Genomic DNA, 72,089 nt, shown 5'->3' with positions numbered 1-72,089 from the left:
CCATGGACGGAGGCGTCTGCTACAGTCCATGGGGTCACAAAGAGTCGGACATGACTGAGCGACCTCACTCACTCAGTAGTCACATTAAAAAATAAGTTAATTTTTATCATATATGTTTAATATATGCAAAATATCAACATGTAATCAATTTTAAAATTAATGACATGTCACTTTTTTTAAATGAACTTTTCAAAATCTGGTGTGTATTTTGTATTTACAGCTCATCTCAGTTTGGATGCCAAATTTCGAAAGGCTAAGGTGAAATATAGTATTACCAAAACAATAAAGTTGTGTTTATTGCAAAAATGTTTTACACTGCTTTGACTTTTAAATTCATTAAAACTAACTAAAGTTGACAAATTCAATCCCTCAATCACACTAATCTCATTTCATGTGCTCAGTGAGCTATGGGCTACCATATTGGAAAGTGCAGTCTAGAGTGATCTAATCTATTCCAGCACATCTTGATGACTCTAGATCTCTTTTCTAAATTCCAGAGTCTTATTTCCAGCTGTTTTCTGAAAAGCCTCATGTCCTATAAGAAAAGCCAAACTCATAAACAGAGCTCATCTCTTTCCTCTGCCTCTTTGTCCCCTGTACCTCTTACCTTGCTGCTGCTACTGCTGCTAAGTCGCTTCAGTCGTGTCCGACTCTGTGCGACCCCAGAGACGGCAGTCCACTAGGTTCCCCCATCCATGGGATTCTCCAGGCAAGAACACTGGAGTGGGTTGCCATTTCCTTCTCCAATGCATGAAAGTGAAAAGTGAAAGAAGTCACCCAGTCGTGTCCGACTCCTAGCAACCCCATGGACTGCAGCCTACCAGGCTCCTCCACCCATGGGATTTTCCAGGCAAGAGTACTGGAGTGGGGTGCCATTGCCTTCTCCGACCTCTTATCTTAGGAAGTGGTATTAATTCCTATCAGGCTAGTTGCCCAGAATTTAAATTCCACTATTGATTTCTCCTTCCTTCCCACCTTATCTAGTCAACAATTATGCTAAATGAGTACAGTCACATCTCCCTTCAAATAGTTCTTAAATTTGTTCTCTTGTCTAATTCTGCATCTACTAGGCAGTTTGGGCCAGTATTTCTCAAACTCTACTGTACCAGCAAGTCACCTGGGGAGCTTATAACTGTAGATTCTGATTCAGTAGGTCCAGGGTAGGCCTGCACTTCAACAAGTTTTCAGGTGAAACTGCCGTTGGTCCTGCTGCTCCCTTAACCATATTTTGAACAGGAAAGCTTTCTTTGACTCCCCTTCTTATAGCATTTTGTGACACCTAATCACACTACTTTATTATTGGCTATTTACTTGTTATTTTTATCTTTTTGAGCTTAGGAACTGTGACTTCCTCTGGTGGCTCAGGCAGTACAGCGTCTGCCTCCAGTGCGGGAGACCTGGGTTTGATCCCTGGGTCGGGAAGATCCCCTGGAGAAGGAAATGGCAACCCACTCCAGTATTCTTGCCTGGAGAATCCTGTGGATGGAGGAGCCTGGTAGGCTACAGTCCATGGGGTTGGAAAGAGTTGGACATGACTGAGCTACTTCACCTTCACTCTCTTTTTTAATTGTTGGTAAATAGTAGATACTCTCTCTCTCTCTCTCTCTCTATATATATATATATATTTAAGACTGAACAAGGTATGAGGGCAGTATGCTTTGTGGAGAAATAAGTGCTTCCTTTGTTAAAATGGTCTTATATCCCCACTGGCTTCCAATTTGAGGGTTTCAGAAGGACCTACAAAGGAAGAAATTGAGGACTGAGAGGTGTTTCAGTTTTCTTTTTCAGCAGGGAATATTTCCCAAGATTTTAACTTATACCCTATTTCTTAAATATCACATGTAATATGAACATGAATTTCTTCAATATTGCATAATATAATTAATGTTATTTAAAATGCATTTGATAAACTGCTAATCTGCTAGATGCTGTGAAAAAAAAAGTTTCTGAGGTCAAATATTTTAAGAAACAGCATAATCTCCCCCTTCTTAAAATTCATAGTGCTTAATAGATCTAAATATGGAATAAAAATTATCAAAATATGTTCTGATTTAAGCATTTATTGAGACAGTTTCATGGCCTGCTGTTCCTTTTTTTTTTTTTCCATTTAGGACCTATTATGGACTAAATACATATCAGAGATCTGACCCATCACAAAATTCAACTTTTCTGTATTTAATTGATCAAAAACTAATATTTTCTAACCAGGAACTGCAGTTATCTTAGATTTTAATAGCACTAGCAAATAGCTTTTTTTTCCCCCACAAAGGTTTTTCTTTTTGCAAAGGTACATAGATAACAATAAAACTGTATTGTACAAATTTATTATGTAAAGGTCAAGGTAATGGCCTCTAGAGCCAGATGGCTGGGGTTCAAAACTGTAGCCAGATGGATACAGTCCACGGCGTTGCAAAGAGCCAGGCACTGCCTGATATTCTCAGGTTACTTAACCTCTCTTGGCTTCCTTAACTGTAGAGGAAAGCGACGACAGCATGTGCCTTAGTCTCATGGTACAGACGATTCGGTTTACACAGAGCAGACCAGTGCCTGGTGTACCCTGTGTGGTAGCTATGTGTTATGAATTACTAAAACTCTATCAACGAGCAGTCAGATCATTATATATCTTTGGGACTTCCCGTGAATGGTGAAATGAGCAACAACTATTTGAATACTAGGTATGTATTGCGTTTTTAAAGGAAAAATGCATAATAATACGGCTGCATCAACATGTGTTTCTTGTTTGGAATTTTCTTTTCTTAGTGTGGTTTGTGTACTTGTGTACTTTTTAGTGAGATTTGAGAAAAATGGAAAAGATAGTTATAGACAAAAGTCTTTCAAAGCCTGGGGACCACTAGGGAGACATAAAAGGAGGAACATACAATCTGAATAGGTCTATATCTATTAAAGAAATTGAATCAGTAATTAACAACCATCCAAAACTGAAAGCGCCAGGAAGTAGATGAGTCCACTTGGTAAATTCTACCAAATATTTAAGGAAGAAATTATACCAATTATCTATAGTCTCTTCCAGAAGATAGAAGCAGAAGAAATACTTCCTAACTCATTCTAAAACTAGATAAAGACATTACAAGAAAAAAGAACTACAGACCTCTTGTGAACACAGAAGCAAAAATCAATAAAATATTAGCAAATCGAACCCAACAATGTATAAAATGAGCCGTGCGCCATGACCAAGTTTTATGCAAGGCTGTTTCAACATTTGAAAATCAGTTAATAAAATCTATCATGTCAATAGGCTAGAGAAGAAAAATCCAATGATATCAATAGATGTACTAAAAACACTGGACAAAGTCCAATATCCATTCATGATTCAATACTCAATATCCTTAACTTGATAAAGAATATCCACACAAAAAAAGGTACAGCTAATATCATACTTATGGGTAAGAAATTAGAAGCTTTCTTGCTAAGATCAGAAACAGTACAAGGATGTCCCCTCTTACCACTCCTCTTCAGTATCATACTGGAAGTCCTGGTTGATGCAACAAGACAGGAAAAGGAAATGAAAGACAAACTCACTGGGAAGGAAGAAATAAAACTGTCTCTGCAGATGACACATTTGTCTGTGTAGAAGATCTGAAAGAATTGACAAAAAACTCCCAGACATACTAAGTGATGATACTACAGTTTCAGGATACAAAGTTAGTAAACAAAAACTAGTCACTTTCCTATATACAAGCAATGAACTTATGGAATTTGAAATTAAAAATATATTACCACTTACATTAGCACCCCCAAAATGAAATACCTAGATATAAATCTAACAGAATACATATAATACCTATGTAAGAAAAACTGCAAAACTCTGATGGAAGAAATCAGAACTAAGTAAATGGAGTGATATTCTATGTTCATGGGTAGAAAGACTCAATATTCTCAGGATGACAGTTCTTCCTAACTTGAGCTATGTATTTAATGCAACCCCATTAACACCCCAGCAAATTATTTTGTGGATATCAACAAACTGATTCTGAAGTTCACATGGAGAGGCAAAAGACCCAGAAGAGCCAATTTAATACTGAGAGGAAAGAATACAATTGGAGGGGTGACAGGCCAAACTTCAAGACTTACTGTAATGCTATAGTCATCAAGACAGTGTGGTCCTGGCAAAAGAACAGACAAACAGATCAGTGAAACAGAATAGGAGCTGGAAATAGCAGCCACATAAATATGCTCAGCTGATCTTTGACAAGGAGAAACGGCAATGCAAGGGAGTAAAGATAATTTGTTCAACAAATGGTTCTGGAACAAATGGACATCCACATGCAAAAATCAGTTTCAGTCAATCAGTCTAGACACAGACCTTATACTCTTCACAAAACAAACCTAAGATGGAGCATAGACCTAAATACAAAATTTAGAACTATAAAACTTCTAGAAGATAATATAAGAGAAAAATCTTGATGGCCTTAGGTATGGTGATGACGTTTTATATGCACCAAAGGCATGATCTAGGAAAGAGAGACCTGACGAGCTCTCAGCAGCCATGGAGCAGCGTTCTATTTCCCTTTTTCTCATAGGTTCTTTCAGTACACACCAGTCCTCTATAGAATGTTAAACTGCTCTTGACTAGCATGTCAAATGCGTCTTCTGAAATCCCATGGAGTCATAGGCAGGGAGCAGGCATCCAGCTTTTGGTCTGGCTAACTGCTTCCTGCCCTGCATAAGACCAGAGAAGGACCTCATTGCATAAGTCATCAGGTGACAAAGTAACTCAGAGACACTCATCATGTTTCTTGGTCTTTCTGGCAAGCCACTCTTCAGTCCGCAGAATAAAGATATTTTAGCCCCTGTTTGCTTTTGCGTATCATAAATTCTCTTGCATAATGTACTCACTGAATGTGTACATGTGTTTTTTCCCTCCATTCATCTTTGCAGGGAGAGTGGTTCTGTTAAGAGGGGGATTATGGGGGGAGTCCACTGAGTGCTTCACAGCTATGGCTCTTTTTCTCCTAAAATACCTTGCATTAGTGTGCTATCATGAGAATTAATTTTCATTTCAGGACTATCTGATCTAATCTGCATTAGAAGCCTCTAATCTTCCTATTGACATTTGCCCCTTTCTTTTTCTGGTTTTCATTTCAAAGGACCGTCACATTGCCTGCACATGGCTCTGTTTAAGCCCCTCTGTCTAGTTAAAGCTAGGATTTAAGTGTTTCTCTTTAATCCTCAAGTTTATTCTCTGAAAATGGGATGAGAGGATGGATGGCCTGTTTTACTACACTCTCTAGTCTAATATTAACTGTTTTACAAACTTGTAAGCAGACAGGCTTCCCAGGTGACCCAATGGTAAAGAATCTGCCTGCCAGTGTAGGAGACGAGTTCAATCCCTCGGTTAGGAAGAGCCCCTGGAGGAGGGCATGGTAACCCACTCCAGGATTCTTGCCTGAGAAATCCCATGGATAGAGGAGCCTGGTGGGCTACAGTCCATGGGGTCGCTGAAGAGTGGGACACGACTTAGCGACTAAACCACAACAAGCAGACAAGACCACAGATACTAACGAGCTAACTTAAGGGAGTTACTGGAAGGCTACTAGGAAGCTCACAGAGTAATGGGAACTGGGAGGATCACACTGCAAACGGGCAGGAATCATGGGGACTGCAGAGGGGCTAGGAATTAGGAACCCTGGCAATCTTTGTAAAGCAGAAGAGTGGGGAGAGCATGCCACCCCCGCAGTGTGTATGTTACAGACTTTTCTATTGTCTCTCTGTCATTGGCTCAGCTGTCTAAGAAAGAGCATCTGATAACTGAGCTTGGTCATGTTCCTGGTCTGCTGAGTCAAGTAGGGCAAGCATCTGTTTCCGTCCGTTCCGGTAATCAATGTGCTCACCAGGAATTACTGCCGCGTCAAGATTACCCACGGTCTGGATGGATGAATTCCAAAAGGAAATCTGATGCTCTTGAGGCAGCCAAAACAACAACAAATGCCAACCGAAAACTGTGTTTGAAGGAACCAGTGAAATGTAGGAGAAAGGGATGAGGAGTAAGGATGGGAGGAAATGGGGAAGAGGTAAAATCAGCAGGAGACATTCACTCAAGGAAAATTAATTTTTGACAGTAGGTACGTCTGTATACGAGTAATGGTGACTTTTTGTCTAACATGATTTTAAAGCTCTCTGAAAGCTTGGAGTATGGAAATGCACGTCTTGGTGACTTAGAAATATTGTCACCCTCTTTCACCACCAGATGGTGCTTTACATATAAAGAGTGAAATATGGATCCTGGGGAAGTTCCCAAGCTCCTGATGTCAGCAAAGTGCTTTTGTGTAGCAATTATTAAAGAAATCCACCTTGCAATGCAAGAAATTAAAGAACCCGCCTGAAGTTCAGGACACCCCAGTTCGATTCCTGGGTTGGGAAGATTTGCTGGAGAAGGGATAGGCTACCCACTCCAGTATTGGGCTTCCCTGGTGGCTCAGTTGGTAAAGAATCTGCCTGCAATGTGGGAGACCTGGGTTCCATCCCTGGGTTGGGAAGATTCCCCTGGAGAAGGGAAAGGCTACCTATTCCAGTATTCCGGCCTGGAGAATTCCATGGACTGTATAGTCCATGGGGTTGCAAAGAGTCAGACACGACTTTCACTTCACTCACTCATTCAAGAAATATTGAGCTCCTATTGGAAATGAGAAACTTAAGCCCAAATGAGGGATCCTGAACCTACCTAGGCAGATAGGGATGGCAAGTTTCCTGATTAACAGCCGAGACTGGGGCACCAGGACACGATAGGCATTTGGAGGGATATTCTAACGTAAGGGAGAACCATCAAAGAGCCTAAAGGTGTGAATACGTACACATACATTTAGATTCAACTCTGGATGGCTATTTAATTGTTTAGTTTGTTGTCTGGTGGTTTAGTCACTAACTTGTATCTGACTCTTGAGATCCCATGGACTGTAGCCCACCAGGCTCCTCTGTCCATAGAATTCTCCAGGCAAGAGTACTGGAGTGGGTTGCCATTTCCTTCTCCAGGGGGTCTTCCTGACCCAGGAATTGAACCTGGGTCTCCTGCATTTCAGGTCCTTTACCGACTGAGCTGCAAGGGACGCTCAAAATGAAAGTCGCTCAGTCGTGTCCAACTCTTAGCGACCCCATGGACTCTACAGTCCATGGAATTCTCCAGGCCAGAATACTGGAGTGGGTAGCCTTCCCATTCTCCAGGGTATCTTCCCAACCCAGGGGTCGAACCCAGGTCTCCCATGTTGCAGGCGGATTCTTTACCAGCTGAGTCTGACTCATTTCAATTCTGTATCCTGTGATCTGAACTTGGAAAAGTGAGCTGTCTGTTTGAAATAACTATTCTAATTCTATCCCCTGTTTTCCTTAGCCATAACTGTTCTTCAGCTTCCCAATTTTTCTCATCCTCTCATTTTCTGTGCTAGAGCTGCATTGGACCAGACACATTGCAAAACAGGTGTTACGTTAAAATACACCAGATCCCAAATGTTTATGCAACATCTACACTATATATATAGAAGACTAAGAAAAAGCCCATGCTATATTACTGATGCATTCATTCTGTTTGTAACTTATTACATGTTTTATACATCATGCTCAGTCACTCAGTCGTGTCTGACTCTTTGTGAACCCCCAGACTGCAGACCCCCAGGCTCCCTGTCCATGGGATTTCCCAGGCAAGAATACCTGAGTGGGTTGCCATTTCCTCCCCCAGGGGATCTTCCAGACTAGGGATCAAACCTTCTTCTCTTGCATCTCCTGCATTGGCAGGCGGATTCTTTATCACTGTGCCACCTGGGAAGGCCATTCCATGACTTAAGCAATTATAATTTATTGTGTGCTTATGATAATAACTCTCTATGTTATCTCATTAAATCCTTAATACAGCTTAGAATGATTATGATCCCATTTTACTGACAATGGAGCTAAGACTCATAGAAATTGAGTACCATGCCCAGGTTTTCCAGAACAGAAAATTTAAGGCCTCAGGCTTAGTTTTCCATTAAATGTTCTCATAGCTGAGGATATTTACATCTTTCAGGTTTCTGTTTAAATGTAGCAAATAATAAGAAGCTCAACAAATTTTTTATGCTTAAGGATTGATTCTCAGTCCCAAAGTCTTAACTTTTATTGTGTTCCTAGGCAGAACTAAGAAGATTTAATTTTTAAATCTCCTGATACTAAAGAATATGCTGTGCAAAGGTTGTGCATGCCACATGCTAAATAATATGTGCCTTGATGGTCCGTACTCTTTTTAAAATTAGAGTTTAATGTACATATAGTAAAATAAATATTAAGCACGTGTGTGTTTTCACAGGTCTATATACTCGTGTAATCACCACCCAGATCAAGATACAGAACATTTTCAGCCCCTGAGGAAACTTTCTGTGCTGCCTTCGGGTTGATACCCTAGTTCTCAGAGGGAGGTTTTCTTTTTTCTTTTTTAATTATTTATTGTTTATTTGGCTGCACTGGGTCTTTGCTGTGGCACATGGGATCTTTGATCTTTGTTGTGGCGTGAGAGATCTAGCTTCCTGATCAGAGATGGAACCTGGTTCCCCTGCGTTGAAAGCATGGTGTCTTAGCCACTGGATCACCAAGTGAGTCCCAGAGGTAGGTTTTCTGAATTCTATCACATAAATTAGTTTGCTGATTTTTCAGGTTCAGATACACGTAATCTATAGTTGGTACTCTTGCGTTTTTCTTTTTTTTGCTCATCATAATATTTTGAAGATTTATCTGTGTTCTGCATGTCAGTAGTTTCTTGTTTTTATGGTTGTCATAGTCCTTTATATGAACACACCACAGTTTGTTCATTTATTCACCCACTAATGGGTATTTAGGTTGTTGATAGTTTTTGGCTATTAGGAGTAAAGGTGATGAAAATATTCTTATATAAGTTTTTATAGACATATGTACTTGATATGTTGTTTAGGGGAAGATATACTTAGGAGTGAAATCGATGTCATAAGGTATGTCTGTTTCGCTTCCTTTTGTAAGAAGTCCATGTTCAAGTATTTTGTCAATTTTAAAGGCTTTCTTATTGATCTATGAAGTTCTTTATATATTATGGGTATAATTCTTTATCAGATATGTCAGATATATGTATTACAAATATATTCTCCCAGTTTGTAATTTGCCTATCCAGTTTCCTGCTAATGTGTTCTGATGATAGAAGTTCTCAGTTTTAATGAAGTCACATTCAAGAATTTTGTCTTCTGAAGTCAGTGCTTTTTCTGTTTCGTGTAAGAAATCTTTGCCTACTCGAAACCTGTGAAGTTACTCTCCTACCTTTTCTTCTAGAGCTTTATTTTCTAGCTTTCATGTTTAGATCTATGATCCACCTTGAATTGATTTTGGAGCTTGATGTGAGGTAGGGTTTATTGCTTTTCCCATATGAATATGAAGTTGTTAAAGCGGCTTCTAATGAAGAATACTATCAGTTCCCTGCTGAATTGTGATGACACTTTTGTCATAAACCAAGTGACTATAAATACAGGGTATTTCTGATCTCTGTTTTGTTATATTGGTCTATCCCTGCACTAATGCTCCACTGTCTTAACTGTTGTTGCTATTTAGTTGCTAAGTCACGTCCGACTCTTTGTGACCCCGTGGACTATAGCCCACCAGGCTCCTCCGTCCATGGAATTTTCCAGGCACGAATACTGGAGTGGGTTGCCATTTCCTCCTCCAGGGGATCTCACTGGCCCAGAGACTGAACTCATGTCTCCTCCTTGGCAGCTGGATTCTTTACTACTTCTCCCCCTGGGAAGCCTGCTGTCTTAATTAGTGCAGCTTTATAGTAAATCTTGAACTCTGATAGTATAAGTTCTGTGATTTTATTCATCTTTATGATAGTCTTGGCTATTCTAGATTCTTTGTATTTCCAGATAAATTTAAGATTCAACCTGTCAGTAGCCACTAAATATTCATGCAAGTTGGGGAAAACTGACATCAATATTCAGTCTTTTGATTCATAAACATGATTTTGCTCTCCAGTTATTTAGGTCATTTTAAATTTCTTTCTATAGTACAACGGAGAAGGCAATGGCAACCCACTCCAGTACTCTTGCCTGGAAAATCCCATGGACGGAGGAGTCTGGTGGGCTGCAGTCCACGGGGTCGCTAAGAGTCGGACATGACTGAGCGACTTCACTTTCACTTTTCATTTTCATGCATTGGAGAAGGAAATGGCAACCCACTCCAGTGTTCTTGCCTGGAGAATCCCAGGGACGGGGGAGCCTATGGGGTCGCACAGAGTCGGACACGACCGAAGCGACTTTGCAGCAGCAGCAGCAGCTATAGTACAAACTTGCAATATTTTGCAGTTTTCAACATTAGCTTTATGAAACTTCTTAAACTTGTTCCTAGATGTTTGATTTTTTCATTCTAATATAAATGGCATTTTTAAACATTTCATTTTCTGATCATTTCTTGATAGTACATAGAAATACAGTTGTTTTTTTATACGTTGGGCTTCACTTGTGGCTCAGCTGGTAAAGAATCTGCCTGCAATGCGGGAGACCTGGATTCAATCCCTGGGTTGGGATGATCCCCTGGAGAAGGGAATAGCTACCCACTCCAATATTCCAATTTGGAGAATTCCATGGACTGTACAGTCCAGGGGGTCTCAAAGAGTCGGACACGACTGAGTGGCTTTCACTTTCACTTCTATACCTTAAGCTTATATCTAAAGAGCTTGTTGATAAACTTATGATTTTAATAGTTGATATGTTTTCAGATTTTGTACAGTCATGTAAAATGCGAGTGAAAAATCACTCTACTTTTTTCCCAGCAGTGTATCTTTTGTTTATTTCTAGTCTTATAGCACCATGTAGGGCCTCCAGCACAATGATGATAAAAGCTGTGGTGCTCATCTTGTTGGGGAGAAAGCTTTGAATGTGGCACCACTGAAAATGGTGTTAAAAAAAATAAATTTCTTTTCAATTTATCTGGCTGCACTGGGTCTTAGTCACAGCACACAAGAGCTTCATTGCTGCATGTGGCATCTAGTTCTCTGACCAGGGATTGAACCTGGGCCCCCTGCACTATGAACAGAGTCTTATCCACGGGACCACCAGGCAAGTCCTTACCTATAGGCTTTTATTACTAGATAATTTTTCAGAAACCCGATTTCCTCCCATTTCTACCTTGTTGAGGATTCTTCCTTCTGAAATTGTGAATGCATTTTAGTTTTATCAGATGTGCTTTCTCCGTCTAGTGACATGACTGCACTTTCCCCCTATTTTTAAAAATTCTGTTAATGTTGTGAATGACACTCATGGAGTTTTAAAACATTAAACTGTCCTTTTATTCCTGGAATAAACCCCTCTTGGCTGTGATGCATCACATTTTTTTTTTTTTTTAATATCCCTGGAATCCTGTTTACTGATATTTTGTCAGGATTTTTACATTTACATTCAAAAGAGACACTGGCCTGTAATTTTTCTTTTTTGTAATGTCTTTTTTAGGTTTGGAATGAATGTTTTACTGATCTTAAAAAATTGAGATCAGAAGTCTTCTCTCTTTTTCTATTCTTTGAGTATTTGTAAATTCAGTATTATTTTTTCCTTAAATATTTTGAAGAATTCACCATTAAAGCCATATGGGTCTGCTGTTTTTTGTGGGAAAATTTGGAAGTAATTTGTGTCAGCACATCAAATTGAGAGAGTCATTTCCTAGGCAGGTTGATAGGGAGTCTAGGGGTCCCCGAGGAGAGAGGGGTCTGGAATTCTCAAGGAGGAAAAAAGGACAAACTTTTTTTCTTTCTCCACATTCCTTAGGATTATATACCAATAATGTATCCTGCCTAAGGACAGTCTTTGGATTCAACCTTCTGTTATTTTAAAATGTTAATTATGGGAGTATACCTGGTCTTTACAAGGATGTATCTTGCCTGAAGACAGTGTTATCTTAAAATGTAAATTATGGGAGTAGGTCGGAGGAGGTCTTTACAACCTCCAGACATTCTTTGGATTATATAACCTCATTGTTAACACTAGCAAGGGGGTACGCTTTCTACCCTCTTCTGATGCCTATGTCAGAAGCTTTCTCTATCTCCTTTATACTTTAATAAAACTTTATTACACAAAAGCTCTGAGCGATCAAGCCTCGTCTCTGGCCCCGGATTGAATTCTTCTCCTCCGGGGGCCAAGAATCCCAGTGTATTTGCGTGATTCAACAACAACCTTTCAAAATTTTAGTCATTCTCTATAGGTAATGTCCTTGTTCAAGAGAAATATTATTATAGCTTGAGATGAGTTTGAAGTTTATATCAAATAATAAATTATAGGTATGTCTTTCTATTGGGCTTCCCTGGTGGCTCAGATGGTAAAGAATTTGCCTACAACATAGGAGACCCAAGGCTACAGTGCATGGGGTCATAAAGAGTTGGACATGACTGAGAGACTAACAAACATAAAAATCATGTCTTTGTACTAAGAAAATAAAAAAAACTAGTAGTCTTCAAATTATTGGGTTTTGCTTCATATATTTTGAAGCTCTGTTATTAAGAGCATAAATGTGATAGGATAATTAGGATGTAAAAATTAAGATTTTTATGTCTTGTTCATAAATTGACCCCTTTATCATTATGAAATGGTACTCTATCTCTGGTAACATCCTTTGCTCTGAAATCTAACTTGTCTGATGGTAATATAACCACTCTAGTTTTTACTGATTAGTGTTAGTGTGGTATACTTTTTACCACCCATTTAGTTTTTGCCTTTTTGTTTATATTCTGAATATGTTTCTGATAGGCAACCTATAGTGGGGTCTTGCTTTTTGACTAATCTAATGATATCTGCCCTTTAATTAGATATGTTTAGACCACTCAGATTATATTTAATATGATTATTGACATGGTTGGATTTGAATCTGTATGCATGCATGCTCAGTCACTTCAATTGTGTCTGACTCTGTGCGACCCTATGGACTGTAGCCCTCCAAGCTCCTCTGTTCATGGGATTCTCCAGGCAAGACCACTGGAGTGGGTTGCCATAGTCTCCTCCAGGGCATCTTCCCGACCCAGGGACTGAACCCGTGCCTCTTACACCCACCGGCACTGGCAGGTGGGCTCTTTACTGCTGGTGCCACCTGGGAAGCCCTGAATTCGAATCTACCCTCTTGCTATTTGTTTTCTATTTGTCTCGTCTGGCTTTTGTTCTCTTTGTTCTCTTTTTCTGCCTTCTTTTGGACTAACTGATTTTTAAATTCCATGTTGAGGGGGCTTACTTGTTACAATTCTGTTGTATTTATAGTACACTTGTTTAACCTGTCCCAATGTAGCTTCAAGTGATGACACTTTACATATAAGAACAAGTGTATGCTTCCATTTCCTCTCTTCCAGCCTCTGTGCTATTGTTGACATACATTTTACTTTCGTATATTTTATAAACGCTGAAATATATTGTTATTATCTTTGCTGTAGATAGTCAATTTCCTTTCTAAAAAAAGTATGTCTCTTAAATCATGTAGAAAACTAAAAACTGAAATCACAAACCACTGTTATAATAGTAATGCATGAGTGCCTGCATGCGAAGTTGCTCAGTCGTGTCCGACTCTTTGAGACGCTATGGACTGTAGCCCGCCAGGCTCCTCTGTTAATGAGATTCTCCAGGCAGGAATACTGGAGTGGGTTGGCATGCCCTCCTCCAGGGGATCTGCCAGACCCAGGTCTCTTATGTCTCCTGCATTGACAGGCGGGTTCTTTACCACTAGCACCACCTGGAAAGCCCAGCTTTAGTACTGGGTTATGTAACTGCCCATGTACTCACCTTTACTGAGGTCTTTATTTCTTCACATGGCTTTGAGTTAGTTCAAATGTCCTTTCATTTCAGTTTGCAAGATTCACTTTAGCATTTCTTGCAGGGCATGTCTAAAGGTAATAAACATCCTCAGTTTTTATCTGGGAATATCTTGATTTTTCTGTCATTTTTTTTTTTTTGTCACATCATATGGCTTGTGGGAACTTAGTTCCCCAACCAGGGATTGAACTCAGACTCTAGGCAATAAAAATGCCTAACCACTGGTGCTGTGCTCTGTGTGCTAAGTCTCTTCAGTTGTCTCTGACCCCGTGGACTGTAGCCCACCAGGCTCCTCTGTCCATGGGATTCTCTAGGCAAGAATTCTGGAGTGGGTTGCCATGTGCTCCTCTGGGGATCTTAATGCAGGGATCAAACCCACGTCTCTTAAGTCTCTTTCACTGGCAGGTGAGTTGTTTACCACTAGCGCCACAAGGGAATTTCCACTCCCTCATTTTTTAAAAGACCTTTTATTGGAGTATACTTGATTTACAATGTTGTGTTGGTTTCAGGTGTACAGCAGAGTGAATCAGTTATACATATGCTCTTATTTTTGTTTTTAAATTCTTTTCCATTCAGGCCATTGCAGAGTATTGAGTAGAGTTCCCTGTACTATCCACCAGGTTCTTATTAGTTATCCATTCTGTATATAGTAGTGTGTATATGCCAATCCCGATCTCCCAATTTATCCCTCCACCCACTTATCTCCTGGTAGCCATAGTTTATTTTCTACATCCATGACTCTACTTCTGGTTTATAAATAAGTTAATTTGTATTCTTTTTTTTTTTTTAAGATTCTATGTATAAGTGATATTGTATGATGCTTGTCTTTCTATATCTGACTAACCTACAGTACTAGCTCCAAGTTTAGTAGTTTGGAAGCCAAAATTTTTTTTTTCATTTAATTTTTCCCATTGTTTCTTATTTATTCTTTAAATTTTTGGCTCCATTGATCTTAGTTGGCTTCCTGCTGGATTTTCATTGCATTGTGTGGACTTCTCTCTAGTTTCAGCACGCAGCCTTAATAGCCCTGAAGCATGTGGGATCTTAGTTCCTTGACCAAGGATGGAACCCGTGTCCCCTGCATTGGAAAGTGGATTCTTAACCACTGGATGACCAGGGAAGTCCCTCCTATTGTTTCCTTAAGCGTACTGCAACTTCCTCTATTATCATTATTCCTGTCTTATGAGTGAAAAACTGAAGCTCTGAAGTATTAACATTTTTTCAGTCATACAAATTATTTATGCTAACATCAGGTGTGAACTCAGGTCTTCAATTGCCAATATTTTTATTTTTTCTTATTTGAAATGGGGGGAAAACATGCAAAATGTTTATAAGAATGACAGGTCAGATGAGTATGGCATAAATATTAACTTAGCATCCATTAATAAATAATGTTATATACATAGGTATCATTATCATATTTATTATTCATTGAGGTCACATCTATTAAACACGGGAAAGTTCTGTTGTACGACTTTCATCCTGCAGGTGCACCAGGTAGAGTGGTGACGGTGTGCTATCTATTACTTGACATGTTCTTTTTTTTTAATAGTCTGACTTGAGTTTTCCTACATTTCTTCCTTGGGAGATCATTCCATAGCTTAGTCTCAAAGCATCCTCATTTGTCATATTATCTAATTTACCTTTCTTCAGTTGTGTTACATCTTTGCCATTTCATCTGTCAAACATTTACAAACAGCTGTCACTCCCAATGATATTAATCACTCTGGGGTCAATCTTCCCAAGACATGCTCTTATGCTTTTAGTTATTGGGTGGCTTTCCCTCATCTCTCTCAGAAATTTCTCTGATTGCAGTTGACCCTTGAACAATGGGAGGGGGTGAGGTTTGGAGTGCCAAGCCTCCCCACAGTGGAACCAACCCCTCCCCCCAACTTTACGGTCCCTTGGACTGCAAGGAGATCCAGCCAGTCCATTCTGAAGGAGATCAGCCCTGGGATTTCTTTGGAAGGAATGATGCTAAAGCTGAAACTCCAGTACTTTGGCCACCTCATGTGAAGAGTTGACTCATTGGAAAAGACTCTGATGCTGGGAGGGATTGGGGGCAGGAGAAGAAGGGGACAACAGAGGATGAGATGGCTGGATGGCATCACTGACTCAATGGACGTGAGTCTGGGTGAACTCCGGGAGTTGGTGATGGACAGGGAGGCCTGGCGTGCTGCGATTCATGGGGTCGAAAAGAGCCAGACACGACTGAGCGACTGAACTGAACTGAACTGAACTGATACCTCATGCCCCTCTACCCCCACCCTGATATCTGCTGTTCCACATCCATGGATTCAGCTATTTCAGAATCCGTGTTACTATAGCATATATATTTAGTGAAAAAAATCTGCACACAAAGGGACCCGGGCAGTTCAGATTTGTACTGTTTGAGGATCAACTGAATAGTTTCCATCTGACATATAGATTCTTTATGCCACATAATGAAATACCAACTCCATTTTAATACTGAAGAATATAATAGTCTGTGTGAGTGATCACGTCATCTTATCCCAAAGCCTTCAGGAGCCATCTACACCAAGTAAATCCCAAACCTCTTTGCTAAGCATTCAGACCAGTCATCTCAGAAGTAACCTCCCCCTCCTTGTACTGCTTTTACATTCTCTTCATATCTCAAATATGAGAGTTAACATGGAGAAGTCACCCATTGAGAAGCCCCTGATCTCGGCAACTAGAGAAAGCAGCACTTAGCAACCGAGACCCAGCACAGCCGAAAAGAAAAAGTTTGTTCAAGAATGTTTGCAGCAACATTATTCCGAATAGCTCCAAAGGGAAACAATTCATGTCTCCGTCAACAGTGGAATGGATAAATAAAGTGTGCAATCGTCACACAAAGGGATAACACGCAACAGTGAAAATGAACAAATTGCTACTGAAGAAATCACAGAGGAATCTCACAATGTTTAGTGACAGAGCCACAACCGAAGCATACATACCGTAGGCTTCTAAAAGTTCACATACAGGTAAAATTAATTGATGGTATTTGTTGGAATAATGTCAGGAGGGGGAATGAGGTGCATTTCTGTGGTAATGGTGGAGTTCTATTTCTTGACCTGAATGGGGTTTACATGGGTGTGCTTGCTTTGTGATAATTCATTGTCAGCAGAGGAGAGAGTACGAAAACAGTTCTGCAGGAGGAGATTCATTTAGTGTAGAAGGAAGGAGAAGTTGACTGTAATGAAAAAAAAAGTCGACTCCCTCCCCACTCCTCCTGCCCTCCATTTCCTAGGAGGGGAGTCTAGGAAAAACCAAACAGGAGACAAACAAATTCCAGCTCTCTCTCAAACTCTCAAACAGACCCAGAGACTCAGAAAGTCCATCACTCGGGATAAACGCTTATTTCCAGGTTTGTCCAGGGTGATTACCAAAGCCACACGTCTCTTCTCTGTTCAGGGCAAGAAGGAAAGGGAAAAAAATAAAAAACATTGTTACTTCCCAATTTCTCTCTGCCTGGAGCTCTGATTCAACCGGGCCACCTGGGACCAGACACACCTAGGGGGCTGGGCCACGGCCCTATTCTGACTCCCTAGCAACGGAGCGAGCCTTTGTCGCGTCCTAGCAACACGCTTCTCCCTTACTCTTTGCGGGCCCGCCCTCCCGCGGTCCCCTTACCCTGCTCCGTGCTCCGGCTGACCCTCTCAGTGGGCCTCCTAAAGGTCCCCAGAGCTTGGATTTGCGCTTTTTAATTCAAGTGCCGAACAGCTCTCTGAGTTCCTGTGGTGGGCACCTTTCAGGGAGAGCCAGAGTCGGGGGCGGGGTGTGGGGGACGGCAAGAAAAAAACGTTTAAGAAAGAAAAAAAAAAATCGAGATTTGGTAATTTTTAAGGTACATCCCAATTTCCCAGGAGAGGGGGGCTGGAGTGGGACAACCACGTTTGTGTAAACTCCATCTGAAGAAGAAAAGACGCAGCATCCAGCTGACGGGACCAGAGATGCTGGACACCATCCTCCCTTCGCTGCAGGACGTCGGCAGGCACCTGCTGCCCACGCTGCCCTCGCTGAGCCAGGAGGGTAAGCGACAGGGGCCTGGGGCTGGAGACGAACCTTTACCTGCTTGGGGCAAAGCTAAGGACTTCTCCCCATCCCCTGTCTCCGGAGGGCCTTGAAGGGCCCGTGTTGCCTTGTCAAGCAGCTGGTAATCACAGCCGATTCACGGTGCACGTCCAAAGGCTCTTTCCATTTCTTTAGCTCCGCTGGGTCTTAGTTGCCGCTTGCTAACTCACTTGCTCGGTGTGGGAGGGGCTTCCTTGACCCGGGATGGAACCCAGACCACGTGCACTTGGGAGCACTAAGTCTTAAGACACTTTTGTTTACTGAGTTCTTTAATGAGAGAAAGGGGCCAGCTGAGGGGGTTTTTATTAAATAAGATAATGTACACACAGGGACTAGCGTGGAGTCTCAATAAATGCTGGCTACAAACAACCCCCCCAAATGGCTCCTTCTCAGAATTCAGGCAAAGGCAAGGCTACTTTTGTTGCCCTTGGTATCTCAGGGTTGTGTTAAGAAAGTGAGATCAAGGGACTGCCCTGGTGGTCCAGTGGTTAAGACTCTGGGCTTCTACAGCGAGGGGAGTGGGTGAATGGGTTCCATCCCTGGCTGGGGAAGTGAGATACTACATGCTGCCTGTGGCAGCCAAAAACGTTAAAAAAAAAAAACAAAAAAACCCCAAAAAACCAAAAAACTGAGATTAAAAAAAAAGAAATGGCTGTTTGGAAGAAGACTTGACATGTTCTATAGAAAATTTGCTAGGCTTGGTTAGAAAGTTTCTTAGAAGAGTAACTCCAAAGTGACACCGAGATTAAAAAAAAAAAAAATTATTTTTGGCTGCACTGGGTCTTCATTGTTTTGCCCGGGCTTTCTCTAGTTGTGGCGAGCAGGGGTTAGTTACTCATTGTTGCAGGTCTCCGGCTTCTCACCGCACTGTCTCCTGTTGCAGAGCACAGGCTCTAGGTGAACCGACTTCAGCGGTTGCGGCCCGAGGGCTCAGGAGTTGTGACAACCCATGCCAGTGTTTTCACCTGGGAAATCCAAGGACACAGGAGCCTGGCGGGGTACAGTCCATGGGGTCACCAAAGAGCTGGACATGACTGAGCAACTAAACAACAACAGTAGTACTTAGAGGGAACCGTCATCGTTTTACAGATGCGAACCGATTGAAAGTACTGAAGGCTGCACAGCGAGCAATCCGTGGGGGCGGGAAGGCTGTAGGTCTCCAGACACACAGCACAGCGTGCCCTTCCCACTGCACTGTGCTCTGGGAATATGTTTCCTTGTCTAAATCACTCTATACTAATTTGCTCTGTTTGTATATCAGGATTTTAGTTTAATAAAGTTAGGGGACTTATCTTTCCCTTTTGATATTAGTATCTATTTCAAGTATATATTATTCTGTAATATACATAATGGGCACTTCATCTTTTTTCTTTTTAATAATGATTATATATAAGATAAAGTGTTCCTACCTGGAATACATTTGGCATTGTGTTTAAAAATACAGTTTTGAATGCACAAAATGTTTAGAATCTGAACTTAAATGAAGGTTGAATTGAATATGGAAGGTACATCCAGGGATGATTTCTTGTGGTTCTTGGTATTTCAGTGTTTGGTCAAAATAAATAAAAACCTCAGCTTTCCTAAAAATATAACAGTAGCATATTCTTTAATTTGCTTTTTAGACTGGATTAGAAGTATTTTTCTTTTGAAATTTAGTGATTCTTTTCCTGACACTTTGGAGCGTGGAAAAAAAATCAAAGTTAGAAATCACAGTCTGCAAGATTTCCAGGTCTGTTCCATTTGAATTACAGAGGCTTAAAGGCTTCATTTCCTGAAGGAAATGATGTACATGTTTTCCTTTTCCTTCAGTGAAAAATTCAAATTTCAGCTTAGAATAATAAACTCTGCTCTTATAAGACTTTGCCTATTCGATTTTTAAGAAATTATTATTTTATTTATTTATTTCTGACTGTGCCAGGTCATCATCACTCGTGGGCTTTTCTCTAGTTGCAGGGGGAGGGGGCTGCTTTCTACGGGCAGCATGAGAGCTTCTCGCTGGGGTGGCTTCTCTTGTTTCTGAGCACAGGCTCTAGGGTGTGCAGACTCCAGTGAAGTGAAGTGAAGTGAAAGTCACTCAGTTGTGTCCTACTCTTTGTGACCCCATGGACTATACAGTCCATGGAATTCTCCAGGCCAGAATACTGGAGTGGGTAGCCTTTCCCTTCTCCAGGGGATCTTCCCAACCCAGGGATTGAACCCAGGTCTCCCGCATTGCAGGCGGATTCTTTACCAGCTGAGCCACAAGGGAAGCCCGAAGACTCCAGTAGTTGCAATATATGGGCTAAGTAGTTGCAGCTCCCTGTTTCTAGAGCCCTGGCTCAGTAGTTGTAGTCCATGGGCTTAGCTGCCCTGCAGCATGTGGGATTTTCCCAAATCAGGGATGGAAATCATGTCTCTTGCATTGGCAAACAGATTCTTATCCACTGTGCCACTAGGGAGGCCCCCCACTCCCACCCCATTAGATTTTATAGGGTAAAATGACACAGTTGGACTTGAATGTATCTTTCAAATGAAGAAAGAGGATCTTCAAATTTCTAATTAAGCTCAGGTCTTTTCAGTAGGGTCTGGTTGCCAGCTATACAATTTCTCCCGGCCGTAATTAAATCATTTCATTTTGGTACAGATTGTTTTCCTGAAATGTGAGCTGCATATCATCACTCTAGGTGAAAGGCTTAACAGTTTTGACTTTCAAAAGTCTTCATGTAAGTCTGGCTACTGAGATTCTATATCACTAGTGAATTAAATATTTTTAGTCATGATGAAAATTTGAATTCAGGAAACAGTTGAGACTGTTAATTCTTAGCAGCCAGCAGCAGACAGAATTCTTTTGTCTGTAAGGGTGAGGAAGAATGGGATATATAGTAGAATGGGACAGAGTAGAAGGAATACTTGAGTATATTTAATAAACCGTATATCCATGATTTAGAGTGAAGGGCAGAGTTGGCATCCAGCTCGCTGTAGCATGCAGTCCTAGTTTTCTTGGTGAGTGAGTTTCCATCACCCAACTTGTTTCTCGAGGCTCATAAGAGTCACTTCCATCTGTGCATGCATGCTCAGTCATGTCCGACTCTGGACTGTAGTCTGCCGGGCTCCTCTGTCTATAGGATTTTTCAGCAAGAATACTGGAGTGGGTTACCATTTCCTCCTCCAGGGGATCTTCCCAACCCAGGGATTGAAAGGTTGTTGCTGAGTTGTGAAAGATTCCGGGATTCTTGACCTCCAGAGGAGAAGAATTCAATCTGGGACCAGAGACAAGGCTTGATCGCTCAGAGCTTTTGTGTAATAAAGTTTTATTAAAGTATAAAAGAGATAGAGAAAAGCTTCTGACATAGACATCAGAAGGGGGCAGAAAGAGTGCCCCCTGCTAGTCTTAAGCTGGATATTATATAGCTGCTGCTGCTGCTGCTAAGTCACTTCAGTCGTGTCTGACTCTGTGCGACCCCATAGACGGCAGCCCACCAGGCTCCGCTGTGCCTGGGATTCTCCAGGCAAGAACACTGGAGTGGGTTGCCATTTCCTTCTCCAGTGCCTGAAAGTGAAAAGGGAAAGTGAAGTCCCTCAGTCATGTCCGACTCTTAGTGACCCCATGGACTGCAGCCCACCAGGCTCCTCAATCCATGGGATTTTCCAGGCAAGAGTACTGGAGTGGGGTGCCATTGCCTTCTCCTACAAGCTGCTAATTAGAGAAAGGAAATGTCTCAAAACTCAGAGACTGTCACCAGGCCCCTCACCCACAACATACATTTTGAGATAACATTGGTACCAGGTGAGTCATCCCAGGCCATAAAACGATTGACATGAATCTTGCAGAAAGGTAGGTTTCCAAGTAAATATACAGTTTCATTAACATAGATTGGGAGAACAAGGTACGAGTAAAACATACTGGTTTGCTGAGCCCTTATCAGTTCTGTGTCTTAAGTGGAACCGACTTGGAGAAAGTCAGAGTCTAGGGTAAATACATAGTTCATTAACATAGCTTAAGAAAAATATTTCCATAAGAAAATGCATTGGTTAGCTCAAGGTTTGAGAAAAGTTAAGTTCAGGTGGAACCAGGTGTCATCATGGCAACACAAAATTTTAAGAGAAACCTCCTTTTAAATTTGTATAGAGAAGGGAAAAATATCTAACACTTGTAGTTTGTTCCCCTGCCGCTTAAGAAGGAGATAAAAAAACATCTGACACTTGCAGTCTGTTTCCTCTGTTTGGAGACCCCTAGCCTTCCTGCCTGGAGAAGGCAATGGCACCCCACTCCAGTACTCTTGCTTGGAAAATCCCATGGACGGAGGAGCCTGGTAGGCTGCAGTCCATGGGGTCGCTAAGAGTTGGACACGACTGAGCGACTTCCCTTTCACTTTTTGCTTTCATCCATTGGAGAAGGAAATGGCAACCCACTCCAGTGTTCTTGCCTGGAGAATCCCAGGGACGGGAGAGCCTGGTGGGCTGCCGTCTATGGGGTCGCACAGAGTCGGACACGACTGAAGCGACTTAGCAGCAGCAGCAGCAGCAGCAGCCTTCCTGCCTGTTACCCTCTTAGGATCAAACCGGTGTCTCCTGTATCTCCTGTATCTCCTGCATTGCAGATGGATTCTTTACCCACTGAGCCATTAGGGAAACCCATGAGTCACTGCTACTTCTCATTGCCCATCCTGTTCATTCTCTGGCATATTAATAAAAATATTTACAGTGTTGATATACAGGATTAAATGAGTGCAATTTTCCACATTAGGTAATGGTTTAAACCATTAGAAAAGCAGTTACAAGAGTAAATCAAGCAGTTTCTAAACTGGGGAAAGAATGGGTTTTTGTGCCCAACTCCATCTATGCCATGAAGTGGTAAGCTGATATTTGCCACTGTTCTTGATCCTTTCTTTTGAGTAAAACACAGGACTCTTGATTTGCAGAGAGAGTTCACTAGTGGAAAATATCTGTAATAAACTCATGACTAAGTTTGGAATGGAAATGTCAACATAGACATGGTTTTCTATATTTATGAGTATTAGTTATACCCAGAGTATTCTTTCATATCATACATTAACACTTTAGTAATTGACAACTACTTATTTTTCTACCACAGCTTTCCTGGAACATAGCTCAGAACAAGAAAATAAGCATAGAAGGCCTCCCTCTGATCATTCAAAGTAGAAAGTGTGAAGTCTATGTCTCAATTCAAAGTAAAGCCCTTTGGACCCTTACCCAAAAGTCTGTTTTTAAAAATTATTATTTTAGACATAATGTTAGTATATTTGTTGAAATCAAGAGCACAGCTGATCAGAAGCAGTGAATTAAGACTGGGCAGTGAGCCTGCAGAGCACTCGTAGCAGAGAGGAGTGACAGCTGGAGTCCAATGGTGACGACTGAGAGTGAAAAGCAGTCAAGAATGAAGCAAAAATAAAAGTGCAGAGACAGTTAATGTACGGACAATGATCTTTCATGCTTTAGTGGCCCCTGGCCTCCTTCCTGTATTATGGAATGGTGTGAGAATGAAGGCTTATGTTAATCAAATGGCATGGTGTAGACTCTTAGAAGCTTGTTGAATGGGTCATTAAGAAAAGCCTAGATTAGGGACTTCCCTGGTGGTCCAGTGGCTAAGACTCCATGTTCACAATGCAGGGAGCCCTGGTTCGATCCCTGGTCAGGGAACTAGATCCCACATGCTGCAACTAAGAGTTCACAGTTCAGTTCAGTCACTCAGTCGTGTCCGACTCTTTGCGACCCCATGAATCGCAGCACGCTAGGCCTCCCTGTCTATCGCCAACTCCCGGAGTTCACTCAAACTCACGTCCATCGAGTCAGCAATGCCATCCAGCCATCTCATCCTCTGTCCCCTTCTCCTCCTGCCCCCAATCCCTCCCAGCATCAGAGTCTTTTCCAATGAGTCAACTCTTCGCATGAGGTGGCCAAAGTACTGGAGTTTCAGCTTTAGCATCAGTCCTTCCAAAGAACACCCAGGACCAATCTCCTTTAGAATGGACTGGTTGGATCTCCTTGCAGTCCAAGGGACTCTCAAGAGTCTTTTCCAACACCACAGTTCAAAAGCATCAATGCTTTGGCACTCAGCTTTCTTCACAGTCCAACTCTCACATCCATACATGACCACTGGAAAAACCATAGCCTTGACTAGACGGACTTTGTTGGCAAGCCACAACTAAAAAAAGATCCTGTGTGCCACAACTAAAGGTTCCACATGCCTCAATGAAGATTTAAGATCCCTTGTGCTGCAACTGAGACTCAGCATAGCCACATAAATACATATATATATATATATAAAGAAAAGGCTAGATAACACTAGGTTAACTCAGATGGTTAAGAATCTGTCTGCAATGCAGGAGACCCGGGTTTGATCCCTGGGTCAGGAAGATCCCCTGGAGAAGGGAATGGCTACCCACTCCAGTATTCTTGTCTGGAGAATTCCAAAGACAGAGCAGCCTAGCAGACTACAGTCCATGGGATCGCCAAGAGTCTGACACAACTAACAACAACTATGTTTATAGAATAAAGGGCAAGTTGTGACACTTCCCTTTATTCTACAAAGATTTTCTCCACCTCCTCTCTACCTTCTCTTTCTCTTTCGCCTCCTCTTTCACATTTTTGGAATTTAAAGCAAGTTAACTTTGCTTATTAGGAAAATTATCTTTGGGGAGTGACTTTATTTTCTGTTAATTTTAATTAATTAGAAATTATTATCACTTAAATAATGTAAATTATTTATTCTGTATTTCGTATTCACATTTTTGTTTACGAACACTAAGATAACTATCACAGGTGTGCTTTCATAAATTATTCATACATTATATTTTATTTACCTTGAATTTTAGAAGTTTCTACTATTTGGGGAAATGTGTCAGAATTTGTGGAACGGCAGCTATCCTTACACAAGGTAAGATTTATACTTTAATTTTAACATAGGACATCAAAGAATGTTTCCTCCTTAGTCTCCAATTGTTTTGCTGGGAGAAAGATAGCAGATTTTAGAGCCATCCAGTGTAACCTGCAGTCCTGTGATTTTATGATGCTCACACGTAGGACTTGTGGTTGGTAGATTTAACAGACACGGATTTCACCCTTAGGTAACGATGTGAAAGTTGTGCTGTTCCAGTGATAGGAAGTGTATTGCTGATCAGTCCAGGTGTGTACAGAGGAAGTAGATGAATTCTGTTCATCTGTGATCTGGTAGTTTCTGGCGTGGCTATAGAAGGATATGATGCTTCTTGTCTTGCCTCCTTGCAGGGAATGGATTCTAACTGAAATGTATGAAGGCAGTCAGGGACTGAACTCTACTTGCCAAAAATGAGAACCTTTGTCCAGGGCTGGCCTATTTCTGCCCCATCAAGTCTTGAGTTTGGATGCCACAGAACTGAACAGAGATGTTGGGAGTTTGGAGGGTGCTGGGATATTGTGAAACGTTTATATCCTACTCAGAGGTCCCAATATGAGAACCTTTGATCTGAATTCATCCATGAAATCTATTTGTTTGATCTGATAATTTGAATTAGTCATCAGAATTTAAAATTGGGAGTTTGTACAAATTTTTTTTTCCTTGAAAAATCAGCTGATTAACAAAATCAGTTTTTGTTCAGTACATGTGACGCTTGGCTGAAGCTGACAAGGGTCTCTCCCCTTTAGATGGGGCATGCACTCCTGAGCCATCACATTCTCTGGCTCTGTACCTTCACTCCCTTGCATCCTTTCTTGGCTCCTATAGCATTAGACTTTGTAACCTTTGATGTATGATGTTTCCAGGAAGACAGAGCTCTAGAGTGAGAGCCAAAATCTTTTGCTTCTGCACATTAACCAAGATCACCACACTAGGGCACGTATCTTCGATGTTTTGGGTTGTCTGATTTTAAGTGAGGGACAATAAACCTACCATAAAGAATGAGAGGGACTTCCTTGGTGTTCCAGTGGTTAATCCTCCATGCTCCCAATGCCAGGAGCTTGGGTTTGATCCCTATTTAGGGTTCTAGATCCCACATGCCATAACTAAAAGATCCCATACACCACAGCGAAGATCAAGACACTGTGTGCCACAACTGAGATCTGGTGCAGACAAGTAAATAAATAAACGTTTTTTTTTTTTTTTAAAGAGAGAATGAGGAAGCAGAAAATCTCTCCCCTGATGGCAAGGGATTAAAATTTAAAATGCCACACAATTTCAGTCAGTTCAGTTCAGTCGCTCAGTCGTGTCTGACTCTCTGCCCCACCACGGACCACAGCACGCCAGGCTTCCCTGTCCATCACCAACTCTCGGAGCTTGCTCAAACTCATGCCCATTGAGTTGGTGACGTGGCCAAAGTATTAGAGTTTCAGCCTCAGCATCAGTCCTTCCAATGAACAGTCAGGACTGATTTCCTTTAGGATGGACTGGTTGGATCTCCTTGCAGTCCAAGGGACTCTTAAGGGTCTTTTCCAACATCACAGTTCAAAAGCATCAATTCTTTGGCACTCAGCTTTCTTTATAGTCCAACTCTCACATCCATACATGACTACTGAAAAAAACATAGCTTTGACTAGATGAACCTTTGTTGGCAAAGTAATATCTCTGCTTTTTAATATGCTGTCTAGGTTGGTCATAGCTTTTCTTTCAAGGAGCAAGTGTCTTTTAATTTCATGGCTGCAGTCACTATCTGCAGTGATTTTGAAAGCCCCAAATAAAGTCTGTCACTGTTTCCATTGTTTTCCCATCTATTTGCCATGAAGTGGTGGGACCAGATGCCACGATCTTAAGTTTTCTGAATGTTGAGTTTTAAGCCAAGTTTTCCACTCTCTTCTTTCATTTTCATCAAGAGGCTCTTTAGCTCTTCTTCACTTTCTGGTATCATCTGCGTATCTGAGGTTATTGATATTTCTCCCAGTAATCTTGATTCCAGCCTGGGCGTCATCTAGCCTGGCATTTCACATGATGTACTCTGCATATAAGTGAAATAAACAGGGTGACAGTATGCAGCCTTGATGTACTCCTTTCCCAATTTGGAACCAATCTGTTGTTTCATGTCTGGTTCTAACTGTTGCTTCTTGACCTGCATACAGATTTCTCAGGAGGCAGGTAAGGTAGTCTGGTATTTCCATCTCTTTTTAGGACAAGAGTAATCTTCAGTTCAGTTCAGGTCAGTTCAGTCGCTCAGTCGTGTCCGACTCTTTGCGACCCCATGAATTGCAGCACGCCAGGCCTCCCTGTCCATCACCAACTCCCGGAGTTCACTCAAACTCATGTCCATCGAGTCAGTGATGCCATCCAGCTATCTCATCCTCTGTCGTCCCCTTCTCCTCCTGCCCCCAATCCCTCCCAGCATCAGAGTCTTTTCCAATGAGTCAACTCTTCACATGAGGTGGCCAAAGTACTGGAGTTTCAGCTTTAGCATCATTCCTTCCAAAGAACACCCAGGGCTGATCTCCTTTAGAATGGACTGGTTGGATCTCCTTGCAGTCCAAGGGACTCTCAAGAGTCTTCTCCAACACAAAAGCATCAATTCTTCGGCGCTCAGCCTTCTTCACAGTCCAACTCTCACATCCATACATGACCACTGGAAAAACCATAGCCTTGACTAGACGGACCTTTGTTGGCAAAGTAATCTTAGATAAAGATTAAAAGCAGCTATGGCATCCATACATTAAAAAAAAAATTTATTTGTTTGACTATACCAGGTCTTAGTAGTGACATGTGGGATACAGTTCCTCCACCAGGGATCAAACCCAGGCCCCCTGCACTGGGAGCACAGGGTCTTAGCCACTGGACCACCGGGAAGTCCCCATACATGTTTTCTTAGTCCTCACAGCCTTTGAATGATATGGAGATGATGGATCAGAAAAGCACTGTGGATTGAGATATTACGTTTTATACTTCTTTGAAAACTTAGAGTCATGAAATACTAAAGCTGTAATGGGTCATAAAGAGCATTGAATTTTAAGGCACATGCTTAAATTTCTTCATGTGCTTTGGGATAACAGTGCTAAGGATTATTTTTCTTTACATTTCAGTGAATTCTCTCTGTTGATTTTTTTTTTTTTTCCCCTTTATCTTTTCAGGGAGTTCAGATTCCAGGACTTGGAACTTTCACTTTCATGAGACAAAAGCTTGAGGTGGGAAACAAGAAGTTTTTCCTAATTCAGAGGCCCGTGTTTATCATGGCAGAGAAGTTAGTACAGATTCATGGACTCAAACAAAACAGAGTATATACTCCTGGTAAACAGATTTTATTTTAAAGACTTTCCCAGAACGTGACTAGCCAGGGGATGAAAATGAAAGGGCAATGCTTGGCCAATTGTGGCTTTACTGCTTTCTGCTTTGAGAAGCTCTCTTTTCATGTGATACCTTTGTCAGAGGGAGGGGCTGAGGTAGGGAATAATATACAGTCTTTTTGCAAGTCATTTTCAACCTCAGAAGCTCAAGGCCGGATATCACATCAAGGCAAATTTATATAAAAGCCACATCACTGAGTCATGCAGATTTTATATGTATTTCAGATCTAAGAAATTAAAAGTGATTATAAAGAAGAGAAAGTTAATTAGGATTACTGGTTGGAAGAATCACAGTTAATATCAACTAGGAAAAGATCAACTGAGTTTCTATTGTATATCATCGAAATTATTGAAATTTAAAAGTTGTTAGAAGGTTAATGGAGAAGGCAATGGCACCCCACTCCTGTACTCTTGCCTGGAAAATCCCACGGATGGAGGAGCCTGGTAGGCTGCAGTCCATGGGGTTGCGAAGAGTCAGACACGACTGAGTGACTTCACTTTGACTTTTCACTTTCATGCATTGGAGAAGGAAATGGCAACCCACTCCAGTGTTCTTGCCTGGAGAATCCCAGGGACAGCGGAGCCTGGTGGGCTGCTGTCTGTGGGGTTGCACAGAGTTGGACACGACTGAAGCAACTTAGCAGCAGGTTAATAATTCTGTAAAGACTTAATACCTTATACACCTCTCACATCCTAAATCTCCTTCTTTCCTTTGCTTCCTGATTCCCTTCTTCCCTCCTTTTGCCTCCTTCCTTTTTCCCCTCCACAAATATTTACTAAGGGCCAACGACATGGCAGTCTTGTCCCAGGTGCTAGAGACATGGGGGGATACATGACGCCTTCTCCAGGATACTTGCATTCCAGTTTCAGGGTGTGGCTTTATGTGATACCTGCCCTGGTTACTTGGAGTGGGAGGGTTCTCTCCTAATTTCTGGTTGTGTTCCTTTTGACTTTCCTTATCATGCCCTCCCGCATCAAACTTATATCTGGATGAAGAGAGTTCGTCTACCCCCAATGCCGACAAGGTGAAAAGGCTGGAACTTGCCTTTATGTTAACATCTCTGGAAGTTAATTTGCAGAGTAACTTTCTACCGAAAAATGATATATTGGAAAAACAAATACCAACAAGCTATACTTAGAATTTGTTATGCCTGTATTCTGTATGGTAAATTTGATGGATTTTTCAACCATTTAAAAATGTATTTATTTTTGACTACACTGGGTCTTCATTGCTTTGGGTGGGCTTTCTCTTTCAACAAGAGAGAATGAAAAGCTTATCTGTAGCACAGTTTAGAAAGCTAATTGTGCTTGTTCTGAGCAAAAACATTCTACTTTTAGGGAAAATTTAATTGAGCATTAAAGAGTACAACTAAAGGCTTCACAGGTACAGTTCTGTTTTTAAGTATTAAGTGAGAATCAAGTGATTATTTGTGAGTGTGTATGCTATGTCTTTGTTATAATCTCCAATTCTTTCCTCTCCCCCTTTCTCCTCTAGGTGATATCCCAATAGTTCCACTTAATTTTGTCATGATATCCTTGGAGGGTCCATTTAGCAGAGATATAGTGGAAGGATGTGTGAAGGAGACGCTGCTTTTTTTGTCACGATCCATTTCCATCAAACAAAATGTGGAGTTTACATTCAAAGGAATCGGGGTCCTCATGATCAAAGACAGCAAAGTCAAGATGAGATTCTATAAGGACTTCCTTTGTACAATGGATGGAAGCGGGGCTTTGGCAAAAGCCCTAGCAAATGTAAATTACTGTTTTCTTTCTCCTAACCCCTTTCTGAATCTGTAAATGTGTTATCTTTAAGATTGACAAGGGCTTCCCTGGTGGCTCAGTGGTAAAGAATCTGCCTGCCAACGCAGGAGACGCAGGTTCAATCCCTGGGTCGGGAAGATCCCCTGGAGGAGGAAATGGCAACCCACTCCAGTATTCTTACCTGGAAAATCCCCTGGACAGAGGGACCTGGTGGGCTACAGTCCAGAGGGTCGTAAAGAGTCAGACAGGACTTAGCAACTAAAACAACAACAAGGTTGACATATTTTAAATGGCAGTTACCCCAAGTCAAAGAAGTGCTTGTTTATAGATGATTAACTCTTTGACAAAAAAGTTAGAAGGGTTAAAGAACTAAGTTTTGTGTCAGTGCCAACTGAAAAATTATAAACAGTAGTAGAAACTCATAATTATGAACATTTTATAGGATAGTACCTTATAGTTTAAAAACTTTTTTTTCTACATATATTATTTCATTTGACTCTCAAAACATTATAAAACCAGAATTATTATCCTGATTTTACCAGTGAGAAAAATGGGGTTCAGAGAGGTTGTGTGGGAAGTCTAGGAGTTCAGCAGTGGAACTGAAATTTAAGCCAAGACTTCCTAATTACTCTTTTTGTGCCGATTACACTATTTTATTTTAATGAAAGTCTACAGAAAAATCTAATTCAAGTCATAGAAATGTATATTCAGCTTTTAATTTGCATTGTTTAGAAGAAATTTCATAGTTGACCATTCACCGTTAACTGTTATAGCTGGTGTGACCTTCGTGCCAAGTTGGACATTGCAGACTTTAAGGAGGCAGTGAAACAATCATTCAACAGAGCTAACTGAAACTCCTTTTTTCTTTTTTCAATTTATTTTAGTTGGAGGCTAATTACTTTACAATATTGTAGTGGGTTTTGCCATACATTGATATGAATCAGCCATGGGTGTACATGTGTTCCCCATCCTGACCCTCCCTCCCACCTTCCTCCCCATCCCATCCCTCAGGGTCATCCCAGTGCACCAGCCCTGAGTGTCCTGTCTCATGCATCAAACCTGGACTGGAGATCTGTTTCACATATGATAATATACACGTGTCAATGCTATTCTCTCAGATTATCTCACCCTCGCCTTCTCCCACAGAGTCCAAAAGACTGTTCTATACATCTGTGTCTCTTTTGCTGTCTTGCATATAGGGTTATCATTACCATCTTTCTAAATTCCACATATATGTGTTAGTATACAGTATTGGTGTTTTTCTTTCTGGCTTACTTCACTCTGTATAATAGGCTCCAGTTTCATCCATCTCATTATAACTGATTCAAATGTATTCTTTTTAATGGCTGAGTAATATTCCATCGTGTATATGTACCACAGCTTTCTTATCCATTTGTCTGCTGATGGACATCTAGGTTGCTTCCATGTTCTGGCTATTATAAACAGTGCTCCGATAAACATTGGGGTACACGTGTCTCAATTCTGGTTTCCTCGGTGTGTGTGCCCAGCAGTGGGATTTCTGGGTCATATGGCAGTTCTATTTCCAGTTTTTTAAGGAATCTCCACACTGTTCTCCATAGTGGCTGTACTAGTTTGCATTCCCATCAACAGTGTAAGAGGGTTCCCTTTTCCCCACACCCTCTCCAGTATTTATTGTTTGTAGATTTTTGGATAGCAGCCATTCTGACCGTTGTGAGATGGTACCTCATTGTGGTTTTGATTTGCATTTCTCTGATAATGAGTGATGTTGAACATCTTTTCATGTGTTTGTTAGCCATCTGTATGTCTTCTTTGGAGAACTGTCTGTTTAGTTCTTTGGGCCACTTTTTGATTGGGTCATTTATTTTTCTGGAATTGAGCTTTAGGAGTTGCTTGTATATTTTTGAGATTAATTATTTGTCAGTTGCTTCGTTTGCTATTATTTTCTCCCATTCTGAAGGCCGTCTTTCCACCTTGCTTATAGTTTCCTTTGTTGTGCAAAAGCTTTTAAGTTTAATTAGGTCCCATTTGTTTAGTTTTGCTTTTATTTCCAATACGCTGGGAGGTGGGTCATAGAGGATCCTGCTGTGATTTATGTCAGAGAGTGTTTTGCCTATGTTTTCCTCTAGGAGTTTTATAGTTTCTGGTCTTACATTTAGATCTTTAATCCATTTGAATTTATTTTTGTGTATGGTGTTAGAAAGTGTTCTAGTTTCATTCTTTTACAAGTGGTTGACCAATTTCCCCAGCACCACTAGTTAAAGAGATTGTCTTTTCTCCATTGTATATTCTTGCCTCCTTTGTCAAAGATAAGGTGTCCATATGTGCGTGGATTTATCTTTGGGCTTTCTATTTTGTTCCATTGATCTATATTTCTGTCTTTGTGCCAGTACCATACTGTCTTGATGACTGTAGCTTTGTAGTAGTGCCTGAAGTCAGGCAGGTTGATTCCTCCAGTTCCATTCTTCTTTTTCAAGATTGCTTTGGCCTATTTGAGGTTTTTTGTATTTCCATACAAATTGTGAAATTATTTGTTCTAGTTCTGTGAAAAATCCCGTTGGTAGCTCGATAGGCATTGCATTGAATCTATAGATTGCTTTGTGTAGTATACTCATTTTCACTATATTGATTCTTCCAATCCATGAACATGGTATATTTCTCCATCTATTTGTGTCCTCTTTGATTTCTTTCATCAGTGGTTTATAGTTTTATATATATAGGTCTTTTGTTTCTTTAGGTAGATATATTCTTAAGTATTTCATTCTTAAGTGAATGAAATTGTGAAACTTTTAAAAAATCTTTTATTTTGTTTTGGGGTGATAGTTTCAGGTGAACAGTGAAGGGATTTGGCCATACATATACATGTATCCATTCTCCCCCAAACTCCCCTCCCATCCAGGCTGTCACATAGCATTGAGCAGAGTTCTAGGTGCTATATATACAAATAGGTCCTTGTTGAGAACTAATTGAATCTGAATGTACTAATTTGGGATGGATGGATTGGATTATCATGAATGTTATATAATCTTGTGACCCATAGAACAAAAGCCTGACTTTCTTTTTTTTTTTTTTAAAGAAAGAGCTATGAAAGAAAATGTTATACATATGGTTTAATTCTCCCTTCTGATTTATCCTTTTGTGGTGCTCTGGGATGGGGGTTTAGGAGATGGAGTCATGCCTACTTAGGCCCTTGGTGTTTTCTCCACATCCTGGCTTCATACAGGATGGCTCAGAGGGATGCCAACCCTGTGTGTGCAGAGTGGAGACACACACACGTGAGTATCACCCTCTCGTTTTTATTAAAACACGGGCAGGATGTGCAAAATCAGAAACAAGGCCAAAGTGCTGCTCCATCTCTCACCCTCAGGGATTATGCAGAGCTTTGTAAGCTTTGATACATGTTTAAAAGACAGGATAATGCTTCATTTGGCCTGCTGTACTCTAAGATGTACCTTTTAAGGCGAGTTTTCCAAAAGAACTGCTCTTGATGGATATCCTATAAAAAAAGCTCTATAGGCCAAAGCACATAGGTATGTTAAAGTACCTGAGAAGTCTGGCTGGAAAGAAGCAGCTTTAACTGCCTGTAAGTATTTAATCATGGAACTTTAGGTTGAGTCAATATTCATTAATACCTGTAAAACGCATTTCGGGAAACTGCTGTAAAGTTGTGAGAGTGACTGTTTTTTCCCTAAATGTTCCATAACGTAAACCCGAGTGCTGTCTTGTAGAAGAGTTCTCTTAGGAAGTTGTGTGCTAATTTCAGTGATGCTGCGTTAGCTCAAAATATTTTTAAAACTTAGATCTTTAGAATCTCCTTCAAAGCCTTTTGTAAACCACATCATTAATCCAAAAAGAATAATTTTACCTGTTATTCTATACTAGTATAATTTAATAATGTGATTATTATATATAATATACAATTATTAAATATTTTATAAATTATATTATAAATACGATTTGTAGATTATAATAAATATATATTATTTATAATAATTGTAATTGTCACTATTTGTGGAGTGCTTTTATGTGCTAGCCACTTATATATAGTACCTCCTAAAAGTCCTGTGAATTTGATCCCACATATCTAGGGTCTAAAGCTTTATAGCTGTTGTTGTTCAGTCCCTCAGTCATGTCTGACTCTTTGTGACCCCATGGACTGCAGCATGCCAGTCTTCCCTGTCCTTCACTATCTTCCAGAGCTTGCTCAAACTCATGTCCCTTGAGTGGATGATGCCATCCAACCATCTCATCCTCTGTCACTCCTTTCTCCTTTTGCCCTCAGTCTTTCCCAGTGTCAGGGCTTTTCCAATGAGTCAGCTCTTTGCATCAGCTGGCCAAAGTATTGGAGATTCAGCATCAGTCCTTCCAAAGAATATTCAGGGTTGATTTCCTTTAGGATTGACTGGTTTGATCTTCTTGCGTTAGCAGTGTGGGGATTTAAGCATGAGGATAGCTGACTCCAAAGTCCTTCTCTCAGCTACCCAGTTTTAGAGTTATTTGGGTCAAGAGTGGAACTAGCCAGCTTGCTCGTATTCCTGAGAGTTTCAAGAAGTTGGCTGTCCTCTTAAAGATGAGGAACTGTCAACCCTGAGGGCAGTTTCCAAGGAGGAAATGGTTTGAGAAAAGGCAGCATCAATGAAATTGGGATGGGACCAAGCAAGGTGACTTCTTTGATAAATGAGATCATTCTTCATTGGATGTTAAGTTCTAGACTTTAAGCCCTAAACAGAAATAACAGTGGAGGGTATCATGGTAGTCTGAGGCTTTTGACCAGCCTGTGGCTCTGATTGTCTGTGTCCTGGACCACAGCCCAAATGTAACCTGTCTTTTTCCCTGTCCCCAGAGGCCTGACACAGTGGACTCAGTGTTGTCTAGCAGAGAGAACTTGGGGAAGCGACCCAGCAACGTGCTTGCATTTCCAAGGTCAGTGCTTTCCTCTATAGGTTCCTCCGGGCGTGGCCGTCCTTGCAGACCTGTTGATGGAATTGGACAGTGTTTCGCACCTGAATTCTCTAGCTCATGCTCTATCTAGTGCAGCTCTCTCTTGCTCTCTCTCTGTGTTCCAGCAAATGAATTTATTGTATGCACTTTCTGTAGTTAAAAAACAATGGACACTTAGAATACTTAAAAAAAAAAAAAAAAAAAAACCAACTCTTGGTTCCCTGGGAATTCTCTTACTGCCTCCCACCAACCTTAGTCCTTGCAAGTATCAGTAAAATTTTTCTCATCCACTAGGCTTTCTTCTACCTTTCACCCCTTCCTCTGACCTAGTCCCTTCCTCATCATGCACTCTAGACTAACAGTTGTCTAAGATTTGATTTTTACCACGGAAGGGGCTAGACAAGGTATAGCTTCACCCCAACAGCATAGTGAGTGTTTTCAATGGCTGCTGATGCTGCTGAATATAATAATGATAATGATAACAACAATGATAATATTACAATGACAATAATAATAGCAATCATCTATGGAGCACTTACTAGTTGCCAGATATTGTTAAGCCCTTAATAGTCTTGCATTTAATCTTTACTACAACCACTTGAGATATGTATTATAATTTTATAAAGGAGCAAAATTAATTATAACTTTAATTCTATTTTTAATTAAAAATTTTATTGAAGTATAGTTCATTTGCAATGTTGTGTTAGTTTTTGGTGTTCAGCATGTAGTTTTAATTCTTTTTTTTTTTTTTTAACAAGTGAAGTATCACTCCAGTTAGTTTAGTTGCTCAGTTGTGTCCAACTCTTTGCGACCCCATGAACCTCAGCACACCAGGCCTCCCTGTCCATCACCAACTTCCAGAGTTTACTCAAACTCATGTCCACTGAGTCAGTTATGCCATCCAACCATCTCATCCTCTGTTGTCCCCTTCTCCTCCCACCTTGAATCTTTCCCAGCATCAGGGTCTTTTCCAATGAGTCAGTTCTTTGCATCAGGTGGCCAAAATATTGGAGTTTCAGCTTCAGCATCAGTCCTTCCAGTGAATATTCAGGACTTACTTCCTTTAGGATGGGCTGGTTGGATCTCCTTGTTGTCCAAGGGACTCTCAAATGTATTCTCCAACACCATAGTTCAAAAGCATCAATTCTTCAGCACTCAGCTTTCTTTATATTCCAACTCTTACATCAATACATGACTACTGGAAAAACCATAGCTTTGACTACATGGACCTTTGTTGGCAAAGTAATGTCTCTGCTTTTGAATATGCTGTCTAGGTTGGTCATAATTTTTCTTCCAAGGAGCAAGCATCTTTTAATTTCATGGCTGCAGTCACATCTGCAGTTTCAGGATGCAGCATTAAAAGCACTTCAATAGGAGTCAGGAGAGTTGGGTTTTATTTCCAGTTTGGTCATTACTTACCCATTATGAGCTCTTAATCATATTTTTAATCTTAATTGCTGTGCCACTAACTACTATGCATTTTGGGGAAAGGAAGTTTGGGAAATAGTAAACTATTTCCCAAAATAGTTTTCTCATTTTTTTTGTCTCAGAGTATTTTCTCATATTTTTTGGGGGGGGGGGGGGAGGGGAGGAGGGGGAGGGCGTCTGTGACATCCTCTTCCGTTTGTTGGTTTGGAACCAGTCCTTCCTGGAAAAGCTATAGGATACAGACCTCAGCATAATCAGTGTGAGGGGAGAATAAGCATTAAAGATTAATTAGTCCAGCCTCTTCATCCTCCAGATGAAATGATTACGCAGCAGGGGGCCCAGTCGGAAACCGTGGCCCCTGACCGTCTCAGTGCTGTTTCCACTGCAGCATGTTGTCTAACCCATTAAACAGAAATCCACGGATTCAAAATAACTTTATTTTGATTGTATTTTGGGAGGCAGATTTGGCTGTCCCCTTGGACATAGTTTGGCTTAAGCACTCCAGGAGGGAAATAATTGTAGTTAGTTAAGGGACAGATGGACGGGCCTGTCCATTAGAGAGCCTGGCAATGGACAGGAGGGCTCGAATCCTCAAAGCAAATGTAGGCGTTTCCTTTATGTGAAGCTTGCCCTCTGAATGTACTGCAAGCACCATGCCCGCCCCACCCTTCCTTCCCACCTCTAACCCAGCACCCCATTCCTGGGACCAGAGAAAAGCTGCAGTTACTGACATCAGCTAAATAAACCTCTTCCCCCTCGCCTTTGTAAGCCCCTCACTTTTGCCTGGGGAGAGGATGGAGCAGTGAGGAGGAGGAAGAGGGAGGAGAGGAGTGCTCACTTCTGGGCATACCCTGCCTACCAGTCCCTGAATCCATGCCTCCAAGTTATCCAGTGGCCATCATCCACTGTTTCAGGACTGTGGCATCTGCTTACAGAGCTAGAAAAGACAAATGAATCCAAGCTGAAATAAAACCCAAAAACTTTAATCCAGGCCTTCAGAGCAGTTTATCTATATAAGAGCTTCTTTGGGTTGGGAAGGGTCTTGGTTGGCTCCCAGGCTTAACCTCAAAGAGAATGAGTCCATGATTCGTACTCAGCGAATAAAAGCACTTCTCCTCCTTGAGGCACGTAAGCTTATTTCATTCAGAATCCATCAGCTAACTTGGCTTTACACATTCGCCTATGGACACATCTTGGCTCATTCCAGGATTGAGCTCAAGGAGATGGAGAACAAACCACCTATGGAGACCATTGCAGAAGAAGATGGACAGAATGAACAGAAGAAGGACAAATTAAAAGACCAGTCAGACAAAGAAGAGGGTGTCCCAGGTAGGTCATTGATTTCTGGGTATAATCTGTTCCTCTTTACTACTTGTGAGCCACACCATATTGCTTAGCAACTCTGATGGTCAAAATAAAGTTCATTTTGTGAATAATCATTGTATTCTTCTCTCTAACAAACATCTCCTATTCCTGGAATCCTGTATCTCACCCTAACCATTTTATGACACTCAGACTTTTAGACTGTGATCTCTTTGCTGACTCCCCACTACTCAAAACTCAGCTGCCTGGAAGATCTAGGCAGGTAACATAAATGCATGAACTGGGCTGGATGTCACATAGTAGGGAGACATGTATCAATATTTTTTATGAAAAATGAAGAGTGGTAGTTTTACATCTTTGACACCTGGATTTATAGAAGATAGCAGATTCTCATATCTGTGTCATCATATAATCTGTTGTAATATATTGTTTTGGTTGGGGCATGTGAGGAAAATCCTAGGACTTCAAAGACTTTTTGAAAGACTCCTAGGGGTTCCCAGGGGTTGCCAGACTATATACTTGGAGACTTATTCCTCTAGCAGATTATTGATTTGTGGAAATGTAAGCCAGTTCAGTTCAGTCGCTCAGTCATGTCCGACTCTTTGTGACCCCATGAATTGCAGCACACAAGGCCTCCCTGTCTATCACCAACTCTTGGAGTTCACTCAAACTCACATCCATCGAGTGGGTGATGCCATCCAGCCGTCTCATCCTCTGTCGTCCCCTTTTCTTCCTGCCCCCAATCCCTCCCAGCATCGGGGTCTTTTCCAATGAGTCAACTCTTCGCATGAGGTGGCCAAAGTACAGGAGTTTCAGCTTCAGCATCATTCCTTCCAAAGAATACCCAGGACTGATCTCCTTTAGAATGGACTGGTTGGACCTCCTTGCAGTCCAAGGGACTCTCAAGAGTCTTCTCCAGCACCACAGTTCAAAAGCATCAATTCTTTGGTGCTCAGCTTTCTTCACAGTCCAACTCTCACATCCATACATGACTACTGGAAAAGCCATAGCCTTGACTAGACAGACCTTTGTTGGCAAAGTAATGTCTCTGCTTTTGAATATGCCATCTAGGTTGGTCATAACTTTCCTTCCAAGGAGTAAGCGTCTTTTAATTTCATGGTTGCAGTCACCATCTGCAGTGATTTTGGAGCCCCCCAAAATAAAGTCTGCCACTGTTTCCACTGTTTCCCCATCTATTTCCCATGAAGTGATGGGACCAGATGCCATGATCTTCGTTTTCTGAATGTTGAGCTTTAAGCCAACTTTTTCACTCTCCTCTTTCACTTTCATCAAGAGGCTTTTCAGTTCCTCTTCACTTTCTGCCATAAGGGTGGTGTCATCTGCATATCTGAGGTTATTGATATTTCTCCTGGCAATCTTGATTCCAGCTTGTGCTTCTTCCAGCCCAGCTTTTCTCATGATGTACTCTGCATATAAGTTAAATAAGCAGGGTGACAATATACAGCCTTGACGTACTCCTTTTCCTATTTGGAACCAGTCTGTTGTTCCATGTCCAGTTCTAACTGTTGCTTTCTGACCTGCATACAGATTTCTCAAGAGGCAGGTCAGGTGGTCTGGTATTGCCACTTCTTTCAGAATTTTCCACAGTTTATTGTGATCCACACAGTCAAAGGCTTTGACATAGTCAATAAAGCAGAAATAGATGTTTTTCTGGAACTCTCTTGCTTTTTCCACGATCCAGCAGATGTTGACAATTTGATCTCTGGTTCCTCTGCCTTTTCTAAAACCAGCTTGAACATCTGGAAGTTCACAGTTCACGTATTGCTGAAGCCTGGCTTGGAGAATTTTGAGCATTAGTTTACTAGCGTGTGAGATGAGTGCAAATGTCAGCCAAGTGGTAGCAAATTGCCTGATTTTTCAAGAGAAGCAGAGATCCTGACTTGTGAAATCTATTAATTGTTTTTATTTAATTTATTTTAATTGGAGGATAATTATTTTACAATATTGTGATGGTTTTGCCATACATCAGCATGAATCAGCCACAGGTATACATGTGTCCCCTCCCATCCTGAACCCCCCTCCCACCTCCCTCCCCACCCCACCCCTCTGGGTTGTCACAGAAGACCAGCTTTGGGTGCCCTGCTTCATGCATCAAAGTTGCCCTGGTCATCTCTTTTACATGTGGTAAGGTATATGTTTCAATGTTATTCCCTCAAATCATCCCACTCTTGCCTTCTCCCACTGAGTCCAGTGTTCACTACTAATTGACATTCCAAAAAAAATGCTAACTAGGCCAAACAAAACATTTATCAATGGGTAAATGTTGGCTTGTGAATGTTGGTTTTGTGACATGTGGCCTACAGGATTACACATCAGCTTTTAGCCTGATAGATGCTTTCATTCTTTAGCTTCACTTGTCAGTTTCCTATGGACTCTTTCTAGAGTTAAATTGTCTGTTCATCTTCTCCTAACATGCCTTGCTCTGCCTTGACTTCAAGCTTTTGTTCACTCTTCTCCTGCCTGGAATTCCCTTCCTTTTCTTACAGTCTATCCCAATCCTACTCTCCTCTTATCAACCTTTTTTTTTTCTTTTTAAATTAATTTTCATTGGAGTACAGTTGCCTTACAGTGTTGTGTTAGTTTCTACTCAAGAGCACAGTGACTGAGCTGTATCTGTACATATATCCCCTATTGCTTGGGCTTCTTTCCCATTCAGGCCACCACAGTGATTGCATTAAGTAGTACTCCCTCTTCTATTCAGTGTGTCCTCATTCATTATCTATTTTATACTTGGCATCAGTAGTACTGGAGTACATAGTACAGTACCATAGTATAGTACCATAGTATAGTAGTATTAGTACTGGAGTACATTGTATAGTACAAGAGTATAGTAGTATTAGTACTGGAGTACATAGTATAGTACCATAGTATAGTAGTATTAGTACTGGAGTACATAGTATAGTACCATAGTATAGTAGTATTAGTACTGCAGTACATAGTATAGTACCATAGTGTAGTAGCATTAGTACTGGAGTACATAGTATAGTACCATAGTCTAGTAGCATTAGTACCGGATAGACTGTAGCCTACCAGGCTCCTCTGTCCATGGGATTTTCCAGGCAATAATACTGGAGTGGATTACCATTTCCTTCTCCAGGGTATCTTCCCAACCCAGGGCTCGAACCTGGGTCTCCCACATTGTAGACAGACACTTTACTGTCTGAGCCACCAGGGAAGTTCTTGTACATAGTATAGTACCATAGTATAGTAGTATTGGGATATGTCCACCCCAGTCTTCCGGTTCCTTCCGCCCCTCACTCTTTCCCCCTTGGTGTCTGTATGTTTGTTCTCTATGTCTGTGTCTCTATGTCTCTTAGTAGCCCTTTCACATTTCACTTCCTCCATGGAAACTTCTCTCATCAATGGATTCTGAACTGGCTCCCTTCATCTCCTCTGTCAGACTTAAAGATGGCACCATTTATCTGAGATTCAGATATTCTGCATCCTTGTCCTGAGTTGCTATTTATATAATGTGTATAAAACACTTAGTATTTTTAGCAGGTGGAAAGACCTCCACAACTGAGAGCTCTTGTGTTTTCTGTTTGTATCTTATTTTTCCTCTCCAACTATATTTATTGAAAGATCTTCAAGGGCAGAGACTTGCCTCTTGTATTTTTTAAAGTGCCCAGCCAGAGCCTTTACATGTAATAACTATACAGCAAAATAGATATTTTAACCACACTAGGGCCAAGGGACAATAATTTAAAATGAGAAAGTGCATTTTATGTGAAAATTTTCCCAAGTAAAATTATGAGTTTTTAAAATCTGTGTTACGTACAAACCACTGATTTAGAGTTAAAAGGAAACTCGCTTTCATTCATTCTACAGAGATTTTATCACCCAAGACAGCTCGAGATAGACCAGCTGTCTCTTCTGTCAAAGGGACAAATGTCCGTTTGCCAAATAAACTGGAGCAGAATGGGAGTGGTGGGAGGAATATGAACCTTGAAAGGTAATGCACTGGGTATTTTTTTTCTGTTGCATTTTACTAAATGTATTTTCACGCCCTTTCTTGATGTAGGGAATTTTAAATAAGCATTCATTTTTTCATTCATTCCTTCACCCACTATTCCTGATGCCACATTCTAGCATCTAACATACACTTGCATGCCAGGTGATGAAGGTGGTAATGATGACCAGCACTCACAACCTGTGGGAAAACCAGAGTAATAAGTTATGATTCAGTAGGATAAATGCTACCACGGAGGTGGAAACAAAACAGCACAGAGGAAGAAACATCTAACTTCCCTTATGAATTCTGGAAAGCCTCTCTTGTTTTCTGTGTGTGGATATTATAATATGATACAGGTTCATGTTTAGATCAAATTGGAAAGCATTTTTGCCAAACATGGCTTTGTTGTTGTTTAGTTACTAAGTTTGGCGACTCTTTGCAACCCCATGGGCTGCAGCACACCAGGCTTCCCTGTCCTTCACCAACTCCCAGAGCTTGCTCAAACTCAGGTCCGTTGAGTCAGTGATGCCATCCAACCATCTCATCCTCTGTCGTTCCCTTCTTCTCCTACCTTCAATTTTTCCCAGCATCAGAGTCTTTTCTAATGAGTCAGTTCTTTGCATTAGATGGCCAAACTGTTGGAGCTTCAGCTTCAGCATCAGTCCTTCCAATGAATATTCAGGGTTGATTTCCTTTGGGATTCTAATTCCGAATTATTAGTGATTCCTAGTAAAGTTTTCCTATAGAAGTTGACTAATCAACCAATGTTTTTTTCTTGTTTGTTTGTTTTTGTTTGTGTGCTGATTACTAAAGTAATATGCATTTGTCAAAGAAATTTTAGAAGAAATGAGAAAAGCAAGAGATACAAAAACAATCACCCATAGCACACCAAACAGAAGAAGTTTTCTGTAATATTATGGGTGTATATCCTTCATTTCAATGCACATATATTATAACACGGACATATATTTATACTTTAAACATGTACATACATTTTAAAGAAAACTGAGATTATATCATATGAACCTTTGCTATACTTAACAATTTAAGTGGTGATTATTTCCCTATGGCTTTAAATATTCTAAAACATGAACAAATGATTTCTTATCTCATTTATTAAACCTTTTGTTTAACAAATCTCCTGTATACATAGATGATTTTTAGTTTTTTATAAATGTTGAAACAAATATAATCACATAATTCTTTGCACACACCTGCATATTCTACAGGAAAGAAGCTTTAAAGTGAAATTTCAGAGATAAGTGATGAGTCCATTTTTCATGTTTTTGATATGCATTACCAATCATCTTCAGGGCTTCTGAAGTGGTGCTAGTTTTAAAGGACCCACCAGCCAAAGCAGGAGATGTAAGAGATGTGGGCTTGATCCCTGGGTCGGGAAGATCCTCTGGAGGAGGGCATGGCAACCTGCTCCAGTATTCTTGCCTGGAGAATCCCATGGACAGAGGAGCCTGGTGTAGTACAGTTCATGGGGCTGCAAAGAGTCAGACACAACTGAAGTGACTTGGCATGCATGCACCATGCACCAGTTACCCTTAGGTAGACGATACCAAAAATTATCTTCCCAGTAACAGAAATATGAAGAACTGCTGTGTTCTCTGTAGCTTTGCTAATACTGGATATGGCTCCCATTCAATGGCTGCATTCTCAATGGCTCCCTCTTCATTCTTCGATGGCTCCCATTCTCACCCAGGGTGAAAGCTAAAGTCATTACCATGGCCTTCAATATCTTGCCTGATCTCTGATCTCTCTCTTACTTCCTCCAGCCACAGACATGCTCCCACTTCAAGTCCTTAGCACTCATTTGCTCCACTAGATTCTTTTCCATCAGATATCTGATTATTATTATTATTTTACTGCCTTCAAGTTGCTCAAATTTCACCTTTCTGGTGAGAATTTCCCTGGACATTTTATTCATGATTTAATACTCCATTCCTCCAGCATTGCATGGTATTTATCACCATCGAACAGACTATATAATTCATTCATCTTGTTTATTGACTGTCCACTCCCGTCAGCATGTTAATTCCATGAGGACAGAGCTTTTTTTTGTATGTGTGTTTTGTTCTTCAGTGCCTCTCCCATGCTGAGAGCAGTACACTTAGTAACACTCAATAAATTTTTGTAGAATGAGTAAGTTTTATCCCAATTTCACTGAATTGGTAACTGAGACTTTGTATAATTACCCAGTTTGTCTAATGCCAGTCAGCTTCTAATAAAAAAAGCTGGGTTTTGAACCTGAATTTATCTGATATAAAGGTTAGGTTTTTAATCTCTATACATGTAGATACTCTAAAGAAAACTGCTGAGATATTTTTTATTTTCTTATATTTATTTGTGCATGCATGCTTAGTCACTTCAGTCACGTCTGACTCTTTGCAACCCTATGGACTGCAGACCACCAGGCTCCTCTGTCCATGGGATTCTCCAGGCAGGGTCACTGGAATGGGTTGCCATGCCCTCCTCCTGGGGATCGACCCATCCCAGGGATCGAAGCTGCATCTTTTATGTCTCCTGTATTGGTAGGCTAGTTCTTTACTACTTGTGCCATCTCGGAAGCCCTCTTATATTTATACTTGTTTCTAAAATTATCATTCATCATTGATTATAATTGATGTTATACATTAATATTAATTAATGTTGCATTGTTTTTATAGTGCATCATTTCCAGGTGGACTGAAAAATGATCATGCAATGAAGCCTAAAATTTCTCCAGGCACTTCTTGCAAGGACCATCATAGGGCAGGACAGGTACAGTGTCTTCAAAGAAACAGAGCCCAGACAGAATCTCCTTCTGACTTCTGTTTCTCAAAGAGAATTTGAGGAATTGCTCTTTCTTTAATACACGGGTATGGCTTAAGTACACAGGACCTATAATGGGACTGTGATAAATATATCTACTAGTCAAAATCTACTAGTTAACAGAAATAGGTCTGGGAAATCTTTAATTTTCAGTTGCTTTAAACACATCTGTTCAAGTAAGAGTTGAATAAATCCTCTGGAATATTTGTGGGGCCCTCTCTGAAAAATCCCATTTGGATAATATCATGAATACATCCTTTTATGAAGTCTACTTCTTGACACCCCTAGCCTTTGGAGAGCTTGGGAAGGAAATGCAGAGCAAAAAAAGTAAAAGGTAAAAATCAATTTGCCCTAAAACTCGATGTTATAGGAAATGTGTTACATATGCTTGCAACGAGCACAGCGAAATTCCCCGCTGTACTACACCGAGGAGAGGAGGAGGAGAGAGATGGAAGATGAGCAACTCATCCAGGAGTATCTCGTGTTGAAAGACCAAGAGACCATCTTCAAAGAGCAGGTACTTCCGCACCTCAGTTAAGGAGTGTTTAACATGGGGCAGGAGAACATGATTATCAAACGCCATTTAAAAAGCTCCAGCGTGTAGCTTGACGGTGGTGTATTTAATCATTTACCTACTGCTGAATTCAAACTTAGGTTATGTCCAAGTTTTCACTAATAATAAACAGCCCGGGGATGAATATCCATGTAGTTGGTGTTTACACCTGCTACTGATTTTTTTCCCCTCCCTGAGGACTGAGTTTTAAAGGTGGAATTCCTGGATGTATGTGGCTTTATTTTTGATTTACATGAAATATAACCCCAGGCAAGTCTTCTCCCTTCAGGTGGCCTGTCTTGAGTAAAGATGGAATGGCACCTTCATCTTTGCTCTATCCTGATTTCTGAACTTTTCAATAACTGGCTCTGCGGCCTTCTTGCGATATCATAGGGAACCATTCCTGAAACCTTCGTTCCTTCTTACGATCCCTGTAGAAGTGGTGCCTAGAGTCCAAGAATGGGAAACAAAAGCCCACTTTAAAAAAAATATATAAACACATCAGAAAGTACCATTACCTCCCAAAGGCAGGTTTCTACCTTAGTTGGGTTATTTTAATGTAGTAGAATTAAATTTTTAAAGACTCTATTTCAACATGTAATGATTTTTTTTTCAAAGATGAGAAATCTGGCTAGTAGAGAACAGAATCAAAAGAATGCCGCCTATAATCTTGGAGTTGCTGAAGCTATACGGATCCACAAGAATGAGAAACCTGAATTTTATGTAAGAATCTATTCAAAATTTCTGTTGCTGATACCTGCCATAGTTGTGAGCATTGGGGTCTACTCATACTGCATGTTGTGCCATTTTTAAAAAGTGGTAAATCGGTGCAGGGGTGAAGTTTCCTTCTAAGCAGGAGTGGTCCACTGTCTGCCTCCGCATGTCACGCTCACAATACTGTCCCTGTTGTGGGTCACTACAGTGCTTGTCACAGATGGTGATTCTCAGCTGGGACCTGGGAGAGGTGGGGTTAGGAGAACAGTATATTAATTCCTGCCCCAGGATTAGATGGTCTAAATAGAGAACAAGTATCTCCCGGGAGCTTGCTGGAAATACAGAATCTAGGGTGCCACCTCACACCTCACAGAATGAGAATCTACATTTCAATAAGATATTTAGGTGATTTGTAGCTTCCTTAAGTTTGAGAGGGGCTTCCCAGGTGGCTCAGTGATAAAGAATCTGCCTGCCAATGTAAGAGATGCAGGTTCAGTCTGTGGGTTTGGAAGATCCCCTGGAGAAGGGCGTGGCAACCCACTCTAGTATTCTTGCTTGGAGAATCCTACGGACAGAGGAGCCTGGTGGGCTACAGTCCATGGGTTCGCAAAAGATCTGGACACGACTGAAAGACTAAGCAATAAGTTTGAGAAGTCCAGCTTCAGATGGAGGTCAGCCACCTGCCTTGCCATTAATTGTTTTCAATCATGATGTGCCCACCTTTATTTCTGCTTGTTCTTGCTTCTTTTTACCTCACTATCTAGGTAATGTGACACTCTGGATGTACACCTAATAAAATAGATTTTCTTTATTTAACATCAGACATTTCATTGAATTATTTTGTGCTGGCCACTGTACCAGTAGCTAAGAATACAAGGATGAAGAATAAGACAAAGTCCCTCTCTAAAGACATTTCAGGATAATGGGGGAAACAGATTTAAAGAGACAAGAGTGTGATAAACTAAATGCTATGATAAATCTTTGAACAGGGCAGAGAAGGGAGTCACTTAACTGAAACCAGAGATCTGGGAAGACTTCCTGGCATACAGGAGTTAGGTCAAGAAGTGAATGGAGGCAAAACCTTCCGGTCAGGGGCAGCAGGGAGTGAGGAAGAGAGAGCACCATGCTTTTGAGCTGTAGGCCCGATCTCTCTCTCCTCTTAGGTAGATTTAAGGTTCAGATTATATGTTTATCACTGCCCAATTTGAATCTCCTCTTTGTTATAACTGTAGATGCTTAAAGTGAAACAGATCAAAACAGAAGTTTCGATTCCCCTTCTCAACCTGTTCTTCTCCCAGCCTTCCCATTTTAGCAAGTGGCATCACCAGCCAGACAGTTTCATGCACCCTTACCTAAAGTGATCCCAGATCCCTTCTCCTCCGTCCCGCCTTATCCAGCCATCTTCAAGCCCACTTGCCTTCACCTCCAAAATGTATCCAGCATCTCTTCACCTTCAATGGTACCCAACCCTAGCCCAAGCCGCATTTCTAGAAGGTCCAACTTTTGTGATGCTTTCCTAGTTAGGCTCGAGGCCTGCCTTCCTACAATCTAGTCTCTACATAGAAGCCAAAGTGATCTTTTAAAACTGTTCACCAGAACAGATCATTCTCCATATAGAGCTTCTAATGGCCTTCCACTGAATTAAAATAAGCCTAAACACCTGACCTTGACCTCTCACATCCCCCTGGTTTGGCCCACCTCTCTCTTTGAGCCCGCCTGCCGTGTTTTCCCCCTGCTCACTATGCCTCGGCCATGTAGACCTTCTTTCTGCTTGTTTTCGTCTAGGGTCTTTGCACTTGCTTTCCTTCTGTATGGGTCCCTGATGTTTGCAGTGGAGGTGACCCAGTTACCACCTTAATAAAAGCCTTCCCTAATAACCAGTTAACCCCGTTCCCATCCAGTTACTTGCTATGACAAAGACCTCATAGCACCTTGCTGCTGTTCAGTCACTAGGTCATGTCCAACTCTTGTACAACCCCAAGGACTGTAAGCCCACCAGGCTCCTCTGTCCATGGGATTTCCCAGGCAAGAATACTGGAGTGGAATGCCATTTCCTTCTCCAGGGGAATCTTCCTGACCCAGGGATGGAACCCGCATCTTACGCATTGGCAGGTGGATTCTTTTCCATTGAGCCGTGAGGAAGCCCTCATAGCACACATTAATTTCTTAAATTATCTGTGCACTGTTCCTTGTTGACTGGCTGTCTCTGGCACCAGCGTGTGGGATCAGTGAGAGTGAGGCTCTCTGTTGGTCTCTGTTCTTGGTCACGGCTGGGTTCCCTGTGTTGAGAGTGGCCAGGCCCAAGTAGGTGCTATATTCTCCTTCTTCCACCCCCTTGCATTCCTGCTGATGCTTCTGCACTCACTCAATTCCTTCTTTCAGTACGAATGTGTACGTACAAGTGGAGGACCTACTCCGTGAAGTCCTTTTTCATCTCCCTCTCAGTTATGGGGCTGTGGTCAGTACTATTCAGATTCATCCTTAAGTGTGCTCGTATTAATCTGTGGGTCACTAGCTATTTGCCACGTTGAAGACTGGGCAAATATGATAACTTAATGTTTTCTGGTTGACATTTTCTGAATGATTACCTTTGTTCTTTGATGCTTTTTGGAGAAGGAAATGGCAGCCCACTCCAGTGCTCTTGCCTGGAAATTCCCATAGACGGAGGAGCCGGGTAAGCTACAGTCCATGTAACTTCACTTTCACTTTCTTTGATGCTTTCTATGATTCTAGAATAAATGAGTTGCTTCGCTTTCATTCTAGAAATCCTTCCTGTTTGATAAACGGCCACTCAGTCCTGAGATTAATGCTTTTAAGCAAGACGAGTATTCCCAAAGTCTCCTGAAACAAATGGATCACAGACGGGAAAAGGACATAAAGCAAAGGCAAAACAGAGAGCTGATGGACCGCCTGGAACAAGTGCAGCTCACAGAGGAGTGAGTCTCCGAAAGACGGGTTTGGAATGTTCATGGGACACTTCTTCCCCTGTAGGACTGAATCATCGCTGGCAGTCCCGTTAGTACAGCTGTGCGCATTAACCCAGCTAGCAGCCAGTACCATAGCATAACACTTCATTAGAAACGAGAAAAAGCCAGCATTATTATAACTACCATTATAGTAACAATGGCTGCTTAAAATCATTTTGATTACAGAGTATCATTTTGTATTTTTAAGCGAGATATTATTTTTAAACTTTATTAATTTGGCTGCATCGGGTATTCATTGTGGTTTGTGGGCTTCTCTCTAGCTGTGGTGTGCAGGCTCTAGGGCTGCAGCCTTAGCTGCCCCGTGGCATTTGGGACCTTAGTTCCCTGACCAGGGATCCAACCTGCGTCCCCTGCATTGGAAGGCAGATTCTTAACCACTAGACCACCAGGAAAGTCCCCATTTTGAACTGTTTTGTGGTCACTAATCCTTGTACATGGCAGAAAGGACCTGCTTGAGCAGGCTTCATTCCATTATTCCCAGATGACCACAAGGCAAAGCTGAGTTTTATTATAACTAAGAAGGGGGGGTCCCGTGGAACCCAAGGGCAGAAATGTATGGGAGACCCAGGAGGGCTGAAACCAGGGTCTAAAATCCTTGTAAAAAACGCTTTCCATCTGCTAATATCCACAGCTCCTTAGGTGACATTGTCTGTATTCCAGCTGGCACTTGGATGAATTTCAATTCCAAATTTTTAGGAAAGAATCTGATTGGTCCTGCATGGGCTATTGGAGACCTAGGTTAGGGCCAGGGCCACAGAGTTCAAACGTGCTAGAGGGGATACACTTCTGCTACTGGAGAGAAATTAGGGAGGCTGCTGGGGTGAGAGAGAGACCTCCAAAACAAGTAAGCAGCTAGATTCTGTGGCCAAAAAGCTGTTTTCTAGAAAATGCATATGTTTTGTTATATTCATTTTACAGATCATGTGGAGGTGGCATAAAATAGATGCGTGTTACAATAGGAAGATCACTCTTATAAAGGAATCTTGTGATGAATCATTTTATTGTGTTACAGACATTTTCTGCTTTCCTATCTAGATTTTTTAAGCCTGGGGGGAGAAGGGGTGCCTGACTTACTGGCAATGCATTTGGAAAATATGGTTGGTCAGTTGCTTATTCTCTACCTGTCTGTCCTTGTCTGCGGGCTTTCCCAGTGGCTCAGCGATAGGGATCTGCCTGCAATGCAGGAGACCTGGGTCAGAAAGATCCCCCGGAGGAGGAAATGGCAACTCACTCCAGTGTTCTTGCCTGGAGAATCCCATGGTCAGAGAAACCCTGTGGGCTACAGTCTATGGGGTCGCAAAGAGTTGGACACAACTGAAGTAACTTAGCAACAGCATCAGCTGTCCTTGTCTACTAGCTTATGGATTTGGATTTCTTTTTCTTTCTTAAAGTAAAAGTTCCTGGAAGGAAAAAAGTATCACTTTTTGTTGATCAGGTTCTTATTCCTATTAATATTTATTAAACACGTGCTGTTGATGTTAATCTGTGCTACGAAAGACTCTAAGAAACTGTGCCCTCACCTTCTCTTATTTGTAACTGCCAGACTTGCTGCGCAAAGAGCCAAATATATAAAAGATAAGATGGAAGAAACACAGTGTTACAAGAGGGCTCTGGATGCCCAGGTAAGGGGACATATTATTACTTTAAAATTGTGCAGTGTTTCTGGCTGCTTTTGGTCCCCATGGATGGAGTAGTTGAAATCTGTAGGAATGAACCTCCAAGGGCTGGAAACATGACATATTTGGGAACAATTCTTAAACTGATTAACTAGCTGTAATATAGATTGCACTGATGCTGTAAAATCTGGACTGTGTGGGTATATCTGTCCCCAAGTAAGTGTTCTCTCCCCTTTATTGCTGTAAACAGTGATGTCCATGTAGCACATGTTAAACTGTTTTAATGTTTCCCGTATACACTGCAAACTACTGTAATTTACATGTGTTTCCTTGTTGTAAATAAGCTCCTCCTCCTATCCAGATTGTGTGTGTGTGTGTTCTACCAGTTAACTACTTTTGCAGTTTTATTCCTTTGTTATTTTTCCTACTTTGTTTACGGAAAAAATAGAAATGCTGGAATCCCCACCCTCCCCTAAAAAGGTGTGCAGTGTTTCCATAGCATTCTAAACATGTGTGAATCCTGTAATGTTATGAATGCCCTTCTGTGTTATCCATTTGGTGTTTTTTGAGGCCCTTGTTCCTCCCGCCCAGGTGCTGGTTTTTGCCATGCCACGGCCTGTGCCTGACGTCTAGTCCCTGGTATAACCATAATCTGCATTCTGTGTGTCCCTGCCTCAGATAAAGAACAGATGCCCTCAGCTGCCTGTGTTTGAGCCAGACTCTTCTAAGCCCATCTTTGGTAAGAATGAGGGTGAGATGATGGTGGAAAAGCGAAAGAGAGACCAGAACTACATGAAGCATCAGATGGAGGCCGCTGCTAACCACAAGAGGAGAGCCATCCTGCACCAGCTGGTGGATCAAAAGCGGGATTTGCTAATGCTGCAGAGGACACACCAAGAGTGAGACCCCTGGCGCTTTCCTCTCCTCCTCCTCTCCTGCCCTCCAGAGAAGCAGTCATAACAGGGAACACGCTGAAGAGTTACCATGCGCAAAATATTGTTCTATGCTTATTATATGCTTTATCTCGTTTCATCCCTACAACTCAACCTATGGACAAAAGCTTTTAGATTAATAACAGAGCCATTTATTTATTTTTATTTTATTTTTTTAAATTTACAATATTGTTTTGCCATATATCAACATGAATCCGCCACAGGTATACACGCGCTCCCCATCCTGAACCCTCCTCCTTCCTCCCTCCCCGTACCATCCCTCTGGGTTGTCCCAGTGCACCAGCCCCAAGCATCCAGTATCGTGCATCGAAAACAGACCCATTTAAAAGGAATATTAATAAGCATACATATTATATAATGATGTAAGATAACCGATAATGAATTCCAAATGCATTATCTTTTTCATACTCTTTTCCATTATGGTTTATTATAAGATGCTGACTACAGTTCTCTTACTGCTTATCTATTTTATATATAGTAGTTTGTATCTGTTAATCCCAAACTCCTAATTTACCCCTCCCCTACTCCCTTTCCCTTTTGGTAACCATAAGTTTGGAGAAGTATCTGTTCGAGTCTCATACCAATTCTTATCACATTATTTATTTGCTATATTTACTATTTTGTGTTGTTTGCTTTCTTACTGTAGAGTTTTAAAAATACTCTTTAACCTCCTTTTTTTTTTAATTGAAGTACTCAGCATTTCATAGTTCTAAAAGCTTTCTTCTGATTGCATTGGGCAGCTAAGTTCACGGGTGACATCTAGGTTCTGCAGGTTTGGTTCAGAAGGATGTCCCTTTGGAACTATGTATTCCTTGGTTGCGGTTTCCAGGGGGCTCAGTGGTACAGAATCCACCTGCCAATACAGGAGACACAGGTTCGATCCCTGGGTCAGAAAGATCCCCTGGAGAAGGCAATGGGCTACCCACTCCAGTATTTTTGCCTGGGAAATCCCATGGACAGAGGAGCTTGGCGGGCTACAGTTCCATGGAGTCGCAAAGAATCGGGCACAACTTAGAGACTAAACAATAGCGACAAAGTCTCAAACAAACTTTCTTGATCCTACTTCTCCCTCAAGTTAACTGTCCATAGTTTTCTTTCCCTGTTCAGGACAATGTCTGAAAAGAGTTGTCCACCCCAGCATTGTCCATAGGTGAGTCACAAATGTGCCGTCCTGCTCAAGTGACACAAAGACATGAAACTCAGATCCTTTCTCAACCTCCACTAAATCCCTTCTGCAGAGAACTGTGCATATAGTAAGCTGTGCTGATGTTTGCTGGTGCAGGGCTGCTGAAGGTGAGAACATTCTGGAAATCAGAGCTCTGAGCAAACACGACTGTGGTCTTTACTTGGTTATCTCTTTTGTTGGAGCTCTGATCATAAACTTCCTTTTCTGTATGGGCCAGGTCCTTGTCTTCTGTTTCTATATCCTTTACTAATTATTCCAGTCTCTCTCACTTCTCTTTTCTTTTCCAACTGGCCCACCTTCAGCCCATCTCAAGATGTGAATTTAGGTCTTCCTGTGGCAAATAGAAAGTCACTTTCTTTCAGAGAGAAATGATTTAGTCCGTGTGATCCAAAGATGCCTGCTGACGTAATTTTACTTGTTTTACATTTTTTTCTTTAAACTTTCCTGTTTTTGTTTTTAAAAAATATAACAACTCATGCTCACTAAAATTATCAATGGGTGGAGAGATTTTTTTTTAAAAGGCTGATAATCTCTCTTACCAAGTAGTCTATGTTAAGATTCAGTTCAGTTCAGTCACTCAGTCATGTCCGACTCTTTGCGACCCCACGAATCACAGCACACCAGGCCTCCCTGTCCATTACCAACTCCCGGAGTTTACTCAAACTCACGTCCATCGAGTCGGTGATACCATCCAGCCATCTCATCCTCTGTCGTCCCCTTCTCCTCCTGCCCCCAATGCCTCCCAGCATCAGAGACTTTTCCAATGAGTCAACTCTTTGCATGAGGTGGCCAAAGTACTGGAGTTTCAGCTTTAGCATCATTCCTTCCAAAGAACACTCAAGACTGATCTCCTTTAGAGTGGACTGGTTGGATCTCCTTGCAGTCCAAGGGACTCTCAATAGTCTGCTCCAACACCACAGTTCAAAAGCATCAATTCTTTGGTGCTCAGCTTTCTTCATAGTCCAACTCTCACATCCATACATGACCACTGGAAAAACCATAGCCTTGACTAGATGGACCTTTGTTGGCATAGTAATGTCTCTGCTTTTTAATATGCTATCTAGGTTGGTCATAACTTTTCTTCCAAGGAGTAAGCATCTCTTAATTTCATGGCTGCAATCATTAGCTTTCTACATTTTTTCCTATTTCTTTTACAAATGCGTTAAAAAATGTACACATATATATATTTTCCTTCCATTTTGCAAATGAAAATAAGGTGTGTGAGATCTTATATATTACTCTACAACCCAACCTTTCTTTAACCTAATAATGTGCCATTAATTTGTATTTAGGTCAGTACATATATAAAAAAATTCATTTTTCTTTAATAACAGCATATTATCTATAATATATAATATGGTTTATATAGTTTAACTTTTGCACCATTGATGAACATTCACTTTATTCCCAGGTATTTTGCCACTACACCAATTTGGCATTAAACACTTTTCTTATATATCTTATACTGGTTGTTTTGTTTCTATTGGATAAATTCCTAAAATTGGTGTTGCTGTTAGTGGGAATGTAAATTGGTACAACCACTATGGCAAACAGTGGTGGTTTCTCAAAAAAAATTAGAATCACTGTTCAGTTCAGTTCAGTTACTCAGTCGTGTCTGACTCTTTGGCACCCCATGGACTACAGCATGCCAGGCCTCCCTGTCCATCACCAACTCCCAGAGTTCACTCAGACTCACATCCATCGAGTCGGTGATGCCATCCAGCCATCTCATCCTCTGTCATCCATCCCCTTCTCCTGCCTTCAATCTTTCCCAGCATCAGGGTTTTTTCAAATAAGTCATCTCTTCGCATGAGGTGGCCAGAGTACTGGAGTTTCAGCTTTAGCATCATTCCTTCCAAAGAACACCCAGGACTGATCTCCTTTAGAATGGACTGGTTGGATCTCCTTGCAGTCCAAGGACCCCTCAAGAGTCTGCTCCAACACCACAGTTCAAAAGCATCAATTCTTCAGTGCTCAGCTTTCTTCACAGTCCAACTCTCACATCCATACATGACCACTGGAAAAACCATAGCCTTAACTAGATGGACCTATGTTGGCAAAGTAATGTCTCTGCTTTTTAATATGCTGTCTAGGTTGGTCATAACTTTTCTTCCAAGGAGTAAGCGTCTTTTAATTTCATGGCTGCAATCACCATCTGCACTGATTTTGGAGCCCCAAAAAATAAAGTCTGCCACTGTTTCCCCATCTATTTCCCATGAAGTGATGGGACCAGATGCCATGATCTTAGTTTTCTGAATGTTGAGCTTTAAGCCAACTTTTTCACTCTCCTCTTTCACTTTCATCAAGAGGCTCTTTAGTTCTTCCTCACTTTCTGCCATAGGATGGTGTCATCTGCATATCTGAGGTTATTGATATTTCTCCTGGCAATCTTGATTCTAGCTTGTGCTTCATCCAGCCCAGCATTTCTCTTGATGTACTCTGCATATAAGTTAAATAAGCAGGGTGACAATATATAGCCTTGACGTACTCCTTTTCCTATTTGGAACCAGTCTGTTGTTCCATGTTCAGTTCTAACTGTTGCCTCCTGACCTGCATACAGGTTTCTCAAGAGACAGGTCAGGTGGTCTGGTATTCCCATCTCTTTCAGAATATTCCACAATTTATTGTGATCCACACAGTCAAAGGCTTTGGCATAGTCAATAAAGCAGAAATAGATGTTTTTCTGGAACTGTATGATTCCACAATTCCACTTCTGTGTACATAATCAAAATATTTGAAAGCATACTCTTTCAGAGATATTTGTACACTTATGTTCATAGCAGCATTATTTATGATAGTCAAGGAATAGCAACCCAAATATCCAATCACAGATGAATGGATAAATAAAGTGTGGCACACACATACATGGACTATTATGCAGCCTTATAAAGAAAGTTCTGACACATGCAACAATGTGGATGAACCTTGAGGACACTATGTTAAGTGAAATAAACCAGCCACACAAAAAAAGACACTGTATGACTTAATTTACATAAGGTAATTAGAGTAGTAATTAGAGTAGTCTAATTCATGGAAACAAAGTAGAAGGGTAGTTGACAGGTTGGGGAGGGAAAAGTAGGGAGTTGTTTAATGGGTTTAGAATTTCAATTTTGCAAGGTGAAAAAAGATATTTCATATATGTTAGATACATTCCCACTAATTGCACGACAGTGGGAATATACTTAACACCATATATATGTATGTTTAGAAATGGTTAAGAAAGTCAATTTATGTGGGTTTTTTTTTCTACAATTTAAAAAACTGAAAAGATAAAAAATGTTATGAAAAAATGTATATAATAGGTACCATTCAGTCATTGAACTCCCATTGTGTGATAGGAATTGGCACTTTCTGTACGTTATCCTACTTAATCTCCATAATGACCACACAGTAGCTATTGAATCAAGGCTTGTTAGAGGATAATGTGGCCGTGCTATTTTAGAAGTGAACCAGCACGGAGCACGTGACAGGTTTTATCGGCGGGTCCTGACACCTAGTGGCGGTTGGTACCAGTAACACAAGAGTCTTCAGAGCAGCAGGCTAAATCAAGGGTCACATTCAGTGAAGTCCCTTCTAGAATTTAATGAGAACTGACTGTAAGAGTTTTAGCTTGGCAAGAAAGAGACACATTTATATTGAGGCCAGTTTAGGGTGATTCACAACAGCCGTGAGTATGTGTTTGGAGATCAGAGGTAGAAACAACATTGGGAATGCTGGAACACTCTACTTGAAGGGAGATATTATACTGCAGTCATTTCTTTGATGACGTGACCCTCAAACACTTTTGTTTTTTAAACCTTCTTCACAATGTTGGATACATTCTCCATTCACTTTCTTTTGCCTAGTCATTTGTCCCCGCCCTGCCCCGCACCCCCCCCCCCCCCCCCCCCCCCCCCCCCCCCCCCCCGCCCCCCACCTTTCTAACCATTCATTTGTATGCCTGTCTACATTGTCTTGTAAAACTCCTGGAAGAACTGGTGGGCCAGCTACTGAGAATCTGGACTAAAAGGAAAGAAACAAAGTATGGGAAACCATGTGAGATGAATCTTCAGATCAGCTAAATTAGCCTCAAAGGAAATAGATGGCTTTAAAAGCTGAATTTAATTGGAAGGGGGTTTTAATACTACTAATTTAAACCCAGATTGATGATGAAAAGCCTTAGATCCATAAATTATTTGCAGGAGTTTCACCATGTTTTTACAGTGTTCATGTCTCTTAGTCTGTTTCAAAGGGTGGGGAACAAAACCAGGACGTTTCCTGTTTAACTTAGAATAAAAGGAATGGGGCTCATAAGGCTGGTGCCTTTCCCAGTATTATAAATGGAATCAGACTGTTCTGTTTTCTCTAGGCACTTGGCAGACAGAAATGCTGAGCTTGAGCGAGTGAACAGAATCAACCAAAGCTTACAGGATGATTGGGAAAGGAGTGCTGTCATGAAGAAGCATCGAGACTTGGAGGAGAAGGCTTTTGAGCGGTAATACCTGATTGCACCTGAAGTTTTATTTGCAAAGCAAATCCCTTCTGCATCTTGTTTAGTTCCTACTAATCCTGGGATGACAGATAGGTTTTAAGTGTCAACTTGACTGCCTAGAGAGCTTAGAGAGGAGGAAAGAATTCTGGGTTCGGTGGGAAATACTGCTGTGACCTGGGACGGCGACTGCTGTGTTGTATGCTATATGTTTGCCACCTCTGTGCTGATCTTTGCCTCTGTGTAATAGGTTTGTTTTCTTTTTGTGGAGGCTAGGAAGGCCTGGGGAGAGGGGAAGAGTGTGGAAATTATCTTTGGAAATAATTAGCTGGAAATAGGAATTAGAAATAGAGTGTTTCTGCCTGAATGCATGTTAGGCTTATGGAATGATCTCATAAGAACAGAGTCATGGGGCTGTGGTTAAGACTGGCAATCAGAAAAGTGAGATGCCCAACCAAGAACACCTTCCTGAAATGTATTATATTCCCGCTCACTCTCCCCTGCTATCTATTTACAATCTAGAGTCAGGGAATCTAGATGTTTTTAAGAATTAACAATAACTTTGGAGAGGCAGCTAATACTTTTTGCCTTATTTTTTCTTATTTCTAAGGTGGGGAAATTAAACATTGGCCTGGCTTGGCTAACACAGGAATTTGGGGGATCAAATAAAGAGATAAAAAATCATTATACTTTAAAAACTGAAAATGCTTTACACATGTAAGGTACGATTTCATAGAATATTAAAAACTTGAAGAAACAAAGTCTATACAATCAAACATTACAAAAACCTGAAAATACCAAAGTAACATTCAATTGCTAATTATCAACAACGTTTTATCATAAAAAATTGTTACAGTGGATCTTGATCTGTAACTAACCTTTTCCTTTTAGATTTTAAGGCATTCCTCACCTATCTTTCTAATGGGCAGAACCCATATTTTGTAACAATGAAAGTATGAGGGATGATGTGGAAAACAGATTTCAAAGAAGTGGGGTTGTTTGGCCTAAAGAAGAGGAAGAGAAAAGGAAGTTGGATATTTTAAACCATTGTCTTAATTTTGTGAAAAAGCAGGTAAAAGGCAATAAGATTAATTAGTGTCAGGGAGATTTTAGTTGGATTTTGGAAGAAGGCTTGGCTAATGTTGCGATAAAGGGTAGCGACATAACACACGCTTGAGTGGCAGGATGGCCTGACTGCTCCATGGCCACAGCAAAATGGACCTCTCACCTGAAGACGGAGGACAAGCTGTGGGCAGGGACTCAAGTGAACGGCAGACAGGGAGGAGGAATTGGTTGGTGTTAAAAAGAAAACAAAGTAAAAGCAAAATTAAGGTTCATGTGTATGCAGTTGGCTTCCCTGATAGCTCAGTTGGTAAACAATCCACCTGCAATGCAAAAGACCCCGGTTTGATTCCTGAGTCGGGAAGATCCCCTAGAGAAGGGAATGGCTATCCACTGCAGTATTTTGGCCTGGAGAATTCCATGGACTGTATAATCTATGGGGTCGAAAAGAGTTGGACACTACTGAGTGACTTTCACTTTCACTTTGTATGCAGTTAGCTTGTGATACTCCTTCCTATCCCCAAAGGAAGCCAGGTAGGTCTCCCCTGCCCATTGACAAGGCCATCTTTTTTTTCCCTTTGAGGATTATCACTGATGTGTTTTTTTTAATAGAATCCCACCTGTACAGGAATTTTGATAGGGTAGGGGAGAACACCGTGGAGACTGTCCTGCATCATAGAGGAAAATGGCTGAAGTGGAAAAGCAGCCATTGCCATCCCTTCATCTCTGCTTTCAACTGCTTTTGTCCTCTTTCTCTGTCTCCACTTTCTCTCCTGCCCTCCACTCACCAGAGGCTCCTGGCCCTCTGGGTCTTTTCACTGAAATCTAGTCTTCCCTGTCTTCACTGTTTGCTGATGACCAGCAGCTCAATGGCTTGATCTTCTCTCAAAATCTGTCTCCTGGGAAGCCCGACAAGTGAAGGCCCCACACAGGGCCAAGCAGCAAACACCAAAGCTCTGGAGTTTTCCCATTGCCACTGACTGTGTGACTCTGGGCAGGTCTTGTGTTCTCTGAGGGTTTAGGTTGGGTGAGGGGAGAAGACTTGGGGTCAGACAGGAAGGTACCACTCAGAGCCTGTTATTGACCCGGAAGGAGACGCGGGACATGCCTTTCCTGGGGTGACCAGCAGGTGGCGGCGCAGGGGATCACGGATGGACCGGAAGCTCCTGGAGGGCAGGGACCCGGCGCTGCTCCTGCAATGCTATCCTGGCTCCAGCTTCCAGGCGAGGCGTGCAGCAAGGACTCAGGGGGCGCTGGCCGATGACCGCTTTTCCTCTGTCTCTGCAGGGCCTCCGACAAGCTCTTCCTGCTGGACCAATGTGAGAAGTACCGGCGCTGCAAGCAGTGCCAGAGGCGCACCTCCAACAGGGGCGAGAGCAACCTGTGGCCCCTCAACAAGTACATGCACGGCTCCCGGCTGTTCGTATAAAACCCGGAGTCTGGGCCTGCGTCTCCTGGGGAAAGTCTTTTTCTTTTTTTTTTTTTAAAGGGTGATGGTGAAACTTCATGTTTTTACTTTAGAGGGAAAAAAAAAAAATTACTGTGCCATTCTGGTGCTTTTTGGAGTAGATTGGATTCCTATAGACGGCTTCTCCCTGCCCGTCTCCCTCCCAACCCTCCCCAGGCCACTAAGGAGCCTGGACTGGGAAGTGGAACCCTGCTTCACTGTGGTTGAGAGGGGGATTCTGACCCAACCCACCATCCGCTCTATGTCTTTGTTTAGGAAGCTTTATTTTTCTTCACCTATAATGAAGAGTGTCATAATAAATACTTTCTACGACTTTTGACTGTGCAGAAAGTGATGGTGAATCATACCACGCCTCCCCCAGCCCTAGATTTTCCCAAGGCTGGAAATGTGTGAACCTCCCAAAGGTAGGTCAGGCTATTTGCTTCAGGCGGTCATAGCAATGCTTCTGGAGTTTTCTAGTTGATGACACACCTCAGACTTGTTGGGATCTCAGGGATATTTTTCCCTTGGTGAGCTTCTGGCCAACCATTCCACCATTCTGCCCGTTTCTGCACCACTACTGACTGTAGGTTTATTGTTTGGATAAGTGAATACTGTGAGGGGAGCCTGGCTGGCTTGCCAGGGTCCACTTTCTTCTCTCATTGCATCCAATCTTTTTTTATTGGAGTATAATTGCTTTACAATTGTGTTAGTTTCTACTAACACAAAGTGTTATCAGACACACACATATGTATGTATATGTCCCCTCGCTCTTGAGCCTCCCTCCGTCCCACATCCCCATCCCACCCCTCTAGGTCATCACAGAGCCCCGAGCTGAGCTCCCTGTGCTATAGAGCAGCTTCCTGCTAGCTGTCTGTTTTACACATAGTAGTATATATTTGTCAATGCTACTGTCTCAGTTCATCCCACCCTCTCTTACCCTCCCTGTGTCTGTTCTCTATGTCTGCATCTCTGCTCCTGCCCTGCAAATAGGTTCATCAGTACCATTTGTCTAGGTTCCGTGTGTACCTGGCATCCATTCTTAAGCTGTATGTGCTATGGGTGAGGAAGAGCTTCGTGTTGAGGGACTGATTTTCAGTTAAGGTTTATGTGCTCTTTTTTAAAAATATTTTCTTTTTTAAAAAATTAAAATTTGCTTGCTTTTAATTGGAGGGTAATTGCTTCACAATATTGTGTTAGTTTCTGCCAAATATCAACAAGAATCAGCCATAGGTATACATATGTCCCGTCCTTCTTGAACCTCCCTTTCACCTCCTATGGTTTATGTGTTCTTAACCAAATTTTTTTCACTTATCTTTACCCTTTGGCTTTCTTCTCCCTGTCCTGTCCTACCACTTCAGGTGAAACAATGAACAAAGCAGAGCGATGTCTGGATTTCTGATATGTAAAAGCTAGGCAGAAAGTCCCTTAGACACTCTGCTTTCTGCCTGCAACGTTTTTCTTAGAAAGAAACGTGGGGAGACACAGAACATTGTGCTTCCCTGGTGGCTCAGTGGTAAAGAATCCACCTGCCAACATAGGAGACATGGGTTTGATCCCCTGGGTCAGGAAGAGCCCCTGGAGGAGGAAATGGCAACCCAGTCCAGTGTTCTTGCCTGAGAAATCCCATGGACAGAAGAGCCTGGCAAGATACAGTCCATGGGTCACAAAGAGTCAGACATAACTGACTAAACAACAATCTAGAACATAGTTTGCCCTACTCCAAATACAAAATAGGAATGTTTTGAGCCTTGAATAATTGGGAAAGTATTTACTTAAATTGATATTGGGCAAATTTTGTTGCTTATGTTATCTTTTTCTATCTAAACAAGTATGCTCTCTGGTGACTGAAACTGTCTGAAGCTCTCCCCTCCCGCATCCTGTATTAACCACTTCCTTCCATTTCCCCAGAAGACCCCTCCATGGGGGTTCCATCATCCCCAATATTTGAAAAAATAGCCTGGCCCCAGGACTGCTTGACTTGCTTGAAAAACCCATCCCTGCCACACCCTTGGAGTACTTCTCTGTCTCTAATAAATAATAAATTCCTATAATAGCATTGTATGAATATATATCTATATATAGAGAGACTGCCTTGTTAAAGAAAAAAAGACTTTAGGCAATGTTGATATGTTTGGGTGAAAAGATTTAAATTCATAGGTATTTTTACTGTAGGAACTGAACTTGTAATTTATTTTTTTAAGTATTTATTTAGTTTGACTGCATCAGGTCTATGTTGCAGTACACAGGATCTTCTAGTTGTGAACCATGGGATCTAGTTCCCTGACCAGGGACCGAACCCGGACCCCCTGCATTGGGAATGTGTGTCTTAGCCACTGGACCACCAGGGAAATCCCTGAACTTATAATGTGTTACCCTGGGTAGCAGTACTGACTCTCAGTCTGTGTCAAGCACCAAGCTAGTGACCTGGAGATTAAGACCTCTTCAGTCCTTGCCTGCCTTGGGAGCACTCACGGTGTAATGCAGAGATGTGACTTGGAAAATCTCTCTGTAACAAAGCAGATACCTAATAGTGCTGTGCATTGCTTGTTTTGGAAAAGCAAGGTCGAGCCCTTGAGGCTGGTTAGCTTGACAGGGAAAGCTTTTGAGAGAGATGAGGCCTGGGCTGAGTTTTTAAGGAGAAATGGGAAATAGCTAGGTAAAGACTGACAAGGAGTCATGGCAACAGATGTCAAGGCCTGTGCTCCTGTCTATTGAGACTAAGGTGGAGAAGTGGTTATGTGAGGTAGGTTATAAAAGCTAATTAAAAAAAAAAAAATTCATTCATTTTAAGAACAAATTTTTTTGATGTTCATGAACTTTAAAAAATTTTTATTTGGAGGATAATTGCTTTACAATGTTGTATTGGTTTGTGCCATACAACAACGTGAATCAGCCGTAAGTATACTATATCCCCTCCCTCAGGGGCCTCCCTCCCCAGGTCACCCCTAGGGTCATCACAGAGCACTAGGCTGGGCTCCCTGTGTCATACAGCAGCTTCCCACTAGCTGTTTTACACACGGCAGTGTATCTATTTCAATATTACTCTCTCAATTCTTCCTACCCTCTCCTTCCATTACTGTGTCCACAAGTCCATTCTCTGTATCTGTGTCTCTAAGAATCAAATGTTATTATAGTCCTGAATTAAAACAGCTGATTTCATACAAAAAAAGAAGGCACAGTCTTTTTTTTTTTTTTTTTTTGGAGCAAGTTTTCCTAATTTGGTACCTTGTTCACTGATCTTAACTGCTAATATTGTTTTAGTTCAATCCTGCTATTAGGCCAGACTCAATGAGAATGTCTTTTCTAAATCAATTTGAATTACTGTCTTCAAGTTCTGTCATTTCTGGAGCTGTGGTACTGCCAGACCAGCTTAATGTATCAAAGGAGTTCCAATTTCAGTGGTTTTTAATGTTTTGGACAGTCAGGAATCTTTTGAGAATCTGATGGAAAATATGTATGTACTCTTTCCTAAAAATATGCACATTTTCATATACAACATGTTGCATGTGATTAGGGGTATCCTAGAACACCTGGGCCACAGGTTAAGAACTCTTACTCTAAACAGCTTTATTTCAATGTTATTTACAAGCTCAAACTATCAAAAGTGAGCAAAGTGAAGGACTTTGCTTTTGAAAATGCCCTGTCAGTTCTAGGGAACTATGCCCATTTTTGCCTTCCTCTTTGACCCTATGTAAAAATAGTGCGATGAAATTGGAATGGCTGTTAGAAAACACTCCAGTAGTTTTCAAAATGTTTTGAGTAAGATTCAGTAAAAGAAATACACTTCATATTGAAACACAGAACTTGTGCACACACGTAATGAGACAAAAGTTTTACAGGGCTCTACTTACCCCACCTATCTGCAATGGATTCTGATAATTTCTATTTTATTTCATTAAACATTTCTGATTAGATTGAACAGAGCTGATTTAACAGTCTGCTAGTGTAAATAGATAATTTTCAGTTTGATAAACATAGTTTTAATTGAATTCTTCCCTCTCATAGTACTTCGTAGTTGGCTCGAATTCATTAGTGGTTGAGATTGTATTATAATGGTATTCAACCAGGAGACTGAGAAATGCTTAGGTCCTGTCTGGTAACCAGACTGCCTTCTCCTAAGGAACTTTAAGAAAGTGGCCACCTAATTAAGATCCATTGTAGGATATTGACTTTTTTTTTGAGCAAGCAAAATCTTGACATTCAGAGTGCAAGTTCTATCTCATCTGTGGGTAGAAGAGTCAGCCTCATCTCTTCCAAAAGCTTTCCCTGTCAATCAGACCTGACTGCAAGGGCTCTGCCTGGCTCTACCGTAATTCTCAAAGCCTGTGTTTGTTTGGGTCTGTTTTTCACATGTGTGGCTTGGGAGTAAACCTGAGACTTGTGTCGATTCACACACAGAATTAAGGGATTTCTTTCCCAGCTTTCTCCTCTCTGGAATTTCTTTAATGTTCTCCAGTGTCTTATTTCTAGTCCTCTGTCTATAAAGCCAGAGTTTTTCTTGGGGCTTTAGGAAACCAGGGCAAACCAGAAGAAGAGCAGTAAGTGACAAGACAGAAACAAACGACAGAGATTCGTCCCACACTCTTCTGACCTTGGGGTGCCTTTTCCTGCTTCCCCTGGCCAGGAAGACAGGCTGTCAGCGTCTCCGGTACTTGGAACGCTGCCACCATCACTGCAGTTCATGACTGTGGCTGGTCTTGGCGCATGCCAGGGAGGGGGAGAAGGACAAAAAGGGCGTTCCCTTTACACTCTAGTTCACAGGGAACCCTTTTCCTGTTTCTCTGGCCAGAAGAGGGGACTTCTCTTGAGTTTATGCTCTGTGTGTCAACTGGATCTTAGATTGTCCTCAGGGCAAACCAGAAGAGGAATAAATTCACCAGTAAATTCATCACTATACTAATCATTCTTCAGGTTTTGACTAGCTTATATAATCCCCCTGCTATTGTTTGCTTTTTAGAGTCCTACTTGCTTTCTATATTCTGTTCAGTTACAGTCAAACAGAAACCCTGGGGTGTGCTTACTCCATCTTGGCCAGCACCACAAGTGTTTTATTTTGGTTTTGAGTCTCTATTCTTCTTCCTTTCACCTTTCCCCCAAACCAGGTGGTATGTCAGTCCTTTTATTTAAATTTTATTAGTTAGGATAGCACCTTAACAAAGATTAAATACTAGTAGCTTAACCACCATAATAAGTAGCTTAACCATTTTTTCAAGAAACAGTCTAGGAGTACATAGTCCAAGACGGTAAGGTGGTTCTACCAGATTCTCCTGTGGTTTCCACCACTGGTCAAGGCAACTGTTTCTGGTAGCATCTCCTAACTAGCAAGTTGGAAGAAAAGGGCAAGGTAGCCAGTGTGCAATTTTTTTTTTTTTTTTTTAAGGAGTATAACCTGGAAGTGGTACCATTATTTCTGTCCATGTCCCATTGGCCAGAATTTAATCACATGGCCACACCATGCTGCAAGGGATCTTGGAGAATGAAGTCTCCAGCTTGGTGGCCATGTGTAGTGAAGTACTCAGGGAATGTTAGTACTAAATATAGGGGAAATAGATCCTATTGGACAACTGCCAGTCTGCCATATCCTAAAATTATGGCCGGAAGAAGCTACGAAATACCTAACAATGCCAGCTATGATATTTTTATTTTTGGAATATAATTGCTGTACAATGTGTTAATTTCTGTTGTACAGCAAAGTGAATCAGCTATATTTATACATATACCCCTCCCTCCCTGCCCCACCCCCACCCCACCCCTCTAGGTCATCATAGAGCTCAGAGTTGAGCTCCTGTGCTATACCACAGGTTTCCACTAGCTATCTATTTTACATATGGTACTGTGTATGTCTGGAGAAGGAAATGGCAACCCACTCCAGTGTTCTTGCCTGGAGAATCCCAGGGACGGGGGAGTCTGGTGGGCTACCGTCTATGGGGTCGCACAGAGTCGGACATGACTGAAGCAGCAGCAGCAGTGTGTATGTCAATCAATCTCCCAATTCATTCCACCCTCCCCCAATATTTTAAAAATCTTAAAAAAATATAAAGCTGCAAAAAACATCTCTAGAGGCAGACACAAAGTGGGAGCAAGAATTCAGAGAAGCAAGCATCAGCTGGTGGGTTACCTATGACTTGGACCTTTTGATTCCAGCTTGTGCTTCTTCCAGCCCAGCGTTTCTCATGATGTACTCTGCATATAAGTTAAATAAGCAGGGTGACAATATACAGCCTTGACGTACTCCTTTTCCTATTTGGAACCAGTCTGTTGCTCCATGTCCAGTTCTAACTGTTGCTTCCTGACCTGCATACAGGTTTCTGAAGAGGCAGGTCAGGTGGTCTGCTCTTCCCATCTCTTTCAGAATCTTCCACAGTTTATTGTGATCCACACAGTCAAAGGCTTTGGCATAGTCAATAAAGCAGAAATAGATGTTTTTCTGGAACTCTCTTGCTTTTTCAATGATCCAGTGGATGCTGGCAATTTGATCTCTGGTTCCTCTGCCTTTTCTAAAACCAGCTTGAACATCTGGATAGTCTCCCATAAAACCACATTATAGCCACCAAAATCAGAAAATCAACATCTATTTTTACTATATAATCCAACAACTCAATTAAAAATTTGCCAGTTGTTCCAGTAATATCCTTTAAAATTAAAAAAAGTTATTTTACTTTTGGCTGTGCTGGGTCTTTTGCTGTGTAAGGGTACTGCTCATTGTTGTATGCAGGCTTCTCATTGCAGTGGCAGGTAGCATCAATTGTGGAGCATGGGATCTAGGCATATGGGCTTCAGGAGTTGTGACACGCAGGCTCAGTAGTTGTGGCTCACAGGCTTAGTTGCCCCGAGGCATGTGGGATCTTCCTGAAACAGGGATTGAACCCACGTCCCCTGAGTTTGCAGGCAGTAATGTCCTTTTAAGCAAAAGGGTGCAATCTGTGATCATGGTGACATATTTAGTTGACATTATTTTCCTAATCTCCTTCTACCTGAATAGTCCTCAGCCTTTACTTAACTTTCACAGCTGACACTTTTGAAGATTTCAGTCCTTCCACCTGGATGTATGATTTTTCCTCATGATCAAATTCAAGTATTTTCTCAGGAATATCACAGAAGTGCTGCTATGTTCCTTGTACACCATTCTATCAGGTGGTACCCACTCAGTCTTTCTCATTACTGGTCATGTTAACTCTGATCATTTGAATAAATGATACCTACTGGGTTTACCACTATCAAGTTGTTTTCTTTTGTAACCAATTGATACTTTATGATAGGTACTTTTGAAAGTAAATATCCATTCCTCATCAAATTTCACTCACTAGGTTTAGCACATATTGATGTTTCTTTGCTAAATATATAATTGTGATGATGGTTGCTAAATACAGATTTTTGTAATTCCACTATTGCTGCTATTTACTAGTTGGCATTCTACTCTAAGATAAAGTGTTTTCTTCTCCCTATTTATTTATATCCATATAGACTTATGGTTTATTTTATTCAATGACTAATAATTCAGTACTATTATTGATATAAAAATCATGATCAGTGGGAGATCTTTAAGCTGGCTTCTGTGTTTTTTGTACTTTTAAATAATTAAAAAAAATTAGAATGATTTTAGAGAATTCCTTGTACACTCTTCACTCAGTTTCCCCCACTGTTAACATCTTCTGTTTCTATGACATATTTGTTATAACTAAGGAATCAACCAGAGAAGGCAATGGCACCCCACTCCAGTATTCTCACCTGGAAAATCCCATGGATGGAGGAGCCTGGAAGGCTGCAGTCCATGGGGTCGCTGAGGGTTGGACACGACTGAAGTGACTTAGCAGCAGCAGCAAGAAATCAACATTGGTACTCTACCATTAATTAAACTTCACACTGTATTCAGATATCACTTGTTTTACCCTGATATGCATAAAATGTCCTTTTGCTGTTCCAAGATTCCATCTAGTATAGCATATATCATTTGGTCGTCAGGTTATTTTTAGTCTCCTTTGGTCTGTGTATTTTTTGGTTTATGTCCTTTTGTCATATGCCTATCATTTTTTGAACACTTCCATAACTTTGTCATAATAAATGTTCTAGGCTAGTCATATTTTTGCTGCCCTACCTTTAGAATTAGCCATCTCCCCTAGGGGACTTTTTAAATGGAGAATGGTATTAGGAAACCATGATCTGAGTGCTAGTTGTTCTCATTGCTATTGGGTTGTCATTGCTTTAGGCCCTCTCTGCTCTCTGAAGATGAAGCTGAGGAATTCACACACACACACACACACACACACACACACACACACACACACACCTATCTATAATTCTATATATATTGAAATTATGAGTTTACAGTGATACAAACAATGCCAACCCCAAATCCTACAACTAGTTATACTTTTTCCCTTTCCATATTTGTAACTCCTGTCAGAGCAGGGAGAAAGCTAATTCCCATTATTCTCAATGTATTACTAGATAAACTCTTATGTAATCTTACTGTATAAACCCTTATGTAATCTCCAATCATCACTGCTTTCCTCCATTGTACATGTCCTCTGTACCCTGCTTGAGCTCTGACAGCCCACACTAGGTTCCAACTGCCAGCCCACCCTTGCTTGAATGTCCTCCTCATCCTTTTCCCCAGACTCCAGTATCTTCTGCATTCTCCATCTCTCATCTACCTCACAGACAACTACCTTGCTCCCCTCCATGTAGTGGACTCAGTTATTAAAGAAGAAGTGAAGGATGGAAGAAAGAGCAAAGAATGAAGGAAGAGGAAAGAAGAAATGGGCCCAATATAGGCCAGTGAAGAAAGCCTATACATTTTAGAAAATTCTAAAGCTATTAGAAAGTTAAACTGAAAACAAGGAATATCTTCAAAGGTCTGAGAAAATGTCAATGTAGAATTGCATACTCAGTGAAACTATCAGAAATGAAAGCAAAGTAAAGAATTATAGAAAAAAAAGTTTATTTAAAAAAACATGTCTACCAACAATAAAAAATATTTTTCAACAATGAGAAAATGCATATTTTTAAGATTATATAAAATATTTACCAAAGTCGGTCATACAACAGGAACTAAAGGAACTGCCCCAAAATGCTGTAAGATAAGAATACTCTTAGAAGAGTTGAGATGCAAGAAATAGTGAGCAAATAAACTGCTAACATATTGGGCAAATTTAAACAAACCCTGATTTTTATAAACAATGTCATAAGTGAGGTTTAAAAAATGCTTGACGGCATTATTTAAAATATGTTGAGCTGGGCTCAATAATAACTGCTGGGCTTCCCAGGTGGCGCAGTGGTAAAGAATCGGCCTGCCAATGCAGGAGACACAAAAGAGGCTGGTTCCATCCCCTTCATCCCTGGAAGATCCCCTGGAGTAGGAAATGGCAGCCCACTCCAGCATTCTTGCCGGGGAAATATCACGGACGACAGAGCCTGGTGGGCTACAGTCCATGGGGTGACAAAGATTGGGACAAGACTGAGAGAGTATGTCTGTATGACTTAGAGTTGTAACTGCTAAGAACTTTAAAGCACAATTACACATTTTCAAAACAGTGGAAAGAAAATATGAACTTAGCAGAAGAAAAATCTTATTCTAAAAGAAATCGGAAGATTAAAAAAAGAAATACACAAATGTCAAATAACACAAAATGAAAAAAACAGATGCAGAGACAGCAATAACATGTAACGTAAAACAAAATAATGTATAAAAATAATGTAAATAGACTTAAGTTCTTTAAAAACAAAGTTTGTCAGACCGATCGAAAAAAAGCCTAGCAATATGTCATGGCTAAAACATGAAGCCGACGGAGGAAGCCACAGCAGAGTCCACGGACGGGGTTCTTCCACTACCTTTCCCTTCCCACCTATCTCGGTTCGCCTCCGACTCTCTTCAGCCTCTCCCAGGTTTTGACTCGGTCCATTCCCGTCCCCAAGTCCCTCCTCACCCCCTTTCCTCCCCGGTGGGAGACGGGAAACGAGGAGGCTTAACGTCCAGCCCGTGTCCCTACACCAACCGACTCACTCCCCATCGGCCGCCGTGGCGACGTTGCCGGGGACCGGCCCCACACCGTCGCGCTCTATTTTTCGGCCCCCACTTCTGCGATTGGTGAGGAAGAGTCAACGCTGACTATAAAAGGAAGGGTTTGTGACGCAGGCGCGCCTCGGGGAGCGCCGATTGGCTCTCTTGACGCGAACGCTCGGCGGATCTCGGAGTCGCGCCGCCGTTCTCTCTGCGACAACCGCCATAGCTCCCTCCTCTTCAGCCGACGCCACCGCCGCCTGTGCTGCGGGACCGGCTGTATGGTTAGACCACAGTCTTTAATGAGTAAACTAAGTCCTTCCTGTGGTGGTGTTGGTCACGCATTTATGGAGTTTCTGAAGGTCCCCGGAGACTACTGCCAGGCACAGCACGACCTTCATGAGGAGAAGTGAACTGTAGAAATTCATCACTGCTCCACCAAGAAGACCCCATAGGAGCGTCAACCTGGACACAGACGTGTGTTCTTGAAACCATCGGAGCCTTTTACAAGAATTCCGACCTGGATGGGGTAAACCTCCGTGCTCTTCCTTTCCATTGACTCAGTCTTACTGAACTGAAGGATGGCTTCATGTTAGGAAGTTCATTTCCTCGTTACTCCCAATTTCGTGTAAGCATTGAGAATTTCGAGTGGGGCATATTGGAATAGACTTCAGTTTCTTTACATCATTTCTGCATTCAGAAATTTAATTTTTTTTTCCCGTAACTGTAACGAGTTTTTTTTTTTAAAAACTAAATTAACATGGCTCCACTGAACCGCCCAGCTCCTGTGGAAGTCACATACAGGAACATGAGATTTCTTATTACACACAATCCAACGAGTGCAACCTTAAGCAAATTCATAGAGGACCTTAAGAAGTATGGAGTTACGACAATAGTAAGAGTGTGTGAAGCAACTTATGACACTGCTCTGGTGGAGAAAGAAGGCATCCAGGTTTTGGATTGGCCCTTTGATGATGGTTCATCACCCTCTAACCAGATTGTGGATGACTGGTTAAGTCTTTTAAATATTAAATTTCGGGAAGAACCTGGTTGTTGCATTGCTGTTCACTGTGTTGCAGGTCTTGGGAGAACTCCAGTGCTTGTCGCCCTGGCATTAATGGAAGGTGGAATGAAAAATGAAGAGGCGGTCCAGTTGATAAGACAAAAGCGGCGTGGAGCTTTTAACAGCAAGCAACTTTTATACTTGGAGAAATATCATTCTAAAATGCGGCTGCGCTTCAAAGACTCCAGTGGCCATAGAAACAACTGTTGCATTCAATAAAACTTGCCTGCCTCATGCTGTTGCCTTGGACACGGAACTTGAGACAGGACTTAATTTATCATATATATTAGCATAGGCTTAATGAAGGACAAGTCTAATGAAGCCTCCCATAGGAATACTGAAAAGCCACAAATGTGACAAAATTGTAGCCTCTTTAGCTTACTACTATTCCCATGCCAGAAATAATATATAAGAAACTGAGAGATTAGGTACCAAAAGTCAGCACAATACTGGGATAATTTTAGTATCATGTAGATTTAAAACCCTAGGAATTAAGAACAGCACTGTAAACCATATGAGGTTTATTCCTCTAGTCATCTCAAACTATCACAAGACCTTTGTGGTTATTTATCTGCTCCTGTGTTTACCACTACCTGTGTATATCAGGTTTGTGTGACAATTGATTCTGTTGAATTCTTACTAGGACTTATGGTGATTATTGTCTTTATATAAATCTCATTTTGTGCTGTTGTGAAAGGCTCCAGTTTGAAAAAAAATCACATCTCTGAAAGTTCATGTAAAATATACATCATACAGAAACGTGTGTGTGTGTGTGTAATATTTTTAGACAAAAAAGCTTTACAATCTGTTTACACTTGGGATGCAGTTTTGAAGGGGAGGGCCTGAAGACAGAATGGGAAGAGGCTATGGAAAATTTCTACTAGAAATTCCATGTTGCCTTAATCTTGTGCAGGATGTATAGAATAGTTCCTTTTATTTAGTAAACTTTAAAAAGGGAAAGATACTTTGTAGCTAAAACATTTCTTAATTATAAAATTTTTGAATGCCTTGTAGTTCTTCAACACACCTATTGGAAGTTATTAACTATTATTTTTAAGTGTAGTATTTTTTCCTTGTCTTTTCAACCAAAATAGAAGAGAGTTTCTACTACTGAACTGATCAGACATCTAACATTTTATGATTTTGAACTGTGTAACAATAGTTAGATACTTGATACTTTGTTTTATTATGGAATTGATAAAATGGTGGTATATATTAAGGTTAGTTCAACCATAGATTCATAGTGTGTGGAAATGTAGTTCTGTGGGAGAAATAATTTGTTAGTTTTTACCTTTTGTCAGCTAGTACAAGAGCTGAAATATCTAATGAATTATAGGAGAGTGAGATGAACTAAGCAAGATGGTGTAGCTGTGTCATTTTTAGTAAAAGTAGAAGCAAAGGCATGACTAGAGATAAAATCATTACTTAAAATTTCAAAAGTTACACTTCACCAGAAAGTTATGTATCAAATAACATGGTTCAAAAATCTACAAAGCAAACATGGAAAGAACCACAAGGAAAATTGACAAGTTTACCAGAGTGATAGGAAATTTTATTATTTTTCTTTCAGAAACAGATCAAGTAGACAAAAATTAGTAAAGATATATATTTGAACAAAACAGTAAGTTTGATCCCATGAACATAAGGACATTGCATCCAACAGTGAGCATCCTTATTTTTCTAAGAGTACCTGAAATATTTTATTAAATTTGACTATATAT

The 72,089-nt window shown here is 41.2% G+C and overlaps 2 protein-coding genes across 3 annotated transcripts; both read left to right on the top strand.

The window, feature by feature from the left end:
* The first annotated feature begins 17,230 nt into the window (after positions 1-17,230).
* CCDC81 (coiled-coil domain containing 81) lies at positions 17,231-59,635 on the top strand. 2 transcript variants are annotated; one of them, XM_070782862.1, is made up of 16 exons: positions 17,231-17,521; positions 17,629-17,813; positions 24,671-24,732; positions 27,879-28,035; positions 29,587-29,843; positions 34,675-34,754; positions 37,408-37,529; positions 41,373-41,496; positions 44,172-44,265; positions 44,687-44,833; positions 45,488-45,592; positions 48,347-48,519; positions 50,114-50,192; positions 50,865-51,085; positions 56,674-56,799; positions 59,143-59,635. In XM_070782862.1, exons 2-16 carry the CDS (start codon positions 17,735-17,737, stop codon positions 59,282-59,284), a joined length of 1,968 nt encoding a protein of 655 aa, XP_070638963.1. In that variant the 5' UTR covers positions 17,231-17,521; positions 17,629-17,734; the 3' UTR covers positions 59,285-59,635. The 2 variants fall into 2 exon arrangements, with proteins under 2 accessions (XP_070638963.1, XP_019810918.2); XM_019955359.2 differs by having other exon boundaries at positions 17,231-17,813.
* Positions 59,636-70,065: 10,430 nt separating this feature from the next.
* On the top strand, positions 70,066-71,214 carry LOC109554711 (protein tyrosine phosphatase type IVA 1). The gene has a single exon (XM_019955382.2). It carries the CDS (start codon positions 70,066-70,068, stop codon positions 70,585-70,587), a length of 522 nt encoding a protein of 173 aa, XP_019810941.2. The 3' UTR covers positions 70,588-71,214.
* Positions 71,215-72,089: the final 875 nt, after the last annotated feature.

Source organism: Bos indicus, chromosome 29, assembly GCF_029378745.1.
Source record: "Bos indicus isolate NIAB-ARS_2022 breed Sahiwal x Tharparkar chromosome 29, NIAB-ARS_B.indTharparkar_mat_pri_1.0, whole genome shotgun sequence".
In the NCBI taxonomy this organism is placed as follows: domain Eukaryota; kingdom Metazoa; phylum Chordata; class Mammalia; order Artiodactyla; family Bovidae; genus Bos; species Bos indicus.
Note: the sequence above shows the minus strand (reverse complement) of the source record. Positions and strands in the feature narration are given on the sequence as shown.

Bases quoted from the DNA above. Each gene is read 5' to 3' on its own strand.
- LOC109554711 (XM_019955382.2), top strand. From the start codon at position 70,066: ATGGCTCCACTGAACCGCCCAGCTCCTGTGGAAGTCACATACAGGAAC.
- CCDC81 (XM_070782862.1), top strand. From the start codon at position 17,735: ATGCTGGACACCATCCTCCCTTCGCTGCAGGACGTCGGCAGGCACCTG. The intron at 28,036-29,586 runs GTAAACAGATTT...TTTCTCCTCTAG, and splicing joins AAACAGAGTATATACTCCTG to GTGATATCCCAATAGTTCCA. The intron at 29,844-34,674 runs GTAAATTACTGT...CCCTGTCCCCAG, and splicing joins TGGCAAAAGCCCTAGCAAAT to AGGCCTGACACAGTGGACTC.